This window comes from Triticum aestivum, chromosome 7D, assembly GCF_018294505.1.
Source record: "Triticum aestivum cultivar Chinese Spring chromosome 7D, IWGSC CS RefSeq v2.1, whole genome shotgun sequence".
In the NCBI taxonomy this organism is placed as follows: Eukaryota; Viridiplantae; Streptophyta; class Magnoliopsida; order Poales; family Poaceae; genus Triticum; species Triticum aestivum.
This window is the reverse complement of record NC_057814.1, coordinates 56,789,698-56,861,786: the sequence shown is the minus strand read 5'-3', so window position 1 is coordinate 56,861,786 and position 72,089 is coordinate 56,789,698. Positions and strand designations below refer to the sequence as shown.

Genomic DNA, 72,089 nt, shown 5'->3' with positions numbered 1-72,089 from the left:
TAAAGTATCAAGTCCTCTTTATCCCATACGCAAACAACCTACTTACTCGGGTATGTGCTTCTGTCACTCACGCCACCCACCATAAGCAATTCATGAACATATTTCAAACCATACAGCGGGAATCCCTCACGCTTGCGCGACACGGAGAGCACCATAGGACAGCACCAATAATAAAACATGCAACTCAAACCAATCTTGATCATCAAATAGCCCATAGGACAAAACGGATCTACTCAAACATCATAGGATAGCCATACATCATTGGGAAATAATATATAGCGTTGAGCACCATGTTTAAGTAGAGATTACAGCGGGTAAGAGAGAGGTTACACCGCTGCATAGAGGGGGGAAGAGTTGGTGATGATGGCGGTGAAGTTGTTGGTGAAGATTGCGGTGATGATGATGGTGGCCACTGCAGCGTTCGGCGCCACTGGAAGAGAAGGGGAGAGGGTTCGTCTTCTTCTTCCTTGACCTCCTCCCTAGATGGGAGAAGGGTTTCCCCTCTGGTCCTTGGCCTCCATGGCGTGGGAGGGGCGAGAGCCCCTCCGAGATTGGATCTATCTCTCTGTCTCTCTCTGTTTCTGTGTTCTCGTTTCTGCCCTGGCATCGTTTCTTTTATATCCGGAGATCCGTAACTCCGATTGGGTTGAATCTTTCGCCCAGATTTTTCTCATAAAATTAGCTTTCTTGCGGCAAAATAAGAGCGTCAACTGCCTTACGGGGTGCCCAAGAGGGTCCAGGGCGTGCCTGGCCCCCTGGGGCGCGCCCCCTGCCTCGTGGCCCCCTCGGGCACCGTCTCGCGTTGATTTTACTTCCCAAAAATCATAAATATTTCAAAATAATTCTCTGTCCATTTTTATCCCGTTTGGACTCCGTTTGATATTGGGTTTCTGCGAAACATAAAACTTGCAACAAACAGGAACTGGCACTGGGCACTGGATCAATATGTTAGTCCCAAAAATAATATAAAAAGTTGCCAAAAGTCTATGAAAGTTGAATAATATTGGCATGGAACAATCAAAAGTTATAGATACGACGGAGACATATCATCCAACAACATGACTTCTAGGACATGATTGTTGTACCACTCTTATGCGGAACGTGTTCTGGTCGACCTATGAGGTTCAGTAGTAACTTGATCTGAAGTTTCATGATCATCATCATTTGCTTCCTCTCTGGTTAGTGTAGGCATCTGATACGTCTCCAACGTATCTATAATTTTTGATTGCTCCATGCTATATTATATTCTGTTTTGGACATTATTGGGCTTTATTATACACTTTTATATTATTTTTGGGACTAACCTATTAACCGGAGGCCCATCCCAGAATTGCTGTTTTTTGCCTATTTCAGAGTTTCGCAGAAAAATAATATCAAACGGAGTCCAAACGGAATGAAACCTTCGTGAACGTGATTTTCGGAACGAACGTGATCCAGAGGACTTGGACCCTATGTCAAGACATCAAACAGGAGGCCACGAGGTAGGGAGGCGCGCCTCCCCCCCCCCAGGCGCGCCCTCCACCCTCGTGGGCTCCCTGTTGCTCCACCGACATACTTCTTCCTCCTATATATACCTACGTACCCCCAAACTACCAGATATGGAGCCAAAAAACTAATTCCACCGCCGCAACCTTCTGTACCCGTGAGATCCCATCTTGGGGCCTGTTCCGGAGCTCCGCCGGAGGGGGCATCGATCACGGTGGGCTTCTACATCAACACCATAGCCTCTCCGATGATGTGTGAGTAGACCTTTGGGTCCATAGTTATTAGCAAGATGGCTTCTTCTCTCTTTTTGGATCTCAATACAATGTTCTCCCCTATCTCGTGGAGATCTATTCGATGTAATCTTCTTTTGCGGTGTGTTTGTTGAGACCGATGAATTGTGGGTTTATGATCAAGTTTATCTATGAACAATATTTGAATCTTCTGAATTCTTTTATGTATGATTGGTTATCTTTGCAAGTCTCTTCGAATTATCAGTTTGGTTTGGCCTACTAGATTGATCTGTCTTGCAATGGGAGAAGTGCTTAGCTTTGGGTTCAATCTTGCGGTGTCCTTTCCCAGTGACAGTAGGGGCAGCAAGGCACGTATTGTATTGTTGCCATCGAGGATAATAAGATGGGGTTTATATCATATTGCATGAGTTTATCCCTCTACATCATGTCATCTTGCTTAAGGCGTTACTCTGTTCTTATGAACTTAATACTCTAGATGCATGCTGGATAGCGGTCGATCTGTGGAGTAATAGTAGTAGATGCAGGCAGGAGTCGGTCTACTTGTCTCGGACGTGATGCCTATATACATGATCATACCTAGATATTCTCATAACTATGCTCAATTCTGTCAATTGCTCAACAGTAATTTGTTCACCCATCGTAAATACTTGTGCTCTTGAGAGAAGCTACTAGTGAAACCTATGGCCCCGGGTCTATTTTCCATCATATTAATCTCCCGACAACAAGCTATTTCTAGCGCCGTTTTTATTTTGTTTACTTTTACGTTGCATCTTTATCATAAAAATACCAAAAATATTATCCTATCATATCTATCAGATCTCACTCTCGTAAGTGACCGTGAAGGGAAAACCTTGGTTCTCAAAAACTGAGGGAAATACTTACGCTACTTTGCTGCATCACCCTTTCCTCTTCAAGGGAAAACCAACGCAGTGCTCAAGAGGTAGCAAGAAGGATTTCTGGCGCCGTTGCCGGGGAGGATTACGCAAGGTCAAGTCAAGATTTGGACTCCCGACAATGAGCCATTTCTGGCGCCGTTGCCGGGGAGTCTACGCAAAAGTCAACATACCAAGTACCCATCACAAACCCTTATCTCCCGCATTACATTATTTGCCATTTGCCTCTCGTTTTCCTCTCCCCCACTTCACCCTTGCCGTTTTATTCGCCCTTCCTCCGTTCAATCTTGTGTTACCATGTGCCTTCTTTTTGCTTGCATCTTCGCTTGCTAAGAGTTTATGGATCCTCATCCACTTGCTAATCTCTTTAAGAGATCCAATTATGATGAACCTATTGCTAGTGAGTTGAGTGCACTAGATTATCTTTATGAAGTTTTGCTTGAAATTTGTGAATCTGAAAATTGTGATGATGTACTTTATGAAGAGATTCACGATAGCTCCTTGAATAAAAAGCATGATTGCAATGATTTTACTATAAATTCTCTTGATGTCAATTGTGCTAATAATATGCAAAACCCTAAGCTTGGGGATGCTAGTTTTGCTATGTCCTCTACTTGTTGCAATGATCATGATTGGGGTGATTCATCTTTTGATCTTGAAAATTTATTTAAGCCCCATGATGAATATGAGATTGATAATAGTGTTTGCAATATTATTGAAAGTGGGTTTGGAAGAGTGTCAACTTTAGATTACACATATTTTGAGTATGTTCAATCTTATGATATTTTTGATAAAAGTGGGTTTGGAGAGGTCATGACTTTAGCTAATGTTAATCCCACTATTTTGGAAGAGTGTCAACTTTGCATACATGTGGATCCTGTTAAGCCTATGTTTTGTGATAGCTATATTGTTGAATTTGCTTATGATCCTACATGTAATTATTATGAGAGAGGAAAATATGTTTGTTGAAATTTTCATGTTACTAAATTACCTCTCGTTATGTTGAGATTGCTATTGTTTCTTTCCTCTTCCTTGCATATGCTAGTTTTTGCTTGCTATGATCATTTGTTTGCCTATAAGATGCCTATGCATAGGAAGTATGTTAGACTTAGATGTGTTTGTCACGTGTTTCATGATGCTCTCTTTGCGCTTCAATTCTTGTCTTTGATGGGAGCATCGTTAAAATTATCAATGCCTAGCTAAGGGCGTTAAACGATAGCGCTTGTTGGGAGGCAACCCAATTTTAGTTTTAGTTTTTTGCTTTTTGCTTCTGTTTAGGAATAAATCTTTGATCTAGCCTCTGGTTAGATGTGTTTTTATGTTTTAATTAGTGTTTGTGCCAAGTTAAACCTATAGGATCTTCTTGGATGATAGTTATTTGATCTTGCTGAAAATTCCAGAAACTTTCTGTTCACGAAAATAATTGTTAAAAATTACCAGAACGTGATAAAATATTGATTCCAATTGCTGCTGATCGAAAAACAAATTTTCTAGGTCTTCCTATCTTGGCTGAATTTTTGGAGTTCCAGAAGTTTGCGTTAGTTACAAAGTACTACAGACTGTTCTGTTTTTGACAGGTTCTGTTTTTCGTGTGTTGTTTGCTTATTTTGATGAATCTATGGCTATTAAAATAGTTTATAAACCATAGAGAAGTTGGAATACAGTAGGTTTAACACCAATATAAATAAAGAATGAGTTCATTACAGTACCTTGAAGTGGTCTTTTGTTTTCTTTCGCTAACGGAGCTCACGAGATTTTCTGCTGAGTTTTGTGTTGTGAAGTTTTCAAGTTTTGGGTAAAAGATTTGATGGATTATGGAACAAGGAGTGGCAAAAGCCTAAGCTTGGTGATGCACATGGCACCACCAAGATAATATAAGGACACCTAAAAGCCAAAGCTTGGGGATGCCCCGGAAGGCATCCCCTCTTTCGGCTACTTCCATCGGTAACTTTACTTGGAGCTATATTTTTATTCACCACATGATATGTGTTTTGCTTGGAGCGTCTTGTATGATTTGAGTCTTTGTTTTTTTAGTTACAACAATCACCCTTGCTGTACACACCTTTTGAGAGAGACACGCATGATTCGGAAATTATTAGAATACTCTATGTGCTCCACTTATATCTTTTGAGTTATATAGTTTTTGCTCTAGTACTTCACTTATATCTTTTTAGAGCACGGTGGTGGATTTGTTTTATAGAAACTATTGATCTCTCATGCTTCACTTAGATTATTTTGAGAGTCTTAAATAGCATGGTAATTTGCTTAAATAATCCTAATATGCTAGGTATTCAAGATTAGTAAAAACTTTCTTATGAGTGTGTTGAATACTAAGAGAAGTTTGATTCTTGGTGATTGTTTTGAGACATGGAGGTAGTGATATCAAAGTTGTGCTAGTTGAGTAGTTGTGAATTTGAGAAATACTTGTGTTGAAGTTTGCAAGTCCCGTAGCATGCACGTATGGTAAACGTTATGTAACAAATTTGAAACATGAGGTGTTCTTTGATGGTCCTCCTTATGAGTGGCGGTCGGGGACGAGCGATGGTCTTTTCCTACCAATCTATCCCCCTAGGAGCATGCGCGTAGTGCTTGGTTTTTGATGACTTGTAGATTTTTGCAATAAGTATGTGAGTTCTTTATGACTAATGTTGAGTCCATGGATTATACGCACCCTCACCTTTCCATCATTGCTAGCCTCTTCGGTACCGTGCATTGCCCTTTCTCACATTGAGAGTTGGTGCAAACTTCGCCGGTGCATCCAAACCCCGTGATATGATACGCTCTTTCACACATAAACCTCCTTATATCTTCCTCAAAACAGCCACCATACCTACCTATTATGGCATTTCCATAGCTATTCCGAGATATATTGCCATGCAACTTTCCACCGTTCCATTTATCATGACACGTTCATCATTATCATATTGCTTTGCATAATCATGTAGTTGACATAGTATTTGTTGCAAAGCCACCGTTCATAATTCTTTCATACATGTCATTCTTGGTTCATTGCATATCCCGGTACACTTCCCGAGGCATTCATATAGAGTCATACTTTGTTCTAGTATCGAGTTGTAATCATTGAGTTGTAAATAAATAGAAGTGTGATGATCATCATTTTCTAGAGCATTGTCCCAAGTGAGGAATAAAAAAAGAGAGAGAAAGGCCATAAAAAAAGAGAAGGCCCAAAAAAATGAGAGAAAAAGAGAGAAGGGACAATGTTACTATCCTTTTTCCACACTTGTGCTTCAAAGTAGCACAATGATCGTCATGATAGAGAGTCTCTTGTTTTGTCACTTTCATATACTAGTGGGAATTTTTCATTATAGAACTTGGCTTGTATATTCCAACAATGGGCTTCCTCAAGTGCCCTAGGTCTTCGTGAGCAAGCAAGTTGGATGCACACCCACTTAGTTTCTTTTGTTGAGCTTTCATATATTTATAGCTCTAGTGCATCCGTTGCATGGCAATCCCTACTCCCTGCATTAACATCAATCGATGGGCATCTCCATAGCTCATTGATTAGCCTCGTTGATGTGAGACTTTCTCCTTTTTTTGTCTTCTCCACATAACCCCCATCATTATATTCTATTCCACCCATAGTGCTATATCCATGGCTCACGCTCATGTATTGCGTGAAGGTTGAAAAAGTTTGAGATTACTAAAGTATGAAACAATTGCTTGGCTTGTCATCGGGGTTGTGCATGATGAGAGCATTCTTGTGTGATGAAAATGGAGCATGACTAAACTATATGATTTTGTAGGGATGAACTTTCTTTGGCCATGTTATTTTGAGAGGACATAATTGCTTAGTTAGTATGCTTGAAGTATTATTACTTTTATGTCAATATTGAACTTTTATATTGAATCTTTCGGATCTGAATATTCATACCACAATTAAGAAGAATTACATTGAAATTATGCCAAGTAGCATTCCACATCAAAAATTCTGTTTTTATCATTTACCTACTCGAGGACGAGCAGGAATTAAGCTTGGGGATGCCTGATACGTCTCCAACGTATCTATAATTTTTGATTGCTCCATTCTATATTATATTCTGTTTTGGACATTATTGGGCTTTATTATACACTTTTATATTATTTTTGGGACTAACCTATTAACCGGAGGCCCAGTCCAGAATTGTTGTTTTTTTGCCTATTTCAGAGTTTCGCAGAAAAAGAATATCAAACGGAGTCCAAACGGAATGAAACCTTCGGGAACGTGATTTTCGGAACGAACGTGATCCAGAGGACTTGGACCCTACGTCAAGACATCAAACAGGAGGCCACGAGGTAGGGGGCGCGCCTACCCCCCCCCCCCCAGGCGCGCCCTCCACCCTCATGGACCCCCTGTTGCTCCACCGACGTACTTCTTCCTCCTATATATACCTACGTACCCCCAAACTACCAGATACGGAGCCAAAAACCTAATTCCACCGCCGCAACCTTCTGTACCCGTGAGATCCCATCTTGGTGTTGGAAATATGCCCTAGAGGCAATAATAAAATGGTTATTATTATATTTCCTTGTTCATGATAATTGTCTATTGTTCATGCTATAATTGTATTAACTGGAAACCGTAATACATTTGTGAACACATAGACCACAACATGTCCCTAGTAAGCCTCTAGTTGAGTAGCTCGTTGATCAATAGATGGTTATGGTTTCCTGACCATGGACATTGGATGTCATTGGTAACGGGATCACATCATTAGGAGAATGATGTGATGGACAAGACCCAATCCTAAGCATAGCACAAGATCGTGTAGTTCGTTTGCTAAGAGCTTTTCTAATGTCAAGTATCATTTCCTTAGACCATGAGATTGTGCAACTCCCGGATACCGTAGGAATGCTTTGGGTGTACCAAACGTCACAACGTAACTGGCTGGCTATAAAGGTGCACTACAGGTATCTCCGAAAGTGTCTGTTGGGTTGGCACGAATCGAGACTGGGATTTGTCACTCCGTATGACGGAGAGGTATCTCTGGGCCCACTCGGTAATGCATCATCATAATGAGCTCAATGTGACTAATAAGTTAGCCACGGGATCATGCGTTACGGAACGAGTAAAGAGACTTGCCGGTAACGAGATTGAACGAGGTATTGGGATACCGACGATCGAATCGGGCAAGTAACATACCGATAGACAAAGGGAATTGTATACGGGATTGATTGAATCCCCGACATCGTGGTTCATCCGATGAGATCATCGTGGAACATGTGGGAGCCAATATGGGTATCCAGATCCCGCTATTGGTTATCGGCCGGAGAGGTGTCTCGGTCATGTCTGCATGGTTCCCGAACCCGTAGGGTCTACACACTTAAGGTTCGGTGACGCTAGAGTTGTTATGAGAAATTATATGTGGTTACCGAATGTTGTTCGGAGTCCCGGATAGGATCCCGGATGTCATGAGGAGTTCCGGAATGGTCCGGCGGTGAAGATCGATATATTGGTCGAAGGGTATTGGAGTCCGGAAGTGTTCCGGGGGTACCAGGCTATGGCCAGCATGACCGAAAGGTGTTTCGGGAGCCCCGGCAAGTGTTGGAGGGCCTCATGGGCCAAAGGGGAAGGGGCAAACCAGCCCACTAAGGGGTGGTGCGCCCCCACACCCTTTCCCATGTTACTTGGGGAGGTGGGGCGCCTCCACCTGGCTTGGGAGGCAAGCCTCCACCTGCTTGGCTTGGGGGGCAAGTCTCCCTAGGATTTTCCCTAGGGAGATCCAGTCTGCTTGGCCGCCGCCCCCTAGGGGAAACCCTAGGGCGCCTCCCCCTCTCCCCTTGCCCCTATATATAGTGGAGGGGTGGGAGGGCAGCCGCACCTCTCTTCCCTGGCGCAGCCCTCCCTCCTCATACACCTCCTCCTCCTCCTCCGTAGTGCTTGGCGAAGCCCTGCCAAAGAACCACGAGCTCCATTGCCACCACGCCGTCGTGCTGCTGGAGTTATCCCTCAACTTCTCCTCTCCCCTTGCTGGATCAACAAGGAGGAGACGTCCCCGGGCTGTACGTGTGTTGAACGTGGAGGCGCCGTCCGTTCGGCGCTAGATCGGATCTTCCGCGATTTGAATCGCCGCGAGTACGACTCCATCAACCGCGTTCTTGTAACGCTTCCGCTTAGCGATCTTCAAGGGTATGAAGATGCACTCCCTCTCTCTCGTTGCTAGCATCTCCTAGATTGATCTTGGTGACACGTAGGAAAATTTTGAATTATTGCTACGTTCCCCAACAGTGGTATCAGAGCCAGGTCTATGCGTAGATTCTATGCACGAGTAGAACACAAAGTAGTTGTGGGCGATGATTTGTTCAATTTGCTTGCCGTTACTAGTCTTATCTTGATTCGGCGGCATTGTGGGATGAAGCGGCCCGGACCGACCTTACACGTACACTTACGTGAGACAGGTTCCACCGACTGACATGCACTTGATGCATAAGGTGGCTAGCGGGTGTCTCTCCCACTTTAGTCGGATCAGATTCGATGAAGAGGGTCCTTATGAAGGGTAAATAGCAATTGGCATATCACCGTTGTGGCTTTTGCGTAGGTAAGAAACATTCTTGCTAGAAACCCATAGCAGCCACATAAAACATGCAACAACAATTAGAGGACGTCTAACTTGTTTTTGCAGGGTTTGCTATGTGATGTGATATGGCCAAAAGGATGTGATGAATTATATATATGTGATGTATGAGATTGATCATGTTCTTGTAATAGGAATCACGACTTGCATGTCGATGAGTATGACAACTGGCAGGAGCCATAGGAGTTGTCTTAATTTATTGTATGACCTGCGTGTCAATGAAAAACGCCATGTAATTACTTTACTTTATTGCTAACCGTTAGCCATAGTAGTAGAAGTAATAGTTGGCGAGACAACTTCATGAAGACATGATGATGGAGATCATGGTGTCATGCCGGTGACGAAGGTGATCATGCCGCGCCTCGAAGATGGAAGGCGCAAGATGATATTGGCCATATCATGTCACTTTATGATTTGCATGTGATGTTTGTCATGTTTACATCTTATTTGCTTAGAATGACGGTAGCATAAATAAGATGACCCCTCACTAAAATTTCAAGAGATGTGTTCCCCCTGACTGTGCACCGTTGCGAAGGTTCGTTGTTTCGAAGCACCACGTGATGATCGGGTGTGATAGATTCTAACGTTCGCATACAACGGGTGTAAGCCAGATTTACACATGCGAAACACATAGGTTGACTTGACGAGCCTAGCATGTACAGACATGGCCTCGGAACACAAGAGACCGAAAGGTCGAACATGAGTCATATAGTAGATACGATCAACATGAAGATGTTCACCGATGATGACTAGTCTGTCTCACGTGATGATCGGAAACGGCCTAGTTGACTCGGATCATGTATCACTTAGATGACTAGAGGGATGTCTGTCTGAGTGGGAGTTCATTAAATAATTAGATGAACTTAATTATCATGAACATAGTCAAAAGGTCTTTGCAAATTATGTCGTAGCCTACGCTTTAGTTCTACTGTTTAAGATATATTCCTAGAGAAAATTTAGTTGAAAGTTGATAGTAGCAATTATGCGGACTGGGTCCGTATACTGAGGATTGTCCTCATTGCTGCGCAGAAGGCTTATGTCCTTAATGCACCGCTCGGTGTGTGAACCTCGAGCGTCGTCTGTGGATGTTGCGAACATCTGACATACACGTTTTGATGACTACGTGATAATTCATTGCGTAATGTTAAACGGTATAGAATTGAGGCACCGAAGACGTTTTGAAACATCGCGGAACATATGAGATGTTTTAAGGGCTGAAATTGGGATTTCAGGCTTGTGCCCACGTCAAGAGGTGTGAGACCTCCGACAAGTTTCTTAAGGATACAAACTAAGGGAGAAAAAGCTCAATCGTTGAGCATGTGCTCAGATTGTCTGAGTACTACAATCGCTTGAATCGAGTGGGAGTTGTCTTCCAGATGAGATAGTGATGGTTCTCGAAAGTCACTGCCACCAAGCTACTGGAGCTTCGTGATGAACTATAACATATCAGGGATAGATATGATGATCCTTGAGCTATTCGCGATGTTTGACACCGCGAAAGTAGAAATCAAGTAGGAGCATCAATTGTTGATGGTTAGTAAAACCACTAGTTTCAAGAAGGGCAAGGCAAGAAGGGATACTTCATGAAACGGCAAATCAGTTGCAGCTCTAGTGAAGAAACCCAAGGTTGAACCCAAACCCGAGACTAAGTGCTTCTGAGATGAGGGGAACGGTCACTGAAGCAGAACTACCCTAGATACTTCGTAGATGAGAAGGCAGGCAAGGTCGACAGAAGTATATTGGATATACATTATATTAATGTGTACTTTACTAGTACTCCTAGTAGCACCAGGGTATTAGATACCGGTTCGGTTGCTAAGTGTTGGTAACTCGAAATAAAAGGCTACAGAATAAACGGAGACTAGCTAAAGGTGAGATGACGATATGTGTTGGAAGTGTTTCCAAGGTTGATGTGATCAAACATCGCACGCTCCCTCTACCATCGAGATTGGTGTTAAACCTAAATAATTGTTATTTGGTGTTTGCGTTGAGCATAGACATGATTGGATTATGTTTATCGCAATACGGTAATTCATTTAAGGAGAATAATGGTTACTCTGTTTATTTGAGTAATACCTTCAATGGTCTTGCACCTAAAATGAATGGTTTATTGAATCTCGATCGTAGTGATACACATGTTCATGCCAAAAGATATAAGATAGTAATGATAGTACCACATACTTGTGGCACTGCCATTTGAGTCATATTGGTATAAAACGCATGAAGAAGCTCCATGTTGATGGATCTTTGGACTCACTCATTTTTGAAAAGATTGAGACATGCGAACCATGTCTATTGGTAGATATGCATGAAGAAACTCCATACAGATGGATCGTTTGGACTCACTTGATTTTGAATCACTTGAGACATGCAAATCATACCACATGGGCAAGATGACTGAAAGGCCTCGTTTTCAGTAAGATGGAACAAGAAAGCAACTTGTTGGAAGTAATACATTTTGATGTGTGCAGTCCAATGAGTGCTGAGGCACGCAGTGGATATCGTTATGTTCTTACTTCACAGATGATTTGAGTAGATGCTGAGTATATTTACTTGATGAAACACAAGTCTGAATTATTGAAAGGTTCAAGTAATTTCAGAGTGAAGTTGAAGATCGTCGTGACAAGAGGATAAAATGTCTATGATATGATCATAGAGGATATCTGAGTTACGAGTTTGGCACACAATTAAGACATTGTGGAAATTGTTTCACAACTAATACCGCCTGGAACACCATAGTGTGATGGTGTGTCTGAACATCATAACTGCACCCTATTGGATATGGTGCATACCATGATGTCTCTTATCGAATTACCACTATCGTTTATGGGTTAGGCATTAGAGACAACCGCATTCACTTTAAATAGGGCACCACACAATTCCATTGAGACGACACCGTATGACTATGGTTTAGAGAAACCTAAGCTGTCGTTTCTTAAAAGTTTGGGGCTGCGATGCTTATGTGAAAAAGTTTCAGACTGATAAGCTCGAACCCAAAGCGGATAAATGCATCTTCATAGAATACCCAAAACAGTTGGGTATACCTCCTATTTCAGATCTGGAAGCAAAAGTAATTGTTTCTGGAAACGGGTCCTTTCTCGAGGAAAAGTTTCTCTCGAAAGAATTGAGTGGGAGGATGGTGGAGACTTGATGAGGTTATTGAACCATGACTTCAACTAGTGTGTAGCAGGGCACAGGAAGTTGTTCCTGTGGCACCTACACCAATTGAAGTGGAAGCTTATGATAGTGATCATGAAACTTCGGATCAAGTCACTACCAAACCTCGTAGGACGACAAGGATGCATACTACTTCAGAGTGGTACGTAATCCTGTCTTGGAAGTCATGTTGCTAGAAAACAATGAACCTACAAGCTATGTAGAAACGATGGTGGGCCCAGATTCCGACGAATGGCTCGAGGCCATAAAATCCGAGAGAGGATCCATGTATAAAACCAAAGTATAGACTTTGGAAGAACTACTTGATGGTCGTAAGGCTGTTGGGTGCAGATGGATTTTAAAAGGAAGACGGACAATGATGGTAAGTGTCACCATTAAGAAAGCTCGACTTGTCGTTAAGGTGTTTTCCGACAAGTTCAAGAGTTGACTACGATGAGACTTTCTCACTCGTAGCGATGCTAAGAGTCTGTTGGAATTATATTAGCAGTTACTGCATTATTTATGAAATCTTGCAGGTAGGATGTCAAAACATTGTTTCCTCGACGATTTTCTTGAGGAAAGGTTGTATGTGATACAACCAGAAGGTTTTGTCAATCCTGAAATATGCTAACAAGTATGCAAAGCTCCAGCAATCCTTCTAAGGACTGGAGTAAGCATCTCGGAGTTGGAATGTACGCTTTGATGAGATGATCAAAGATTTTGGGTTTATACAAAGTTTATGAGAAACTTGTAATTCCAAAGAAATGAGTGGGAGCACTATAGAATTTTTGATGAGTATATGTTGTTAACATATTGTTGATCAGAAATGATGTAGAATTTCTGGAAAGCATATAGGGTTATTTGAAAAGTGTTTTTCAATGGAAAAAACCTGGATTAAGCTACTTGAACATTGAGCATCAAGATCTATAAGGATAGATAAAAAACGCTTAATAGTACTTTCAAATGAATACATACCGTGACAAGATTTTGAAGGAGTTCAAAATAGATCAGCAAAGAAGGAGTTCTTGGCTGTGTTATAAAGTGTGAGTATTGAGTAAGACTCAAGACCTGACCACGACAGAAGAGAGAGAAAGGACGAAGGTCGTCCCCTATGCTTTAGACGTAGGCTCTACAGTATGCTATGCTGTGTACCGCACCTGAAGTGTGCCTTGCCATGAGTCAGTCAAGGGGTACAAGAGTGATCCAGGAATGGATCACATGACAGTGGTCGAACTTATCCTTAGTAACTAGTGGACTAAGGAATTTTCTCGATTATGGAGGTGGTAAAAGAGTTCGTCGTAAAGGGTTACGTCGATGCAAACTTTGACACTAATCCGGATGACTCTGAGTAGTAAACTGGATTCCTATAGTAGAGCAGTTATTTGGAATAGCTCCAAGTAGCGCGTGGTAGCTGCATCTACAAGATGACATAGAGTTTTGTAAAGCACACACGGATCTGAAAGGTTCAGACCCGTTGACTAATAACCTCTCTCACAAGCGAGATATGAACAAACCCCATGGGTGTTGGATTCATTACAATCACATAGTGATGTGAACTAGATTATTGACTCTAGTGCAAGTGGGAGACTGTTGGAAATATGCCCTAGAGGCAATAATAAAATGGTTATTATTATATTTCCTTGTTCATGATAATTGTCTATTGTTCATGCTATAATTGTATTAACTGGAAACCGTAATACATGTGTGAATACATAGACCACAACATGTCCCTAGTAAGCCTCTAGTTGACTAGCTCGTTGATCAATAGATGGTTATGGTTTCCTGACCATGGACATTGGATGTCATTGATAACGGGATCACATCATTAGGAGAATGATGTGATGGACAAGACCCAATCCTAAGCATAGCACAAGATCGTGTAGTTCGTTTGCTAAGAGCTTTTCTAATGTCAAGTATCATTTCCTTAGACCATGAGATTGTGCAACTCCCGGATACCGTAGGAATGCTTTGGGTGTACCAAACGTCACAACGTAACTGGGTGGCTATAAAGGTGCACTACAGGTATCTCCGAAAGTGTCTGTTGGGTTGGCACGAATCGAGACTGGGATTTGTCACTCCGTATGACGGAGAGGTATCTCTGGGCCCACTCGGTAATGCATCATCATAATGAGCTCAATGTGACTAATAGTTAGCCACGGGATCATGCGTTACGGAACGAGTAAAGAGACTTGCCGGTAACGAGATTGAACGAGGTATTGGGATACCGACGATCGAATCTCGGGCAAGTAACATACCGATAGACAAAGGGAATTGTATACGGGATTGATTGAATCCCCGACATCGTGGTTCATCCGATGAGATCATCGTGGAACATGTGGGAGCCAATATGGGTATCCAGATCCCGCTATTGGTTATTGGCCGGAGAGGTGTCTCGGTCATGTCTGCATGGTTCCCGAACCCGTAGGGTCTACACACTTAAGGTTCGGTGACGCTAGAGTTGTTATGGGAAATAGTATGTGGTTACCGAAGGTTGTTCGGAGTCCCGGATGAGATCCCGGACGTCACGAGGAGTTCCGGAATGGTCCGGCGGTGAAGATCGATATATTGGACGAAGGGTATTGGAGTCCGGAAGTGTTCCGGGGGTACCAGGCTATGGCCAGCATGACCGAAAGGTGTTTCGGGAGCCCCGGCAAGTGTTGGAGGGCCTCATGGGCCAAAGGGGAAGGGGCAAACCAGCCCACTAAGGGGTGGTGCGCCCCCCACACCCTTTCCCACGTTACTTGGGGAGGTGGGGCGCGTCCACCTGGCTTGGGAGGCAAGCCTCCACCTGCTTGGCTTGGGGGGCAAGTCTCCCTAGGATTTTCCCTAGGGAGATCCAATCTGCTTGGCCGCCGCCCCCTAGGGGAAACCCTAGGGCGCCTCCCCCTCTCCCCTTGCCCCTATATATAGTGGAGGGGTGGGAGGGCAGCCGCACCTCTCTTCCCTGGCGCAGCCCTCCCTCCTCATACACCTCCTCCTCCTCCTCCGTAGTGCTTGGCGAAGCCCTGCCGGAGAACCACAAGCTCCATTGCCACCACGCCGTCGTGCTGCTGGAGTTCTCCCTCAACTTCTCCTCTCCCCTTGCTAGATAAAGAAGGAGGAGACGTCCCCGGGCTGTACGTGTGTTGAACGCGGAGGCGCCGTCCGTTCAGCGCTAGATCGGATCTTCCGCGATTTGAATCGCCGCGAGTACGACTCCATCAACCGCGTTCTTATAACGCTTCCGCTTAGCGATCTTCAAGGGTATGAAGATGCACTCCCTCTCTCTCGTTGCTAGCATCTCCTAGATTGATCTTGGTGACACGTAGGAAAATTTTGAATTATTGCTACGTTCCCCAACACTTGGGGCCTGTTCCGGAGCTCTGCCGGAGGGCGCATCGATCACGGAGGGCTTCGACATCAACACCATAGCCTCTCCGATGATGAGTGAGTAGTTTACCTCAGACCTTTGGGTCCATAGTTATTAGCTAGATGGCTTCTTCTCTATTTTTGAATCAATACAATGTTCTCCCCCTCTCTCGTGGATATCTATTCGATGTAATCTTCTTTTGCGGTGTGTTTGTTGAGACTGATGAATTGTTGGTTTATGATCAAGTTTATCTATGAACAATATTTGAATCTTCTGAATTCTTTTATGTATGATTGGTTATCTTTGCAAGTCTCTTCGAATTATCAGTTTGGTTTGGCCTACTAGATTGATCTTTCTTGCAATGGGAGAAGTGCTTAGCTTTGGGTTCAATCTTGCGGTGTCCTTTCCCAGTGACAGTAGGGGCAGCAAGGCACGTATTGTATTGTTTCCATCGAGGATAACAAGATGGGGTTTATATCATATTGCATGAGTTTATCCCTCTACATCATGTCATCTTGCTTAAAGCGTTACTCTGTTCTTATGAACTTAATACTCTAGATGCATGCTGGATAGCGGTCGATGTGTGGAGTAATAGTAGTAGATGCAGGCAGGAGTCGGTCTACTTGTCTTGGACGTGATGCCTATATACATGATCATACCTAGATATTCTCATAACTATGCTCAATTCTGTCAATTGCTCAACAGTAATTTGTTCACCCACCGTAAATACTTGTGCTCTTGAGAGAAGCCACTAGTGAAACCTATGGCCCCCGGGTCTATTTTCCATCATATTAATCTCCCGACAACAAGCTATTTCTGGCGCCGTTTTTATTTTGTTTACTTTTAATTTGCATCTTTATCATAAAAATACCAAAAATATTATCCTATCATATCTATCAGATCTCACTCTCGTAAGTGACCGTGAAGGGATTGACAACCCCTTATCGCGTTGGTTGCGAGGATTTATTTGTTTGTGTAGGTGCGAGGGTCTCGTGCGTGGCCTCCTACTGGATTGATACCTTGGTTCTCAAAAACTGAGGGAAATACTTACGCTACTTTGCTGCATCACCCTTTCCTCTTCAAGGGAAAACCAACGTAGTGCTCAAGAGGTAGCAGCATCACATGAACGACTTTCTCTGATGTACTACTTTCCAATTCGAGAGAAGGTACAACTACCTCATCAAGTTCTACTTTCCTCCCACTCACTTCTTTCGAGAGAAACTCCTTCTCTAGAAAGGACCCATTCTTAGCAACAAATATTTTTCCTTTGGATCTATGGTAGAAGGTATACCCAATAGTTTCTTTCGAGTATCCTATGAAGACGCACTTCTCCGCTTTGGGTTCGAGCTTATCAGGCTGAAGCCTTTTGACATAAGCGTTGCATCCCCAAACTTTTAAGAAACGACAGCTTAGATTTCTTGCCAAACCACAGTTCATACGATGTCATCTCAACGGATTTAGACGGTGCCCTATTTAACGTGAATGTGGCTGTATCTAATGCATAACCCCAAAACGATAGTGGCAAATCCGTAAGAGACATCATAAAATGCACCATATCTAATAAAGTACGATTACGACGTTCGGACACACCATTATGTTGTGGTGTTCCAGGTGGCGTGAGTTTTGAAACTATTCCACTTTGTTTTAAATGAAGGCCAAAATCATAACTCAAATATTCGCCTCCACGATCAGATCGTAGAAACTTTATTTTCTTGTTACGATGATTCTCCACTTGACTCTGAAATTCTTTGAACTTTTCAAACGTTTCAGACTTGTGTTTCATCAAGTAAATATACCCATACATACTTAAATCATTTGTGAAGGTGAGAAAATAACGATACCCACCGCGTGCTTCAACACTCATCGGACCCCATACATCAGTATGTATTATTCCCAGTAAGTCATTAGCTCGCTCCATTGTTCCGGAGAACGGAGTTTTAGTCATCTTGCCCATGAGGCATGGTTCGCAAGTATCAAGTGATTCCAAAAGTCCATCTGCATGGAGTTTCCTCATGACCTAAATGGCAGTGCCACAAGTATGTTGCACTATCATTATCAAATTTGCATCTTTTGGCATCAATATTATGAATATGTGTATCACTATGATCGAGATTCAATAAACCATTCACATTGGGTGTATGACCACAGAAGGTTTTATTCATGTAAACAGAACAACAATTATTCTCGGACTTAAATGAATAACCGTATTGCAATAAACACGATCTAATCATGTTCATGCTCAACGCAAACATCATAACATTTATTTAGGCTCAACACTGATCCCGAAGGTAGAGGGAGTCTGCGATGGCGATCATATCAATCTTGGAAACACTTCCAACACACATCGTCACCTCGCCCTTAACTAGTCTCCATTTATTCTGCAACTCTTGTTTCGAGTTACTAATCTTAGCAACTGAACCGGTATCAAATACCCAGGGGCTACTACGAGCACCGGTAAGGTACACATCCATAACATGTATATCAAATATACCTTTGTTTACTTTGCCATCCTTCTTATCTGCCAAATATTTGGGGCAGTTCCGCTTCAAGTGACTATTTCCTTTGCAGTAAAAGCACTCAGTTTCAGGCTTGGGTCCGGCTTTGGGCTTCTTCACGGGAGCGGTAACTTGCTTGCTGTTCTTCTTGAAGTTCCCGTTCTTTCCCTTGCCTTTTTTCTTAAAACTGGTGGTCTTGTTAACCATCAACACTTGATGTTCTTTCATGATTTCTACCTCCGTCGATTTGAACATCGCGAAGAGCTTGGGAATCCTTTTCGTCATCCTTGCATATTATAGTTCATCACGAAGCTCTAGTAGCTTGGTGATAGTGACTGGAGAACTCTGTCAATCACTATCTTTTCTGGAAGATTAACTCCCACTTGATTCAAGCGATTGTAATACCCAGACATTCTGAGCACATGCTCACTAGCTGAGCTATTCTCGTCCATCTTGTTGGCAAAGTACTTGTGAGAGGTTTCATACCTCTCAACACTGGATGAGCCTGAAATACCAATTTCAGCTCTTGGAACATCTCATATGTTCCATGGTGTTCAAAATGTCTTTGGAGCCGTGATTCTAAGCCGTAAAGCATGGCGCACTAAACTATCAAGTAGTCATCAGATCGAGCTTGTTAAACGTTAATAACGTCTGCATCAGCTCCTGCAGCAGGTCTGTCACCTAGCGGTGCATCAAGGACATAATTCTTCTGTGCAACAATGAGGATAATCCTCAGATCACAGACCTAGTCCGCATTATTGCTACCATCATCTTTCAACTTAGTTTTCTCTAGGAATGAATCAAAAAAATGTGGCAGCTACATCGTGAGCTATTGAACTAGAACATATTTTGCAAAGACATTCTGACTATGTTCATGATAAATCTTAGTTCAATTAATCAAATTACTAATGAACTCCCACTTAAATCAACATCCCTCAAGTTGTCTAAGTGATACATGATCCAAATCAACTAAACCATGTCCGATCATCACATGAGATGGAGTAGTCCTCAATGGGGAACATCTTTATGTTGATCATATCTACTATATGACTCATGTTCGACCTTTCAGTCTCTAGTGTTCCAAGACCATGTCCATACATGCTAGGCTCGTCAAGTTTAACCCAAATATTCTGCGTCTGCAAAACTGGCTTACACCCGTTGTATGTGAACGTAGAGTCTATCACACCCGATCATCACGTGGTGCTTCGAAACGAAGAACTTTGGCAACGGTGCATACTCAGGGAGAACACTTTTATCTTGAAATTAAGTGAAGGGATTATTTTAAAATGCTACCGTCGTTATAAGCAAAATAAGATGCATAAAGGATAAACATCACATGCAATCAAAATATGTGACATGATATGGCCATCATCATCTTGTGCTTTTGGTCTCCATCTCCAAAGGATCGGCATGATCTCCATTGTCATCGGCTCGACACCTTGATCTCCATCGTTGCGTCAGGGTCGTCTCGCCAACTATTGCTTCTACAACTATTGCTAACGCATAGCGATAAAGTAAAGCAATTACATGGCGCTTGCATGTCATACAAATTGAAAGACAAGCTGATATGTCTCCAATGTATCTATAATTTATGAAGTATTCATGCTATTATATTATCCATCTAGGATGTTTTATATGCATTAATATGCTATTTTATATGATTTTTGGGACTAACCTATTAACCTAGAGCCCAGTGCCAATTTCTGTTTTCTCCTTGTTTTTGAGTTTTGCAGAAAAAGAATACCAAACGGAGTCCACTTGATGTGCCAGTTTTTGATGATTTTTTATGGAACAAAAGAAGACCACGGAGCATCGAAGTTGGGCCAGAAGAGTCCCGGGCTGCCCACAAGGGTGAGGGGCGCGCCCACCCCCCTGGGCGCGTGGGCCTGCCTCGTGGACAGCTCGGGCACCTCCTTGACGTGAGACTGACACCAAAAATTCCTATAAATACAGAAACCTTGGAAAAATAACCTAGATCAGGAGTTCCGCTGCCAGAAGCCTCCGTAGCCACCGAAAACCAATCTAGGCCCTCTCTGGCACCCTGCCGGAGGGGGCCATCATCACCGGAGGGCATGGAGGAGGATCCCGGAGGGGCCATCATCACCATGAAGGCCAAGGACCAGAGGGGGGAGGCCATGGAGGAGGAAGCACAAGGGGGAGAACCTCTCCTCCTCTTGCTTGGTGGCACCGGAGTGCCATCGAGAGGGGAATCATCGCCGCGGTGATCGTCTTCATCAACATCACCATCATCATCACCATCCTCATCTCTTTTACGCGGTCCACTCTCCCGCACCCCGCTGTAATCCCTACTTGAACATGGTGCTTTATGCCACATATTATGATCCAATGATGTGTTGCCATCCTATGATGTTTTGAGTATATATCTTTTGTCTTTGGGTTGATTGATGATCTAGATTGGTATGAGTTGTATGTTTTACTTTGTTGCTGTCCTATGGTACCCTCCATGTCGCACAAGCGTGAGGGGTTCCCGCTGTAGGGTGTTGCAATACGTTCATGATTCGCTTATAGTGGGTTGGTGAGTGACTGAAACACAAACCCGAGTAAGGGGGTTGTTGCGTATGTGAATAAAGAGGACTTGATGCTTTAATGCTATGGTTGGGTTTTACCTTAATGATCTTTAGTAGTTGTGGATGCTTGCTAGAGTTCCAATCATAAGTGCATATGATCCAAGTAGAGAAAGTATGTTAACTTATGCCTCTCCCTCATATGAAACTGCAACAGTGATCACCGGTCTTGTCAACGGTTGCCTAGGACAATTCCGCACACCGATCCACCATTATACCACACTCGCTATTTATAATATTTAGTAATATATTCTAACTTTATGATAACAGCACCTACTTTCATATTTTAGCTCTCCGATATCATACAAAGTTATCCACTTCATACCCACAACGTAGTTTTATTTCTCGTTGCTAGTTGGAAGCAAACGTTCGGTGTACGTAGAGTCGTATCAGTGGCAGATAGGGCTTGAGAGAATATTGATCTTACCTTTAGCTCCTTGTGGGTTCGACACTCCGTACTTATCACTTCCACCTTTGGAAATTGCTACGATGATTCCTTGCACTTGGGGATTATCAAGCTCTTTTCTGGCGCCGTTGCCGGGGAGCAATAGCGTGGGGTTGATATTCTCGTGTGTGCTTGTTTTCTTTCTTCACTAAGTAGATTTTGTTTTTCCTTTTTGTTTCTGTTTAGTTGCGGGTGAAACATACAAAAAAATTAAATAATGGAAATACAAAAAAAATTACTTGCCTCTCATGCCTAAAAAAAAGGGTTTTTCAAAAAAGAGAAGTGATTGGAAAGTTATGCATTGAAGAAGTGAGGGTCGACCTTGAGCACTCGTGTTCATGCTCACGGAAACAATGTAGAATTTTTCATGGAAGTTTCTCTGTACATAATTATCCCCTTGTATATATTCATTGTATTATAAAAATAATGTGCCAAGCTTTGGTTTTAGGATGATTAGATTGCTTGTTTACTATGTGCAGAACAAAAACAGAAACTTTGGCTGTAGTGCATGAATTTACATTTTTTACTGGAAGGTCAAATGGGTCTGAAACTTTTTGCACATTACTTATGTACAAATTTTTGAAATTTTCAAATTTATTTCATAATTTTATGAGTTACATAAGTTTACTAAACTTCCAGATTACTACAGACTGTCCTGTTTTGGACAGATTCTGTTTTTCGTGTGTTGTTTGCTTATTTTGATGAATCTATGGCTAGTATCGGGGGGTATGAACCATAGAAAAGTTGGAATACAGTAGGTTTAACACCAATATAAATAAATAGTGAGTTCATTATAGTACCTAAACATAGTGATTTGCTTTATTACACTAACGGATCTCACAAAGTTTTTGTTAAGTTTTTGTGGATGAAGTGTTCGAAGAACGAGGAGTTATCAATACGAGAAGAATAAAGAGAGGCAAGAGTTCAAGATTGGGGATTCCCAAGGCACCCCAAGTAAATATTTCAAAGGATACTCAAGCATCTAAGCTTGGGGATGCCCCGGTTGGCATCCCATCTTTCTTCTTCAACAAATATCGGTATACCTCGGTTTTTTGTTTTGTTCACATGGTTTGTGTCCTTTGTGTTTTTGTTTTTCCTTTAAGAACCATGCTAGCATGAGATAGCCCTGCATTGATTTATATAATACTTCGTGTGCTTCACTTATATCTTTTAAGTATGATCTTATAGAATTGCTCTTTGTGCTTCACTTAAATCTTTTGAGTATGGTTTTATAGAATGCTTCGTGTGCTTCACTTACATATTTTGAGCTTGGATATTGGCTAGTCTATATTAATTGTAGAATGCTCCATGAACTTCAATTATATCTTTTGGAGTATGAATAATACTATCATTTAAAGTGGGTTTGGAAGAGTGTCAACTTTAGGAATTAGTGATCCCACTATTTTGGAGGGTGTTGAATCTTAGTGTGATATTTATGAAAGTGGATTTGGAAGAGTGTCAACTTTAGCTAGTAATGATTCCACTATTTCGGAAGAGGTTCCAATTGAGTATGAGAACAAAGTTGCTATCCATGATGCTACTGAAAATTATTATGAGGGAGGAATACATGCTTGTAGGAGTTGCAATAATATCAAGTTTCCTCTCTAAGTGCTTAAAGTTTTGAAGATTATACTTGTTTTGCCTTCCTATGCTAGTTGATTGTTGTTCTCATAAATGGTGTGCTCACAGAATCCCTAGGCATAGGAAGTGGGTTATGTTTAAATGTGCTAGTCATATTCTTCATGATGCTCTCTTTATGTTCAATTCTTTTCTTTTATGTGAGCATCATTGAAATCATCATGCCTAGTTAAAAGGCACTAAAGAAAAGCGCTTGTTGGGAGACAACCCAATATTTACCCTTACTGTTTTTGTGTGTTTACATTATTAAGCTACTGTAGTAATCATGTTTTATAGCTTTTGTTTCAATAAAGTGCCAAGTAAGACCTTTGGGAAGACTTGGGTGAAAGTTAATGTGATCTTGCTGTAAAAAACAGAAACTTTGCGCTCACCAGATTAGCTGTCATTTTTTACAGAAGAGTGCTTTTGAGTTGATTATTTTTGCAGAAGATTAATAGACAAATTCCTCACGTGCACCAATTTATTTCATAATTTTTGGAGTAGCAGAAGTATGGTTTATGTTCAGATCATTACAGACTGTTCTATTTCTGACAGATTCTATTTTCATTGCATAGTTTGCTTGTTTTCTAGTTTCTATGGCTTATATGTCTCAATATAAATTGTAGAAATGATATGGTACAGTAGAAATTGTGTGGGAACAATTATGAACCTTGTCTTAGACAGTACCAAACTGGATGGTTTACACTTTATCATACTAACCTATCTCACGAAGTTTTGTTAAGTTTTGTGTGATTGAAGTTTTCAAGCTTTGGGTGAGATACCGATATGAGGAGAATAAGGAGTGGAAAGACCCTAATCTTGGGGATGCCCAAGGCACCCCAAGGTAATATTCAAGTAAGACTCAAGTACCTAAGCTTGGGGATGCCCCGGAAGGCATCCCCTCTTTCGTCTTCAAAACTATCGGTATACCTTACTCGGAGCTATATTTTTATTCGTCACATGATATGTGTTTTGCTTGGAACATATTTTCAATTTTACTTGCTGTTTGAATAAAATCATTGGATCTGAAATATTGAATGAAAAAGAATCTTCCCATGGCTAGTTAATTATTTGACTACTCAGTGTTCTTCACTCATATCTTTTGGAGTAGTTTGTCATTCACTCATGTGCTTCACGTATATCCTATGAGTAAATGGTTGAATGAATTGAATGTCATAAATCTGAATTTATATATGTTTCATATGCTTATAACATGGGGAGTAATGACTTCACACATAATAAGTATAGATAGTAAACTTATTGAAAGTTAGCAAACGTAGAATTGGTCACTTGAACAATTCATGAAAGAATATTGAAGGAAGAGGGATTTCACATATAAATATACTATCTTGGACATCTTTTGTAATTGTGAGCACTCATTAAAATATGACATGATAAAAGGTTGATGTTGGACAAGGAAGACAACGTAATGGGTTATGTTTTCTTATATCCGAAATAAAGTATATTGTCTTGGATCATCCAACATGTTGAGCTTGCCTTTCCCCCTCATGCTAGCCAAATTCTTTGCACCAAGTAAGAGATACTACTTGTGCTTCCGAATATCCCTTAAACTAGTTTTGCCATGAGAGTCCACCATACCTACCTATGGATTGAGTAAGATCCTTCAAGTAAGTTGTCATCGGTGCATGCAATAAAAATTGCTCTCTAAATATGTATGATCTATTAGTGTGAAGAAAATAAGCTTTATACGAACTTGTGATAGGGAAGAAATAAAAGCGAAGGACTGCATAATAAAGGTCTCTATCACAAGAGGCAATATAAAGTGACGTTCTTTTGCATTAAGATTTTGTGCATCCAACCTTAAAAGCGCATGACAACCTCTGCTTCCCTCTACGAAGGGCCTATCTTTTATTCTTGTCTTATACCTTATGCAAGAGTCATGGTGATCTTCACCTTTCCTTTTTACATTCTATCCTTTGGCAAGCACATTGTGTTGGAAAGATCCTGATATATATATCCACTTGGATGTAGGTTTTCACAAATTATTATTGTTGACATTACCCTTGAGGTAAAAGGTTGGGAGGCAAAACTATAAGCCCCTATCTTTCTCTGTGTCCGATTAAAACTTTGAACCCATAAATATCATGTGAGTGTTAGCAAGTGTGAAAGACTATATGATAGTTGAGTATGTGGGATTTGCTAAATTAAAGCTCTGACATAGACCCTTCCTGAAAATAAGACGAATTGCAATTGTTTGATGACTAAGAGCACTGTTTGTCAGTTTTCAAGAAAGTTTATGATCTATACTTTAACATGTGAATAGCTTGTTACTTGATCATGAAAATTTTTATGAGATGAGCTACTGTTATGACATATAATGATGCTAGAAAAGGTGATTGAAATTATCATTGATCAAACTTGTGCACCTGCTAGCATTCACACTTCATAAATTATTTCTTTTATCATTTACCTACTCGAGGATGAGCAGGAATTAAGCTTGGGGATGCTGATACGTCTCCAACGTATCTATAATTTATGAAGTATTCATGCTATTATATTATCCATCTAGGATGTTTTATATGCATTAATATGCTATTTTGTATGATTTTTGGGACTAACCTATTAACCTAGAGCCCAGTGCTAGTTTCTGTTTTCTCCTTGTTTTTGAGTTTTGCAGAAAAGGAATACCAAACAGAGTCCAATTGACGTGCCAATTTTTGATGATTTTTTATGGACCAAAAGAAGACCACGGAGCATCGGAGTTGGGCCAGAAGAGTCCCGGGCTGCCCACGAGGGTGGGGGGCACGCCCACCCCCTGGGTGCGTGGGCCTGCCTCATGGACAGCTCGGGCACCTCCTTGACGTGAGATCGACGCAAAAAATTCCTATAAACACAGAAACCTCGGAAAATTAACCTAGATCAGGAGTTCTGCCGCCAGAAGCCTCCGTAGCCACCGAAAAACAATCTAGGCCCTCTCTGGCACCCTGCCGGAGGGGGCCATCATCACCGGAGGGCATGGAGGAGGATCCCGGAGGGGCCATCATCACCATGAAGGCCAAGGACCAGAGGGGGGAGGCCATGGAGGAGGAAGCACAATGGAGAGAACCTCTCCTCCTCTCTCTTGGTGGCACCGGAGTGCCATCGAGAGGGGAATCATCGCCGCGGTGATCGTCTTCATCAACATCACCATCATCATCACCATCCTCATCTCTTTTACACGGTCCACTCTCCCGCACCCCGCTGTAATCCCTACTTGAACATGGTGCTTTATGCCACATATTATGATCCAATGATGTGTTGCCATCCTATGATGTTTTGAGTAGATATGTTTTGTCTTTGGGTTGATTGATGATCTAGATTGGTATGAGTTGTATGTTTTACTTTGATGCTATCCTATGGTGCCCTCCGTGTCGCGCAAGCGTGAGGGGTTCCCGCCGTAGGGTGTTGCAATACGTTCATGAGTGACTGAAACACAAACCCGAGTAAGGGGGTTGTTGCGTATGGGAATAAAGAGGACTTGATGCTTTAATGCTATGGTTGGGTTTTACCTTAATGATCTTTAGTAGTTGTGGATGCTTGCTAGATTTCCAATCATAAGTGCATATGATCCAAGTAGAGAAAGTATGTTAGCTTATGCCTCTCCCTCATATGAAACTGCAATAGTGATCACCGGTCTTGTCAACGGTTGCCTAGTTCGATTCCGCACACCGATCCAACATTATACCACACTCGCTATTTATAATATTTAGTAATATATTCTAAATTTATGATAACAGCACCTACTTTCATATTTTAGCTCTCTGATATCATACAAAGTTATCCACTTCATACCCACAACGTAGTTTTATTTCTCGTTGCTAGTTGGAAGCAAACGTTCGGTGTACGTAAAGTCGTATCAGTGGCAGAGAATATTGATCTTACCTTTAGCTCCTTGTGGGTTCGACACTCCATACTTATCACTTCCACCTTTGGAAATTGTTACGATGATTCCTTGCACTTGGGGATTATCACAAGCCTAAGGCTCCTGTCGGTTGTCAATTTTACAAAACATGATCATCTCATACAACGACGTATATCACATCACGTCTTAACCATATCACATCACAACATACCCTGCAAAAACAAGTTAGATGTTCTCTACTTTGTTGTTGCAAGTTTTACGTGGCTGCTACGGGAAACTAGCAAGAACTGTTCTTACCTACGCAAAACCACAATGGTGATTATCAAGTTTGCTGTTTTAACCTTCTTCAAGGACCTGCCGTAGTCAAATTTGATTCAACTAAAGTAGGAGAAACGCACACCCGCCAGCCACCTTTATGCAAAAAAAAGTTGCATATCAGTCGGTGGAACCGGTCTCATGTACGTGGACATGTAAGGTTGGTCCGGGCCGCTTCATCCCACAATGCCGCCGAATCAAAATAAGACGTTGGTGGTAAGCAGTATGAACATCACCACCCACAACTTCTTTGTTTTCTACTCGTGCATATCATCTATGCATAGACTTGGCTCGTGATGCCATTTTTGGGGAACGTTGCATGGAAAACAAAAAATTTATACGGACATGCAAGATCTATCCATGGAGATGCATAGCTACGAGAGGGGAGAGCATCTACATACCCTTGTAGATCGCTAAGCGGAAGCGCTTATCACATGGTTGATGTAGTCATACTCTTCGCGATCCGATCATGATCCAACCGATCTAGTGCCGAACGGACGGCACCTCCGAGTTTATCACACGTGTGGCTCGATGACGTCTCCTCCTTCTTGATCCAGGAATCGGGAGAGGAGAAGTAGATGGGATCCCAACCAACACGACGGCGTGGTGGTGATGGTGGTGGTAGAGCACCGGCAGCGCTTCGCTAAGCGTCGCTGGGACGAGGCAGTGGAACTACGGAGTAACGGGAGAGAGAGGGGCGCCAAGGGCTTGGTGTATACTCTTGGGGGGGCCTCCCCTTTATAAATAGGTGGAGGGGCGTGGGAAACAGCCCCTCCAAGCCCTAGGGCGCAACTAAGGGGGAGAGGACCTGGACTCGAAGTCCAATCCTATTCCTATTAGGACTCCTTCCTTTTTTGCCTTCCCTAACCACATGGGCTTTTGAGGACTTGGTGCGCCTAGCCCAATAAGGACAGGGCACCTCCCCACAGCCCATGCTAGCCCTTGGGTCGTGGTGAACCCACTTGTGGACTTCCAGACCCCTCCGGAATTCTTCGGAACCTTCTAGAAGCTTCCCGGTATAATACCGAAAAACTGCACTTTTTTCCGAACCACAAAATATGACTTCCCATATATAAATTTTTACCTCTCAACCATTCCGAGACTCCTCGTGACGTTCGGGATCTCATCTGGGACTCTGAACAATATTTGGTTACCACTCATCAAATATCCCAATACTACTCTAGTGTCAACGAACGTTAAGCGTGCGACCCTACGGGTTCGGGAATTATGTAGTCATGACCGAGACACCTCTCCGGTCAACAACCAATAGCGGGACCTGGATTCACATATTGATTTCTATATATTCCACGAAGATCTTTTATCGGTTGAACCTTTATGACAACATACGTAATTCCCTTTGTCTGTCGGTATGTTATTTGCCCGAGATTCGATTGTCGGTATCTCTATACCTACTTCAATCTCGTTATCGGCAAGTCTCTTTACTCGTTCTGTAATACATCATCTTGCAACTAACTCCTTAGTCACTTTGCTTGCAAGCTTCTTGTGATGTGTCTTACCAAGAGGGCCCAGAGATACCTCTGCGGTTCACGGAGTGACAAATCCCAATCTCGATTCACACCAACTCAACAGACACCTTCGGAGATACCTGTAGAGCATCTTTATGATCACCCAATTACATTGTGGCATTTGATTGCACACAAGGTATTCCTCCGGTATCAGGGAGTTGCATGATCTCATGGTCGAAAGGAACATGTATTTGACATTAAGAAAGCAGTAGCAATAAATTGAACGATCATATGCTATGCTAACAGTTGGGTCTTGTCCATCACATCATTCTCCTAATGATGTCTATGGTTAGGAAACCTTAATAACCATCTTTGATCGACGAGCTAGTCTAGTAGAGGCTCACTAGGGACACGGTATTTGTTTATGTATCCACACATGTATTTAAGTTTCGGGTTAATACATTTCTAGCATGAATAATAAACGTTTATCATTATGAGGGAAAATACAATAATAACCATTTTATTATTGCCTATATGTCATATTTCCATCAATATCATGTTCAATTCAACTCGTCGTCTGTTAACCCATAAAACACAAACACGTTTTCTATTTGTAAGTTGCCTACAAATGATTTAGGCATCAGTCCATTCCATGCATGCAGTACCAAATCACTGATGGGGATGCTATAGCCGTCTGGTTGGCCATGACCCCTTTGGCGGAGGTGATCCTTTGAACGAGCTGGAGACATAGACGATGCGGTTGGTCGTGCCAGCTCCGGTGAAGGTGAGTCCAAAGGTTGACGGTTCGGTGTCTGGGTATGAGGGGATTTGTCGGCGCCACAAAGTGGTTAGAGGGGTGGCCATGTTGTGAGGCGATGTGGCAACAACGCCCACCGCAAAGTGGCGGGGTAGCTGTTGGACCGGTGGTAGAGGTGTTGGAATATCCTCTTCATGTGGATTTTAGGAAGATGACCATTTGAAGCCTTTTAGGCAGCCCAATGTTGTGCAAGAGCCCACTACCCATTTGGTTTATGACCTAGCTAGGGTGATTTTGGACTTTGCACATGAGGGAAAGGGGATGTATAGCCTCCCATCTAGCAGCCACCAAGAAGAACGACAAATCTAGGTTTAGCGTCCATTGGAGAGGAAAAAAGAAAACCAAGAGAGTGAAAGGGAGAGAGGGAGATTGAAGGAAAAAAGCTTGCCGATCAAGCAAAGGAATCCATCCCCAAGGTTGTGAAGATTATATTCACCACTTTCTCTCCTTCAAGTTGTGGTTCCACCATTTTTTGGGTGAGATTGTTTCAATCCCTTGGTCTTGCAAACCCTAATCTTGTTTTTCCTATCCAACATATAGAAATCTTGATGTATGATTGTCTCTAGTGTTACCTAGAGAAAAAACTTGTTGTGTCCCACATTTGATAATAGTGGAAGAAGATTTGGGTGACTTCGGCCCCTAGTTTTCACCCAGTTTGTTTTTTAGGGGGTGGGGGGGGGGGAGTGTGAAAGGGTTCCTCATTAAATATGGTGTTAATGTGTTGATATTACTATTGCAGTTTGGAGGAGGTTCTCTTGACCCAACCATTGTCTGAGGAGCATGTGGGGTATTGCTAGAGCTATTTTCTCCATCTATGTTGATGCATATGTTTTCTTCTGTACTGAGCAATGATCATTGAATTACTAGATGAAGTTGTCTTGAGCAACGACTAAATGAAAGGAAGGTGGTTACTTTTCGCAAAATGTATGCCCTCACAGTGGTGGTAACTAGTGTAGAGCAGTTGCATGCGGCTGTGGAAAATACACTATGCTAAAGTCGCTGTCATGTGAGAATCTATGGTATAAATTTCCCATTTGATTAGCTTTTGACATTTCACAACATAGCTCAGGTCTGGAAGTTGAATCGAACGGAACCTAAGATTACTTGTTTCCGCTGTATTTCATACCATAATTACGTGCTAATTCAACAGGAAACTGGGTCAATTGTGGCAGAGGGCGGCAAGCAATGTGGGGAGATGGGGGAAATCGGCTAGCCTAGTTACTCTCTTATCTGAGTTTCAGTTTGTCTCATATGATCACTGCACCATTTTTTTCTTGGCAAATGCAAATAGCTTGTCACAAACACAAAATCTTGGTGTGTGTTTAGGCTGTGAATGGTGAATCAATCAACACATTTTCAGCAATTATGCTACAGTCAATATATATCTACACTAAATGATCAAATTAATCCACAAACATAACTCATAACCTTCATCTAACCAATTGATGTGCTCCATGCTCTTTATATGGGAGATGTCGAAGCAGTAGCACTTGTGGAGCTTGACAGTTGCAACGACGGCTCCAACCTCATCCTGCCATTTGGAGAACCGTTCTGTGTGGCTGCCGTTGAAGACAACTGTGCCAGAAGCGCTGGCGAGCACACTGCAGTCGCCGCACTCGACGGCCCGAGCCCGAGGTGGTCCCCCCGCTCGAGCCCCTTCTCGCCTCCTGTTGTCGGCTTGCCGACGTACGATGTGATAGCAGCTGCAAGCGCCGTGTGGAAGCCTGGGTTCGAGGTAATCACCTTGGCGATCGTATCAGTGAGCATGATCGGCGCCGCCGTGCTCGTGCCACCACTTCTCAACTCAGCCGCCCTCTGTAGCACATGCACTGGCTGGTAGAGCGATGCCGCTGAGCCTTGTTGCCTTCCATGGATGCTGCTCAATGCAGCTTTGAATGTGCCCTTGTTGGGGCCGTTGTAGGACGTGCCGGACGAGGATCCGTAGCCCAGGTATGATCCAATGCCTGATGGCCACGTGGCGGCGTCGGGTAGGCTACACTCGTCGAAGCTAGAGAAGGAGAAGCTCGTGGAAGGGTACCTACTAGTGTTGTTGTTGTGGCCGTGAGAGTCGATGAAGCTGGAGGAGAACCTGTTGCTATTGCTAAGGGAGAAGGCGTGTTGCGAGGTGGCCTGCGAGGTGAGGTCGAGGGTGATGGTGGAGTATGACGGGGTGGCACTGATTGATGCGTCGCCGGCTACCGGGAGGAAGAACGGTTGGCCGGTCAGCTGGTTGGACGGGTTGACAGTGGTTGCCGTTGGGAGGCCGAACCTGAGGTCGTGGAGGCTGGAGGCGGTGGAGGGGAAGCCAAGTGAGGTGGAGGAGCCTGACATGAGCATGGACGCAGCGGCAGAAGTGGTGGATGCCATGGCGGTGGCGGAGGCGGAGAGGTGGTGGTTGTGCGCACCCTCGTAGGTGGTGATCAGGATCGACATGTCCTCCTTACATCTCTGCACCTGGGGAAAAACATAAATGCATGGTCACTTGGTCATGATGGTGACAGTAAATAGCAAAAAAATTACTAATATTATGACAAGCGTCGGCTAAAAATACCATAATTGCGAGACCTAACAAAAGGCTATCAGTTTTGCGCTAATTTGTCGCAAATTACTAACAGGAAGGATGTTGTGTTGAGTGTGTGTTCATGTCATTGAAGAAATATGAGCGCAACTACGCAAGTGTTAAAGCATCTATGATTAGTTAAGAATTTTACTTGCAAACTTGATTAGTTCAAGTGCAAATCCCTGCCACTGCTATTACCAAAGAGAAGATTGTTTTTTCTTATACCGAGCGCACAAATGTGCACTCATTTGTACATGAAGTCCTTGTGCAGCTGCTTAGAAAATCCATGCCAAAAGTTATTAAAAATCATGTAAATAATTGAGTACACACGCACACACAATTTACATCTATCTTGTCATGAAATTTCAGTTATAAATTGAACTCGCAACCTGAGGAAAAAAAAAGACAAATCATGCCACGAACACTAAGCAGTTCAAATAGGGATGTGAATGTGCATGTTAACCTACCACATTATTTGAATCTGTTATATTTATTTCTGAAGCTGGCCACTTATATTTGAAATTTTGTGGTACGTGAGAGGTATGCTACGGGTATGAACTTGGTTGCTTTAATTTTGTTTGAGAATTTTTAGCATGGATATATTTTTGACGTTAGGTACACTGATCGCCCGAGGGCTTCAGACGCACAGTACACTGATCCATGTAGTATACTGGTAGTACCAATTACCAAACATCAGTTAAGAATTTTACTTTGTGCTAATGATCATGCAAACCATACCTGCTTCCTGACGGGGCACCCTGTTGCGACCGTGCAGCGGTAGTAGGCGCGCGGACATGGGTTCCCTTTGGATATCTTTTGCCCGTACTTTCTCCACTGGCATCCATCATTCATCTGAGGCCAACAAACCACACAGATCATTTATGTTCTCTTGAAACAGGCTTTCACTCCATTTCATATACAAGGCAAACACAAATAATCTTTATAATGAATTTCCATCTCACCCATTTAACATTTCATTGTTTAGTCACTTGTGTATGTATATATGTATATATGTACGTACCGTTGGCGTGTCACACCTAGCCCTCACAGACACCCTGGCCTTCTTGGCTAGTGGCTGCTGGGCCACTTCGTCCTCCGTCTCCACGCCACTGCCGGTGCTCCTCGGGTTCTTCACCATTTTGCTCGCTGCGGCTGACGTTGTCGTCGTCTCCACGGCCTCCTCCTCGGAGCTGCCTCCAGGGCTCAACGTCAGCACATCCCGACGCACCTTCGTCTCACTTTGACCGGCTGCACCAACAGCTTTGCAGCCTGGTGATAGTTCAAGAGACATGTCTCTGCCTTCTGGATTATTAATGCCTCTCTTGATCTTTTCTCCCATGCTCTGCCTGCTCGTGCCGGCACTCGTTCCGAGGCACAAAGAGATGAACCCGGGCTCCTTGACGTCGTTGGAAAGCGATGTGTGCGCCGGTGAGCCCACAACGAGGTTCTTGCCTCGCCCTTGCTGGTGGAGAACATCGAACTGCTTCTGAAGGGATCGATGGTTCTCCACCATCCGTGACAGCATCGTCTTCAGCCTCTCGTTCTCTTTTCTCACTTCGCCCATCTCTGCCCTTGTGGACGCGATCTTGTCTTCTTGGGCCTGAATTGATGAAAGCATCACAACAGCGAGACCCGTTATTAGTTATACACTCATTGGTGAAGCAAATCACATATGATAATGCCCAGTTGGCCACTTGGCTTGGTGTGTAGGTACTATTTGACTACTGAGACTAACTAGTTTTGTACTACATCGGAAGATGAACACAATTGTATTGAAATATATACAGCTAATAGATGCAGGTTCTTTTTTCTTGAATTTGTGGGGAATTTCAGGGTAATTAAGAAATTTAAAGGTTACTTATTAGTAGTTTTAGTTTGAAGAATAATTATGTACCTCTTTTTTTGTGCTTGACTGGTTTTGCAAGAACTTGAAAAAATTGCCTTCCGAGGCTCGATGATCATCTCTCATCTGCAACACCAACATGAAAGTCGATATTAATTAGTATAAGGTGAGCAAACAGTTAATAACAGCATGAATTTATTGGATGACAAGCTATGGAAAAATCCATTTCTTGGCTTATCCACATGTTTAATTTGACTGTTCTACGAGCACCAGGATCTGCGTGGTCCCTAAAGATGAGCACCTGATTGATTTTGACATGAGAAAGAGAAGTCCCCGACTTCCATCCATTGATCAAGAACCAGAACCCAGAGAAGAGAGAAACTCAGCCTAGTCCTATCTTCCATACATGCATGGATCAAGATTCAAGAACCACAGGCCGGACAAGAGAGAAACTCAACCAAGTCTTTAGTCCTAAGTCCTAATCACTAGTCTTATCCATACTTGTTCAAGAAAAGAATCAAACTCTTTGAAGCATGCAGAAATATGCAAAGCACAAAATCAAGAGAAGTAATTAAACAGTTCTAAACCTGATCTTTCAGCCGCTCTTCATGGCCGTGAAGCTGCCTCTGGTCTCCCTTGATCATCTCGATCTCCTTTCACAGAAGACAAGCTATCTCTGTCTCCTTGGGAGCAAGGCAAACGTCCCTCCTCTTTCTAGTTTCTCTAGCCTTCCAGCCCTTTCTTCTCTAGCCCAGCACCAGCCTTGCCATGGCCATGGCCTTGTATATATAGGCAGCTAGCTAGAAGCTTAGACCATGGCCTCGACCTTCTCTTCTCTTCCACCCCTCTCTTGTCTGGACTGGATTTATTTGGCATAAACAAACGCCGTACGCCGGTGCTTACCTACGCTGATCAGGCAGTCAGCGTCAGAAATGTCAAACACAGCCGCACTCTTTGGTGAAGACTCGCAGAGAGCCAGAAAAATACATATATCGGCGGAGACTGAGATTTACGTGTGTCGAATAGGCTTCAACGTGCGCCACATGCTGCTGCTGTCTGGCCCCCTCTGGCGTTGATGAAGCTTCCCGCGAGTCCTCGTCCTCGGCGTCGGCGTCGCCTGGGCCCACTATTATAGAGCGGGAGACTCTTTCGTCAAGCAAGGAATCACTTTCAGACCAAATTTCAGTCCTGTAGGGCCGTTCGTTAGAGGAAGTTCAGTCATAATCGCTCATACTCATACAATATATATGTCTTTGATCCATGTAATGAGATTTGGTGAGGGGGAGGGAAGGACAGGGAGGCCCATGTGTCTTCTACATAAGTCAGAATTTCCTGCCAGAAAAAGTCCACTTAATTCGACGGTGTACTTGTTATTAGTAATTATGTGATTATGTCAGAGGAAAATGAATTAGACTAAGAATGGTCAGAAAAAGAATTTATTACCCAAAAATCTATTTTTAACGGAAATCACTTTTTTTAATTAAACTAATGATGTCTCGCTAGCTAGCCAGATCTATCATCAAAAACTGGGATAGAACTGCAAAGCTTGACCATGACTAGACGATAAGCACGTAGATAAATCTCCCCAGATCCAAGGTTCCCCTCTTCCACAGGCATGCACGTTCAGTAGTGGACTACTTGCATGGAATTCTTTGGGAAATCAACATATAAACACAGTAAACAAATGCAAGACCATTGACCTTAATCATGGCTAATCTCACGGGGATTAAGAAAAGGTACAGTGCTGTGATTCAAAGTTAGTTGTGCCATTTGCCTAGAGTACCGTGTGAGTATAGTTCTGGCTGCCTTTTCTGGTGAACCCACTGGTGCTCTGTGCTCTTACAGTTATCATGGATTTGGTGTTACCATTCTTTTTAGATCCCAATGCGTTGAAACCTTCATTTTTCTATTGCTTACAGTTCATGGTTCTCGTCGTCCATTTGCAACAGAGTTGATCTCTACACTAAAATTATCAATAACTGCATCCAGCATTTACCCGGCTAGAGAAAACATTATTTCTGTTAATCCAAGCTTGGTTAATTTGCCTAATTTTCCTTTTGGAAGCTGAACTGCCGTTCAAGCTTGGTATTTGAATTTGTGCACACGGGCTGGACTTTACACACTGTGTTAGGTGGCTCAGGGATTGAAATTTGCAGCAATTCAAGAGGTAGGTATAACCTTGATTTTTTAAATCAAGGTATGCATGCTTGTCAAGTTTCCTTCCTCTTCTATTTATCCGGAAGAAAAACCAAAGGACTTGTATTTTTCTAGGTAACAAGTGCATTACTAATTCAATACAATACATTCGTTAGTTGGATCTTTGTGTTTACAACCACTATATTTCAAACTTATAGGCAGTTGATTATACTTCCTCCGTTCCTAAATGTTTGTCTTTTTAGAGATTTCAAATGGACTACCACATACGGATATATATAGATATATTTTAGAGTGTAGATTCACTCATTTTGCTCCGTATGTAATCAGTTATTGAAATATCTAGAAAGACAAATATTTTGGAACGGAGGGAGTATGTCTTAGTCTCTGATATTTTTTTATTGGCACATGTGCATATATATTTGTTTGACTACGTATGAGTTGCAAGCTGTTACAATGTGACATACAAAATTGGCACTACGGTAGTATGCATTCATGCCTACGTATGGATCAGAATTTGGATGTCAACCCTTCTTTTGCTTCTTGAGGAACATCGACTCATAATATCTGAGCTCTTTTAGCGTACCCTGGTACTCCCAAAGCATACACCGGAGTACCACATGAATCCGGCCGTTCGTTTGAGAGGGCAATCCCGTCTTTTCCCAAAGGCTTTTTCGGACTTTTCTCTTGCCAGAGCACACAACCCGATTAGGATTTATATTTTTCTTAAATCCCGTTTGCCCGGCGGCGCCCTCCCCTGCCATCGCCGGCAGCATCGGCCACCGCGCTCTCCCCCCGTCGAAGGATTGTAGGCCCTGCCCTCGCTGTATCCCCTGCGATTCTTTGCAGGTGTCGCCGCCGTCCCCGTCCATCGCGTTCGATCGAGCGATCGTAGGTCCTGCAGTCGTCGTGCATGTAGTCTACAGTGTCTTCGGTCGCCGCATAAAGTGTTTGTAGCTGGTTAGAGAGGATCCTGCATATCTGAGATAAGAAATTCTGCCTCACCCGACAGTCTTACTGGTTACAGTCAGCTTTGTTAAGCATCATCTCTCGCATGTAATGCAGGACCGTAATAGCTCATACATACAGGAAGGTGCATGTTTGGTCGTGACATACCTCCTCCTGGATTGTGCTTCTTTAAGCGATATCATGCACTGGGGTGATTTAATTTTACAGGAAACACTGAATTTCTTACCTAGCCATGATCATCAAATAGTAACTTTACACATTTGTGGATTTTTCCCATTTTACATATGTTTGTACGATCTATTAAAGGGTTTCCTATTAATCTCTGTAGCTTACATAATTCCGGACTGTTAAGAAACCAATGCAAAATTAAGAGATTTGCTTAATGTGAACTAAAACCAGCTGAATTATCTATGTTACATTTTCTTTTTGCAGATGAAAAGTGCTCTAGCTACAAAAACCACAGAGGTTGAGGTTTCATTATCTGCAATCCAAAATAAGTTTAGTCATTTGAACAAAATCTTCAGCAAGGATACTCCTTCCGCTGAGCAACCGTTGGAGCCATGGTTCGAGGTCCTTTAAGGTGCCACACCACGAGGGCATGGTGATCCCCGACCAGCTCCGCTGTTGATGATGATAACATTCTTCTTGTACATGGTGTAGTTAGATTATTTTTTCTTTGATGTTGGTATTGAGCTTGTCGGACCACAATTAATGTGACGTGTAGTGAAAAAGAAAACCAGAAGCGTAGCAAAAAGGGAAGTCGGAGATATCATGCAGTTGTATCTTGTGAACATCTGGAAATAGCAGTGCCAAAATTCTTCAATTTTCCTCACTACTCTGATTCATTTGGCACCATGATTCTTGGAGTCACAGTTTCCATTTTGGTAAAGCATATCCATTGTGTGATGAGTTGGGGCTTTGTTAGTAGTTCATTTGTTTTTCGATTTGTGATGTATTATGTAAATCCAGTCCAGAGATTTGGTCAGATGAATTCAGTGTGCTGAATATGTCCATCGACGACATAATATGATGATGTTTTGTTTAGAATGGCGACTGAATTGGCATGGCATTGCTGCTAGTCTTCGCTCGGTTCATCTTTTTTGCTAACTTGTCCCAATTTGCAATGCTGAAGTTGCATATAGATCATCAGTGCAAATGATGCGATGAATCTGCTTTACTAGTAGAGTTTCATGTGAAGAATTCGAGATCTGCTCCCTCCGTCCGAAAAAACTTGTCCCTCAAATGGATGTATCTAGCATCAAGTTGGTGCTAGACACATCTACGGACAAGCTTGGGACAAGCTTTTTCGGACGGAGGGAGTATCTTAGTTCTGTTAAGATCAAGGTAGTTTCTTCAAAAAAAAAATATCTTATAAATTGATACACATAGTAGTAGTAAATACAGTTGAACGGCCATCATTACATCTGAACAAGTCTCTTTATTACATGAGTGTTGTCATCACAATTCAAATAGGATGCTCTTCTCATTCACTGTTTGATTGTTTTTTGCACTGAATAAGAACACCAGTCCAAACGTCGATCATAAACATACAGGACTCCCTGACATCATGTCTCCAAATTCTTCAGTTTCTATCTAATGACAAAAAGAAATTTTACAGCTAAAGTAAAGATTACATAAAAATCTTATTGCCCATACATAAAGTACAGATTACATAACACTTGTCTTTCCCAAATAGATGACCATTATTCAAAAAAAAATGTCTAACTTCGATTTGCTCTGCATCCATGCATTTAAAAGCTCTAGCAGGATGAAGGCTCCATCCGTGTTTACCGGCCTGGTCAAATCAACATTTCAGTTGTATCAGATAAACGGCACCAGGATTTAAAATATGAAGATTTTTCATTTCCATACATAGTATAGCTGCTAACTTTATGTTTCTCTGAATCACCATGATATTAAATGGACCATCAATCAAAGCAACCGACAAAACATGACGGGAAATACACAAGAGTCTCAGTTGATAGCTACTGATGTTTTGCTTAGCACATTGCTCATGGTTTGTCTCAGTTACTTCACTTTCAGCTTTATACATAATATATCAAAAAGACAAACCAAGAAAAGAACTGTGATATAGTTTCATGCAAGGAATAACAAGACTGAAGCAGAGACTGCTAGCGGTGGTACCTAGAATGAAGACGTGGTAGAAATAAGTATTTTTAGATAATATAATTATAATCTCATGGCTACCATCATGTCAATCTTCCTATGCTGTTCTTGTGTGCGCTTATTTTTCCTTCTCTTCATCCCCTGAATCATATTAAGCATTATAATCAGATCCTCAGTCTAGTAAACTGAAGGTCCGTGGTCCAATTATGCGAGGGGGCATTCTTGTTCAGTTTGAATTTGACCTCTTTCTTTTGATGTTTTCTCCACCCCAAGTTTCTCCTGTAATCAACTCCGATCTGACGAGTCACGGGGAACAAATAATCACAGTGGACATAGGTACAGGGGCTGGGGCTGGCTCCTCGAAGCCACGGTGGCACAATAGTTGCCGCTCATGGACCTCTCGTCATGGCATAGCCGCTCAACCTCGCCCACGGGCGGCTCGCCTGCACATACCGAGAGGATTAGAGGACACAGAATGACAAATTACCTCGAAGCCACGGTGGCACAATAGTTGGCTAATTTTTTTTAAATAATACATTTTTTATTAATTTTCATAAATATTACACTGGGTAATTTTTTTTCAAAAATAATACACCGTCGGCCTGCTGCAGGCCGATTGGACTCCAGTCGGCCTACAGCTGGCCGACTGGCCCCTGTCGGCCCACTGTGGGCTGATTGGGTCAGAGCTAATTGGCTCGCTGTGGGCTAATTGTTTTTGCAAAAAAAGTAGGCATAAAAAATATATGTTTTAAAAAATGTTAATTATGTAATTAAAAAATGTTAAACGTGTATAAAAAATGTTCCTGATGTATACAAAAAATGTACAATATATATGCAAAAGAGTTGACTAAAAATATGTTTTAAAAAGTGTTAATCATGTATTTAAAAATTGTTAAATGTGTGTATAAAAAATATTCCTTATCTATACAAAAAATATAGAATGTGTATGAAAAAAAGTTGACACCAAAAAACGGCCGATAGCTTGTTAATATGCAGCAAGTGCGACTTTGCAACCTGCATCTTTATCTTTGAATGCACATGGTCTCAAATGGATGTTAGCAACAATGTGTACACGATGGAGCCCAATGGTTTTGATGACAACCATACTGCAAAACAATCGGTTAATCTCTGGCATGGTGACATGAGTAGTGGTGGTCATCGATAATATCAGGAAGGGTGCATATATAGAATGGCGATTTTGTAGGAGCTAGCTAACCTATATCTAGCTTGGATGATCTTGGTAAAATATAGTATTGTTTAGGTCACAAAGAGTTTGGAAAGTAGAACCCATAGGGTGGTTGCAGTTGGGTCCTCCATGGAGAACAGATTGAGCACACGAGCAGATTGACATGACACAAAGAACGTGCTGTTGATAGTTAATTAATTCACTAAGTGCCAGCAATGATGAGAGGGAAGCTTCAAGTTGACGCCCAAGCTACGTCATGCTTATGTGACATGAACCAATTTTTTATGCTAGCATCGGAGATTAGCTGTGCCCTTGTTGGCTTCCTAACATGCAAGTGTCCTAGACTCGTGGTAGGATAAGTACAGATCAGAAAGCAGCACTTCTTCAGAGAAAAATTAAGGCAGAGATGATGGAATTTCTATGCTGATAATTAACCTCGCTGCAGAAAAAAAAAGTGTACCGAGCATCCAATATATACGAAGTTTCTTATAAGATAAATTACAATACCGATTCCTCTGTCGACATCATGTGGCGGCGTCTGGGGCCGAGATTTTCAATAATAACGTCAACAAGTGGAGCCTGGTAACAGTACAATCCACATGGGGACAAGGGAAGGGCTACTCATTGTCACTGGTAGGAAAGAATTAAGTAGGCAGACAATTGGGAAATTTGGGGTAAAAATCATCCAGTTTCAAACCTGTTCCTTGGCTGAAGGAGTCTCTTACCCATGCCTGGTTTTTGTATTCTTCCGTCAACTTACATGGCGTACACAGTATTGGGAGTCCTCAACTAGTAGCATGCATGTGCCAACTATTGATTGGGTTTTATTTTTCCCATTAAAATGTGCACCAGTGGCATCCGACGGTCAAGATTGCTGCTAGTATCTGAACTTTAGAATTGTCGGTATTAGAATTATGTAGGTTCATTGTAGGTGGTCCAGAGGAGGAGAAGACGTGTTTATTTCTCATGAACTGTTCGATCGCAAGTGACGTTGATTGTATGGTCAGTCACCCATTTACATTATTCTCTAATGAGTCTGAGGTTTCGGTTGTTTATTAGCTCAACATTCTCAAGTACAGTTCATGACAGATCATCAATAATAATGACAATTTGTTTCTTCAGAAGATAATATTGGCGATCGTCGAAGCCAAAATACGATGTATCCCACATTCCTAATTGACTGGATTTCTCAAGAGCAGAATATATCTTCAAACAGTTCAGTAGGCCTTTCTATATTTAACCATACCATTCTCCAGGTGCGCGCATCCTCATGGAGAACCATGTAATTATGTGTGAAATACTTGATATGAATGATGAACAAAGCATCCCCCCTAAAAACTTTGAATTCTCTCCAGGCATCGGACTTGTAGGTGGTTTTGTCAGTGGTGCATCTCCCCTCCTGACACTACCTTCAGCTTTGCGGCAACAAGCTCTTCACCTTTTCCATGGAAATTAAATCTTCTTCTGGTAATTAAGGTCACGCAGACCCTGTTCCAACTCCACGTAATTTTGCTGTCACAATTATGTCCAAATGGGTTGGCTGCAATGGCGATGGTTCGGTTTGTTTCGGATTAATTGTTTCTTCGTAGAGCCATGTGAGAGTTGGTATATATGACTTGGTAGTCCACAGAGATTAATGTAGATGATGCTCTGGCTGGAAGCAGTCGGAGACTATATATCCAAATGTCCTATTAATTTCACTATATGTCTACACCACATGTGTCTTGAGTAGACTAGATCTGGTGGCAAGTTTCCTAGGGGGTGGGGGCGCCCAAACCCATCTAGGGTTTCCCCTGGCCGCCGCCTCCTCCTCTAGATCCATCTAGAGGGGCCGGCCCCCTCTCCCCTTCCCCCTATATATAGTGAGGGGGTGGGAGGGCAGCCGTACCCCTAGCCTGGCGCAGCCCTCTCCTCCTCCAACTCCTCCTGCTCCTCCGTAGTGCTTAGCGAAGCTCTGCCGGAGAACCACGAGCTCCATTGCCATCATGCCGTCGTGCTGCTGGAGTTCTCCCTCAACTTCTCCTCTCCCCTTGCTGGATCAAGAAGGAGGAGACGTCCCCGGGCTGTACGTGTGTTGGACGCGGAGGCGCCGTCCGTTCGGCGCTAGATTGGATCTTCTGCGATTTGAATCGCCGCGAGTACGACTCCATCAACCGCGTTCTTGTAACGCTTCCGCTTAGCGATCTTCAAGGGTATGAAGATGCACTCCCTCTCTCTCATTGCTAGCATCTCCTAGATTGATCTTGGTGACACGTAGGAAAATTTTGAATTATTGCTACGTTCCCCAACAGATACGTCTCCAACGTATCTATAATTTATGAAGTATTCATGCTATTATATTATATGCTATTTTGTATGATTTTTGGGACTAACCTATTAACCTAGAGCCCAGTGCCAGTTTCTGTTTTCTCCTTGTTTTTGAGTTTTGCAGAAAATGAATACCAAACGGAGTCCAATTGACGTGCCAATTTTTGATGATTTTTTATAGACCAAAAGAAGACCACGGAGCATCGGAGTTGGGCCAGAAGAGTCCCGGGCTGCCCACGAGGGTGCGGGACGCGCCCACCCCCCTGGGTGTGTGGGCCTGCCTCGTGGACAGCTCGGGCACCTCCTTGACGTGAGACCGACGCCAAAAATTCCTATAAATACAGAAACCTCGGAAAATTAACCTAGATCAGAAGTTCTGCCGCCAGAAGCCTCCGTAGCCACCGAAAACCAATCTAGGCCCTCTCTGGCACCCTGCCGGAGGGGGCCATCATCACCGGAGGGCATGGAGGAGGATCCCGGAGGGGCCATTATCACCATGAAGGCCAAGGACCAGAGGGGGGAGGCCATGGAGGAGGATGCACAATGGAGAGAACCTCTCCTCCTCTCTCTTGGTGGCACCGGAGTGCCATCGAGAGGGGAATCATCGCCGCGGTGATTCTTCATCAACATCACCATCATCATCACCATCCTCATCTCTTTTACGCGGTCCACTCTCCCGCACCCCGCTGTAATCCCTACTTGAACATGGTGCTTTATGTCACATATTATGATCCAATGATGTGTTGCCATCCTATGATGTTTTGAGTAGATATCTTTTGTCTTTGGGTTGATTGATGATCTAGATTGGTATGAGTTGTATGTTTTACTTTGATGCTGTCCTATGATGCCCTCCGTGTCGCGCAAGCGTGAGGGGTTTCTGTTGTAGGGTGTTGCAATACGTTCATGATTCGCTTATAGTGGGTTGGTGAGTGACTGAAACACAAACCCGAGTAAGGGGTTGTTGCGTATGGGAATAAAGAGGACTTGATGCTTTAATGCTATGGTTGGGTTTTACCTTAATGATCTTTAGTAGTTGTGGATGCTTGCTAGAGTTCCAATCATAAGTGCATATGATCCAAGTAGAGAAAGTATGTTAGCTTATGCCTCTCCCTCATATGAAACTGCAATAGTGATCACCGGTCTTGTCAACGGTTGCCTAGGACAATTCCGCACACCGATCCACCATTATACCACACTCGCTATTTATAATATTTAGTAATATATTCTAACTTTATGATAATAGCACCTACTTTCATATTTTAGCTCTCCGATATCAGACAAAGTTATCCACTTCATACCCACAACGTAGTTTTATTTCTCGTTGCTAGTTGGAAGCAAACGTTCGGTGTACGTAGAGTCGTATCAGTGGCAGATAGGGCTTGAGAGAATATTGATCTTACCTTTAGCTCCTTGTGGGTTCGATACTCCATACTTATCACTTCCACCTTTGGAAATTGCTACGATGATTCCTTGCACTTGGGGATTATCACAAGCCTAAGGCTCCTGTCGGTTGTCAATTTTAGAAAACATGATCATCTCATACAACGACGTATATCACATCACGTCTTAATCATATCACATCACAACATACCCTACAAAAACAAGTTAGATGTTCTCTACTTTGTTGTTGCAAGTTTTACGTGGCTGCTACGGGAAACTAGCAAGAACCGTTCTTACCTACGCAAAACCACAATGGTGATTATCAAGTTTGCTGTTTTAACTTTCTTCAAGGACCTACCGTAGTCAAATTTGATTAAACTAAAGTAGGAGAAACAGACACCCGCCAGCCACCTTTACGCAAAAAAAGTTGCATATCAGTCGGTGGAACCGGTCTCATGTACGTGGACATGTAAGGTTGGTCCGGGCCGCTTCATCCCACAATGCCGCCGAATCAAAATAAGACGTTGGTGGTAAGCAGTATGAACATCACCACCCACAACTTCTTTGTTTTCTACTCGTGCATATCATCTATGCATAGACTTGGCTCGTGATGTCATTGTTGGGGAACGTTGCATGGAAAACAAAAAAATTATACGGACATGCAAGATCTATCCATGGAGATGCATAGCTACGAGAGGGGAGAGCATCTACATACCCTTGTACATCGCTAAGCGGAAGCGTTTATCACATGGTTGACGTAGTCATACTCTTCGCGATCCGATCATGATCTAACCGATCTAGTGCCGAACGAACGGCACCTCCGAGTTTATCACACGTGCGGCTCGATGACGTCTCCTCCTTCTTGATCCAGGAATCGGGAGAGGAGAAGTAGATGGGATCCCAACCAACACGACGGCGTGGTGGTGATGGTGGTGGTGGAGCACCGACAGCGCTTCGCTAAGCGTCGCAGGGACGAGCCAGTGGAACTACGGAGTAACGGGAGATAGAGGGGCGCCAAGGGCTTGGTGTATACTCTTGGGGCGCCCCTCCCCTTTATATATAGGAGGAGGGGTGTGGGAAACAGCCCCTCCAAGCCCTAGGGCGCAACTAAGGGGGAGAGGACCTGGACTCGAAGTCCAATCCTATTCCTATTAGGACTCCTTCCTTTTTTGCCTTCCCTAGCCACATGGGCTTTTGAGGACTTGGTGCGCCTAGCCCAATAAGGACAGGGCGCCTCCCCATAGCCCATGCTAGCCCTTGGGTCGTGGTGAACCCACTTGTGGACTTTCAGACCCCTCCGGAATTCTTCGGAACCTTCTAGAAGCTTCTCGGTATAATACCGAAAAACTGCACTTTTTTCCAGACCCCAAAATATGACTTCCCATATATAAACTTTTACCTCTCAACCATTCCGAGACTCCTCGTGACGTTCGGGATCTCATCTAGGACTCTGAACAATATTTGGTTACCACTCATCAAATATCCCAATACTACTCTAGCGTCAACGAACGTTAAGCGTGCGACCCTACGGGTTCGGGAGTTATGTAGTCATGACCAAGACACCTCTCCGGTCAACAACCAATAGCGGGACCTGGATGCCCATACTGATTTCTATATATTCCACGAAGATCTTTTATCGGTTGAACCTTTATGACAACATACGTAATTCCCTTTGTCTATTGGTATGTTATTTGCCCGAGATTCAATTGTCGGTATCTCTATACCTACTTCAATCTCGTTATCGGCAAGTCTCTTTACTCGTTCTGTAATACATCATCTTGCAACGAACTCCTTAGTCACTTTGCTTGCAAGCTTCTTGTGATGTGTCTTACCGAGAGGGCCCAGAGATACCTCTGCGGTTCACGGAGTGACAAATCCCAATCTCGATTCACACCAACTCAACAGACACCTTCGGAGATACCTGTAGAGCATCTTTATGATCACCCAATTACATTGTGGCATTTGATTGCACACAAGGTATTCCTCCGGTATCCGGAAGTTGCATGATCTCATGGTCGAAAGGAACATGTCTTTGACATTAAGAAAGCAGTAGCAATAAATTGAACGATCATATGCTATGCTAACAGTTGGGTCTTGTCCATCACATCATTCTCCTAATGATGTCTATGGTTAGGAAACCTTAATAACCATCTTTGATCGACGAGCTAGTCTAGTAGAGGCTCGCTAGGGACACGGTATTTGTTTATGTATCCACACGTGTATTTAAGTTTCGTGTTAATACATTTCTAGCATGAATAATAAACATTTATCATTATCAAGGAAAATATAATAATAACCATTTTATTATTGCTTGTATGTCATATTTCCATCAATATCATGTTCAATTCAACTCGTCGTCTGTTAACCCATAAAACACAAACACGTTTGCTATTTGTAAGTTGCCTACAAATGATTTAGGCATCAGTCCATTCCATGCAGTACCAAATCGCTGATGGGGATGCTATAGCCGTCTGGTTGGCCATGACCCCTTTGGCGGAGGTGATCCTTGAACAAGCTGGAGACATAGACGATGCGGTTGGTCGTGCCAGCGCCGGTGAAGGTGAGTCCAAAGGTTGACGGTTCGGTGTCTGGGTAAGAGGGGATTTGTCTGCGCCACAAAGTGGTTAGAGGGGTGGCCATGTTGTGAGGCGATGTGGCAACAACGCCCACCGCAATGTGGCGGGGTAGCTGTTGGACCGGTGGTAGAGGTGTTGGAATATCCTCTTCATGTCGATTGTAGGAAGATGACCATTTGAAGCCTTTTGGGCAGCCCAATGTTGTGCAAGAGCCCACTACCCATTTGGTTTATGACCTAGCTAGGGTGATTTTGGACTTTGCACATGAGGGAAAGGGGATGTATAGCCTCCCATCTAGCAGCCACCAAGAAGAACGACAAATCTAGGTTTAGCGTCCATTGGAGAGGAAAAAAGAAAACCAAGAGAGTGAAAGGGAGAGAGGGAGATTGAAGGAAAAAAGCTTGCCGATCAAGCAAAGGAATCCATCCCCAAGGTTGTGAAGATTATATTCACCACTTTCTCTCCTTCAAGTTGTGGTTCCACCATTTTTTGGGTGAGATTGTTTCAATCCCTTATTCTTGCAAACCCTAATCTTGTTTTTCCTATCCAACATATAGAAATCTTGATGTATGATTGTCTATAGTGTTACCTAGAGAAAAAACTTGTTGTGTGCCACATTTGATAATAGTGGAAGAAGATTTGGGTGACTTCGGCCCCTGGTTTTGTGAAAGGGTTCCACATTAAAATATGGTGTTAATGTGTTGATATTACTATTGCAGTTTGGAGGAGGTTCTCTTGACCCAACCATTGTCTGAGGAGCATGTGGGGTATTGCTAGAGCTATTTTCTCCATCTATGTTGATGCATATGTTTTCTTCTGTACTGAGCAATGATCATTGAATTACTAGATGAAGTTGTCTTGAGCAACAACTAAATGAAAGGAAGGTGGTTACTTTTCGCAAAATGTATGCCCTCACAGTGGTGGTAACTAGTGTAGAGCAGTTGCATGCGGCTGTGGAAAATACACTATGCTAAAGTCGTTGTCATGTGAGAATCTATGGTATAAATTTCCCATTTGATTAGCTTTTGACATTTCACAACATAGCTCAGGTCTGGAAGTTGAATCGAACGGAACCTAAGATTACTTGTTTCCACTGTATTTCATGCCATAATTATGTGCTAATTCAACAGGAAACTGGGTCAATTGTGGCAGAGGGCGGCAAGCAATGTGGGGAGATGGGGGAAATCGGCTAGCCTAGTTACTCTCTTATCTGAGTTTTAGTTTGTCTCATATGATCAGTGCACCATTTTTTTCTTGGGAAATGCAAATAGCTTGTCACAAACACAAAATCTTGGTGTGTGTTTAGGCTGTGAATGGTGAATCAACCAACACATTTTCAGCAATTATGCTACAGTCAATATATATCTACACTAAATGATCAAATTAATCCACTAACATAACTCATAACCTTCATCTAACCAATTGATGTGCTCCATGCTCTTTATATGGGAGATGTCGAAGCAGTAGCACTTGTGGAGCTTGACAGTTGCAACGACGGCTCCAACCTCATCCTGCCATTTGGAGAACCGTTCTGGGTGGCTACCGTTGACGACAACTGTGCCAGAAGCGCTGGCGAGCACACTGCAGTCGCCGCACTCGACGGCCCGAGCCCGAGGTGGTCCCCCCGCTCGAGCCCCTTCTCGCCTCCTGTTGTCGGATTGCCGACGTACGATGTGATAGCAGCTGCAAGCGCCGTGTGGAAGCCTGGGTTCGAGGTAATCACCTTGGCGATCGTATCAGTGAGCATGATCGGCGCCGCCGTGCTCGTGCCACCACCGCTCAACTCAGCCGCCCTCTGTAGCACATGCACTGGCTGGTAGAGCGATGCCGTCGAGCCTTGTTGCCTTCCATGGATGCTGCTCAGTGCAGCTTTGAATGTGCCCTTGTTGGGGCCGTTGTAGGACGTGCCGGACGAGGATCCGTAGCCCAGGTATGATCCAATGCCTGATGGCCACGTGGCGGCGTCGGGTAGGCTACACTCGTCGAAGCTAGAGAAGGAGAAGCTCGTGGAAGGGTACCTACTAGTGTTGTTGTTGTGGCCGTGAGAGTCGATGAAGCTGGAGGAGAACCTGTTGCTATTGCTAAGGGAGAAGGCGTGTTGCGAGGTGGCCTGCGAGGTGAGGTCGAGGGTGATGGTGGAGTATGACGGGGTGGCACTGATTGATGCGTCGCCGGCTACCGGTAGGAAGAACGGTTGGCCGGTCAGCTGGTTGGACGGGTTGACGATGGTTGCCGTTGGGAGGCCGAACCTGAGGTCGTGGAGGCTGGAGGCGGTGGAGGGGAAGCCAAGTGAGGTGGAGGAGCCTGACATGAGCATGGACACAGCGGCAGAAGTGGTGGATGCCATGGCGGTGGCGGAGGCGGAGAGGTGGTGGTTGTGCGCACCCTCGTAGGTGGTGATCAGGATCGACATGTCCTCCTTACATCTCTGCACCTGGGGAAAAACATAAATGCATGGTCACTTCGTCATGATGGTGACAGTAAATAGCAAAAAAATTACTAATATTATGGCAAGCGTCGGCTAAAAATACCATAATTGCGAGACCTAACAAAAGGCTATCAGTTTTGTGCTAATTCGTCGCAAATTACTAACAGGAAGGATGTTGTGTTGAGTGTGTGTTCATGTCATTGAAGAAATATGAGCGCAACTACGCAACTGTTAAAGCATCTACGATTAGTTAAGAATTTTACTTGCAAACTTTATTAGTTCAAGTGCAAATCCCTGCCACTGCTATTACCAAAGAGAAGATTGTTTTTTCTTATACCGAGCGCACAAATGTGCACTCATTTGTACATGGTCCTTGTGCAGCTGCTTAGAAAATCCATGCCAAAAGTTATTAAAAATCATGTAAATAATTGAGTACACACGCACACACAATTTACATCTATCTTGTCATGAAATTTCAGTTATAAATTGAACTCGCAACCTGAGGAAAAAAAAAGACAAATCATGCCACGAACACTAAGCAGTTCAAATAGGGATGTGAATGTGCATGTTAACCTACCACATTATTTGAATCTGTTATATTTATTTCTGAAGCTGACCACTTATATTTGAAATTTTGTGGTATGTGAGAGGTATGCTACGGGTATGAACTTGGTTGCTTTAATTTTGTTTGAGAACTTTTAGCATGGATATATTTTTTACGTTAGGTACACTGATCGCCCGAGGGCTTCAGACGCACAGTACACTGATCCATGTAGTATACTGGTAGTACCAATTACCAAACATCAGTTAAGAATTTTACTTTGTGCTAATGATCATGCAAACCATACCTGCTTCCTGACGGGGCACCCTGTTGCGATCGTACAGCGGTAGTAGGCGCGCGGACATGGGTTCCCTTTGGATATCTTTTGCCCGTACTTCCTCCACTGGCATCCATCATTCATCTGAGGCCAACAAACCACACAAATCATTTATGTTCTCTTGAAACAGGCTTTCACTCCGTTTCATATATAAGGCAAACACAAATAATCTTTATAATGAATTTCCATCTCACCCATTTAACATTTCATTGTTTAGTCACTTGTGTATGTATATATGTATATATGTACGTACCGTTGGCGTGTCACACCTAGCCCTCACAGACACCCTGGCCTTCTTGGGCACTGGCTGCTGGGCCACTTCGTCCTCCGTCTCCACGCCACTGCCGGTGCTCCTCGGGTTCTTCACCATTTTGCTCGCTGCGGCTGACGTTGTCGTCGTCTCCACGGCCTCCTCCTCGGAGCTGCCTCCAGGGCTCAACATCAGCACATCCCGACGCACCTTCGTCTCACTTTGACCGGCTGCACCAACAGCTTTGCAGCCTGGTGATAGTTCAAGAGACATGTCTCTGCCTTCTGGATTATTAGTGCCTCTCTTGATCTTTTCTCCCATGTTCTGCCTGCTCGTGCCGGCACTCATTCCGAGGCGCAAAGAGACGAACCCAGGCTCCTTGACATTGTTGGAAGGCGATGTGTGCGCCGCTGAGCCCACAGCGAGGTTCTTGCCTCGCCCTTGCTGGTGGAGAGCATCCAACTGCTTCTGAAGGGATCGATGGTCCTCCACCATTCTTGACAGCATCATCTTCAGCCTCTCGTTCTCTTTTCTGACTTCACCCATCTCTGCCCTTGTGGACGCGATCTTGTCTTCTTGATCCTGAATCGATGAAAGCATCACAACAGCAAGACCCGTTATTAGCTATATACTCATTGGTGAAGCAAAGCACATATGATAATGCCCAGTTGGCCATTTGGATTGGTGTGTAGGTACTATTTGACTACTGGAGACTAACTAGTTTGTACTACATAGGAAGATGAACAAAATTGTAGTGAAATAAATACAGCTAATAGATGTAGGTTCTTTTTCTTGAATTTTTGGGAATTTCAGGGCAATTAGGAAATTTAAAGACTACCTATTAGTAGTTTTAGTTTAAAAGATAATTATGTACCTCTTTTTTTGTGCTTGACTGGTTTTGCAAGAACTTGAAAAAATTGTGATCCGGGGCTCGATGATCATCTCTTATCTGCAACACAAACATGAAAGTCATATTAATTAGTATAAGATGAGCAAACAATTAATAACAGCATGAATTTATTGGATGACAAGATGTGGAAAATTCCATTTCTTGGCTCATCCACATGTTTAATTTGACTATTATTCTACGTGCACCAGGATCTGTGGTCCCTAAAGATGATTATCTGATTGATTTTGACATCGATCAGAAGGAGAAGTCCCTGATCCCATTCCATTCACGGATCAAGATACTCATCCAACCCGCAGGCCAGACAAGAGAGGAACTCAACCAAGTCTTCAGTCCTAATAACTAGGCGTACCATATACTCATCCAACCAAATGAACACTCGTTCAAGAAAAAGAATCAAACTCTTTGAAGCATATATATATATGCAAAGCACAAAATCAAGAGAAGTAATTAAACAGCTCTAAACCTGATCTTTCAGCCGCTCTTCATGGCCGCCAAGCTGACTCTGGTCTCCCTTGATCATCTCGATCTCCTTTCTGGCAACGTCCCTCTCCTCCTCTTTCTAGTTTCTCTAGCCTTCCAGCACTTCCTTCTCTAGCCAGCACCAGACCTTGCCATGGCCTTGTATATATAGGCAGGCAGCTAGAAGCCTAGACCATGGCCTCGACCTTCTCTTCTCTTCCACCCCCCTCCTGTTTGGACTGGATGTATTTTGGCATAAACAAACGCCGTACGCTGATCAGGCAGTCAGCGTCAGAGATGTCAAACATAGCCGCACTCTTTGGTGAAGACTCGCAGAGAGCCAGAAAAATCCATATATCGGCGGAGGAGACTGAGATTTACGTGTGTCAAATAGGCTTCAACGTGCGCCACATGCTGCTGCTGTCTGCTGGCCCCGGTTATAACTAAGATGCGCGTCCAGACTGTTGCGTACGTCGTCGAGCGTGTCCTCCTCTGGCGTTGATGAAGCTTCCCGCGAGTCCCCGCCCTCGTCCTCGGCGTCGGCGTCACCTCGGCCCACTATTATAGAACGGGAGACTCTTTCGTCAAGCAAGGAATCACTTTCAGACCAAATTTCAGTCCTGTAGGCCCGTTCGTTAGAGGAAGTTCAATCGTAATCGCTCATACATATATGTCTTTGATCCATGTAATGAGATTTGGTGAGGGGCATGGAGGACAGGGGGGCCCATGTGTCTTCTAGACAAGTCAGAATTTCCTGCCAGAAAGAAGTCCACTTAATTCGACGGTGTACTTGTTATTAGTAGCATGGTTTTAAATAGCCCGCTATAGCGGAGCTATAGCATTTACAAAATGTCTTGCGCTAAAAGACATTGGTCCAAACAAATGAACAAACCCTTTTAAATAGCGCGCTATAGCTCCGCTATAGCACACTATAGCATTTAGAAGAGGTCCGACGCTAAGAGGCTTAGCGCGCTATTTGAAACTATGATTAGTAGTCATGTAATTATGTCAGAGAAAAATGAATTAGACTAAGAATGGTCAGAAAAATAATTTATTCACAAAAATTCTTTTTTTAACGGAAATCACAAAAAAAACAGTAAAACTAATGATTTCTCGCTAGCTAGCCAGATCTATCATCAAAAACTGGGCTAGAACTGCAAGGCTTGGACCATGACTAACTAGACAATAAGTACGTAGATAAATCTCCCTAGATCCAAGGTTCCCCTCTTCCACAGGCATGCACGTTCAGTAGTGGACTACTTGCATGGAATTCTTTGGGAAATCAACATATCAACACATTAATCAAATGCAAGACCATTGACCTTAATCATGGCTAATCTCATGGGGATTAAGAAAAGGTACAGTGCTGTGATCCAAAGTTAGTTGTGCCGATTGCCTAGAATACCGTGTGAGTATAGTTCTGGCTGCCTCCTCTGGTGATCCCACTGGTGCTCTTACAGTTATCATGGATTTAGTGTTACCATTCTTTTTAGATCCCAATGCGTTGAAACCTTCTTTTTTTATTGCTTACAGTTCATGGTTCTCGTCCTCCATTTGCAACAGAGCTGATCTCTACGCTAAAATTATCAATAACTGCATCCAGCATTTACCCGGCTAGAGAAGAACTTATTTCTGTTAATCCAAGCTTAGTTGATTTGCGTAATTTTCCATTTGGAAGCTGAAGTGCCGTTCAAGCTTGGTATTTGAATTTGTGCACACGGGCTGGACTTTACACACTGTGTTAGGTGGCTCCGGGATTGAAATTTGCAGCAATTAAAGAGGTAGGTAAAACCTTGATTTTTAAAAATCAAGGTATGTGTGCTTGTCAAGTTTCGAGTGTTTGACAAAAAACTACCACATTAGGGGTTACCGTCCCACAGAACTACCACGTTCAAAAAAGTGACTGATAACTACCAAAAAATTCTAATTTTGTGACTAAAAACTACCACATTTGAAAAATGACCGGTTTAGACGATTTAAACAGGTTTATGACGTGCGGGACCCACCCGTCAGGGGTGACGTGGCGGCACAGTCAACTCTGTTTATTTTGACCGTTAAGTTGACCGTTATGCCAGGTGGGGCCCACATGTCGTTCTTCTTCCTCCTCTCTGTATCTCACGCAGGAACTCTGTATCTCTGTATTTCACGACTCAAGCAATCCACGTCCAGTGGCAACAAACTCTTCACCTTTTCCATGGAAATTGTATCTTCTTCTGGAATTAGGTCATGCAGGCCCTGTTCCAACTTCCTGTTCTTTCGCTGTTAGAGTTTTGTGCAATTGAGTTGGCAGCGATGGCGATGGTCCGGTTTGTTTGGGCTTGCAATTGTTTCTCCGTACAGCCATGTGAGAGTTGGTATGCATGACTTGGTAGTCCACAGAGTTTAATGTAGAATTTTGATGCTCTGGCTGGTGGCAGTCGGAGACTATATGTCCAAACGTCCTATTTGACTATTGCAGGGCATAAGTACAATTATTATCGACACCATGTGTCTTGAATATACTAGATCTGGTGGCATCCATGATCGAATCTCACATCATTGACCAAATGGGGGCCAGTTGTACACATAGAGTCATAGAGTAGTTTTTCAATCCTAGCATTTTTTTTCTGGGCATATATCATGGGTAGTCTTGCTTTCAATCATCGATAATTTCGTGACCTTAGCGAAATTTAGTATCTGCCACTTTCAGTGGTTGTGAACTTTTAATATGTGGGAATTGCATATTCAAAGAGGAGTGGCCAAGGTGACTGCAATACAGTATGAAAACAAAGTTAGAACTCGTGATGTTAGTTAAACCATATGTGGCTGGCTGATATTCAATCTTTTAAGGTCTGCCAAATTACTTTTAATTAATACAATTATGCCACAGAAGCTATAACTGTGTGCTCATAATGATGCATGTTAAAATTATGTTGAATATGTGTATTTGATTACGGTTGAGACTTGGAGTATGTGGAGGATTTTAGGTGTTTGATTCGGGCACATGTAACCGGGACTATAATATAAGGTCACCGCGGGTAGCCAAAATAGACTAGACATAAGTTGTAGGCTAGACAGAGATCACAAGAGGGACGGCCCGAGCGCCCGTGGCAGGGGTGCGTCGGCCGTGGCGCGGTGGTCAGAGCGTTGCCTGATGGCCTTGGAGGGCATATTGTAGATCTGTATAATGTGATTTAGTACCTGGAGAGGTAGATTACACACGATGGTGAACCTCGTAAACAAAACATCGTGTATCCCATCTACTATTTCTGCAATGATCTACTCGCATATTTTCTAACAAGTAGTATCATGAGCTATGGTTGCGAGGATCGGATCATGGTGTGGATAATCTAGACAGGGGCGATGAAGGCGATGTTGTTTTCTTGGAAAGGTGGGCTTCAGTCGGAGCGGTGGCCATAGCGGAGCGGAGCGGTGTCCCGGAGCGGAATAGTACGAGTTGTCAGCGGTGAAGGAACACCATGGACGAAGGGCGGCATTGATCGTGGGCATGATGACGGGGCGGTCCGGCGTCTGCTAAACAACGATCACAAGAGATGGTTGAAGCGATATCGATCTGATTAGCAAGCAGCATTGGTTAGGTGTCTTGGCACGCAAGTCAGGAGGATTGAGGCGACGCGGATGGGTTCGGGCGGTTGGACCGGTCGGTTCAACCGGAGGGACCGTCCCAAATGAATCAGAAACCAGGTGTGAGACGACAAGGATCTTGAGTCCGAGGTCGTTAGGATTGTGTCTTTGGTGCGCGGTGTCTGTGACTCTTAAGGTTCGGGTGTGCCTGTGAGGGTCATATGGTTCAATTCGATAATGGTGTGGACCACTCAATACTTCGTGCACATGATGGAACAGATGGCCAGGTCAGATGACGCAAGGTGACTTGGAGCTCAAGACCACCACGTGGGGTCGGATTGAAGGTGGAGATATGGTCCAAATCTATCTCGAATCATGATACGATCGGGTTGGTGGAGTCCTACTCGGATAAGACATATGGTCTGTTGAGGGATAGGTGCCACAAGGTCACAAAAGGAGGGGCTGGGAGAGGCAACGAAAAAGAGATAACATGTTCTTGGCCCCAGAGCTCGAGCACGAGTTTCGAAAGCAAGGTGGCGCACACGGAAGGCTTTGCTGAACTGAACAGAGAGGCTTGGGTCACTTCAGCCGCCTTGAACTAAGCGGCTAGATCGGCGATGGTTGTTCGCGGATCTTGGAGAGCGGTCTGTTAGACCGGGGTGGGCAGACATGTCTACAACAACAAGATTCGATGCGTCAAAATTCAATGGTACGAGGAACTTCGCAATGTGGTAGATAAGAGTCAAGGACATCCTGTGTCAACAAGGATGCCCGAGGACAATCAAAGCTAATGTTGTAAAGCCTGTCAAGATGGATGCTAAAGAGTGGGAAGATCTAAAGAGCAGGGCAGCTGGGAGCATACGATTATGCCCAAATGACCAGATCATCTACGGTTCTCCCATGTGATGGATCACTACTAGAAACTACGATTTTACCTAGGGCCAAGTTCTTCACCTAGAGCTAATTGGCCTCCTCAAGGGAAAGAAAAGTAATGAACAGTGCACCCTAGGTAAAGATGGATTTCAAGGCAAAAAAATTGGAAATATACTTTCCCTAGGGCTGGACTATGCAAATGCCAACAAATCTTAAAATAACACCATGTGAAACCCCACCATGGACACGTAGATAGTATCTGACGCGTTTTCAGCAGAGCGCGCGCCACATATTTTGATGGTTCGCGCCATTTACCATCTGTCATGTACGCTGGGCCCAGTGCTCAATAAGAAAGAGCAGAACGACAACAATCGACGAGTGGCGCGTAGAAGGAAATAATTTTGACCGAGTCAAGACTCCTCCTTCTCCATCTGTCCACCCCACACCCAGATCAACTTTCCTCTCCACTTCTCCAGAACTGCGCCGCTGCCAGAGTCCCTACGCCCCCAGACCCCGCCCCGCTGTTTCCCATCGCTGCCCGCCCTGCCCCGCCGTTCCCCCAACGCCGCCCGCCCCGCCCAGCCATTTGCCCTGCCCCGTGATACGTCTCCAACGTATCTATAATTTTTGATTGTTCCATGCTATTATATTATCTGTTTTGGATGTTTAATGGGCTTTACTAAGCACTTTTATATTATTTTTGGGACTAACCTATTAACCGAAGGCCCAGTGCAAATTGCTTTTTTTGCCTATTTTAGTGTTTCGCAGAAAAGGAATATCAAACGGAGTCCAAACGGAATGAAACCTTCGGGAGAGTTATTTTTGGAACAAACGTGATCCAGGGGACTTGTTGTGGACGTCAAGAAAGAAACGAGGAGGCCACGAGGCAGGGAGGCGCGCCTACCCCCCTGGGCGTGCCCCCCACCCTCGTGGGCCCCTCGCAGCTCCACCGACCTACTTTTTCCTCCTATATATATCCATATACCCCGAAAACATCTAGGAGCACCACGAAATCCTATTTCCACCGCCGCAACCTTCTGTACCCGTGAGATCCCATCTTGGGACCTTTTTCGGCGCTCCACCGGAGGGGGCATCGATCACAGAGGGCTTCTACATCAACACCATAGCCTCTCTGATGATGTGTGAGTAGTTTACCACAGACCTTCGGGTCCATAGTTATTAGCTAGATGGCTTCTTCTCTCTCTTTGGATCTCAATACAAAGTTCTCCTCGATCTTCTTGGAGATCTATTCGATGTAACTCTTTTTGCGGTGTGTTTGTCGAGATCCGATGAATTGTGGGTTTATGATCAAGATTATCTATGAACAATATTTGAATCTCCTCTCAATTCTTTTATGTATGATTGGTTATCTTTGCAAGTCTCTTCGAATTATCATTTTGGTTTGGCCTACTAGATTGATCTTTCTTGCAATAGGAGAAGTGCTTAGCTTTGGGTTCAATCATGCGGTGCTCGATCCCAGTGACAGAAAGGGAAACGACACGTATTGTATTGTTGCCATCGAGGATAAAAAGATGGGGTTTATATCATATTGCTTGAGTTTATCCCTCTACATCATGTCATCTTGCCTAATGCGTTACTCTGTTCTTATGAACTTAATACTCTAGATGCATGTTGGATAGAGGTCGATGTGTGGAGTAATAGTAGCAGATGCAGAATCGTTTCGGTCTACTTGTCGCGGACGTGATGCCTATATACATGATCATGCCTAGATATTCTCATAACTATGCACTATTCTATCAATTGCTCGACAGTAATTTGTTCACCCACCGTAATACTTATGCTATCTTGAGAGAAGCCACTAGTGAAACCTATGGCCCCCGGGTCTATTCTCCATCATATAAGTTTCCAATCTATTTTTACTTTGCAATCTTTACTTTCAGTCTTTATCATAAAAATACCAAAAATATTATCTTATCATCTCTATCAGATATCACTTTTGCAAGTGGTCGTGAAGGGATTGACAACCCCTTTATCGCGTTGGTTGCAAGGTTCTTATTTGTTTGTGTAGGTACGAGGCGACTTATGTGTAGTCTCCTACTGGATTGATACCTTGGTTCTCAAAAACTGAGGGAAATACTTACGCTACTTTGCTGCATCACCCTTTCCTCTTCAAGGGAAAAAACAACGCAAGCTCAAGAGGTAGCAAGAAGGATTTCTGGTGCCGCTGCCGGGGAGATCTACGCCAAGTCAAGTCAAGTCAAGACATACCAAGTACCCATCACAAACTCTTATCCCTCGCATTACATTATTCGCCATTTGCCTCTCGTTTTCCTCTCCCCCACTTCACCTTTTCCCTTTTCTTTCGCCCTTCTTCCGTTTGATCTTGTGTTACCATGTACCTTCTTTTTGCTTGCATCTTCACTTGCTAAAAGTTTATGGATCCTCATCCACTTGCTAATCTCTTTAAGACATCCAATTATGATGAACCTATTGCTAGTGAGTTGAGTGCACTAGATTATCTTTATGAGGTTTTGCTTGAAATTCGTGAATCTGAAAAGTGTGATGAATTACTTTATGAAGCGATTCACGATAGATCTTTGAATAAAAAGCATGATTGCAATGATTTTATTATAAATTCTATTGATGTAAATTGTGCTAATAATATGCAAAACCCTAAGCTTGGGGATGCTAGTTTTGCTATGTCATCTACTTGTTGCAATGATCATGATTGGGGTGATTCTTCTTATGATCTTGAAAATTTATTTAAGCCCCATGATGAATATGAGATTGATAATAATGTTTGCAATAATATTGAAAGTGGGTTTGGAAGAGTGTCAACTTTAGATCCCCCATATTTGGAGAATGTTCAATCTTATGAAGTTTTTGATAAAAGTGGGTTTGGAGAGGTCATGACTTTAGTTAATGTTAATCCCACTATTGTGGAAGAGTGTCAACTTTGCATACATGTGGATCGTGTTAAGAATATGTTTTGTGATAGCTATATTGTTGAATTTGCTTATGATCCTACATGTAATTATTATGAGAGAGGAAAATATGGTTGTAGAAATTTTCATGTTACAAGATTACCTCTCGTTATGTTGAGATTGCTATTGTTTCTTTCTTCTTCCTTGCGTATGGTAGTTTTTGCTTGCCTTGATAATTTGTTTGCTTATAAAATGCCTATGCATAGGAAGTATGTTAGACTTAAATGTGTTTTTCACATGTTTCATGATGCTCTCTTTGTGTTTCAATTATTATCTTTCGTGTGAGCTTCGTTGAAATCTTAAGCCTAGCTAGGGGCGTTAAACGATAGCGCTTGTTGGGAGGCAACCCAATTTTATTTTTGTTCCTTGATTTTTGTTACTGTTTAGTAATAAATATTGATCTAACCTCTGGTTAGATGTGGTTTTATGTTTTAATTAGTGTTTGTGCCAAGTAGAACCTATAGGATCTTCTTGGATGATAGTTATTTGATCTTGCTGAAAAAGTCAGAAACTTTCTGCTCACGAAAACAATTGTTAAAAATCACCAGAACGTGATAAAATACTGATTACAATGGCAGTAGATCAATAAACAAATTATCTAGGACGTCCTATTTTGGTAGAATTTTTGAGTTACAGAAAGTTTGCGTTTGATACAGATTACTAGAGATTATTCTATTTTTGACAGATTCTGTTTTTATGTATTGTTTGCTTATTTTGATGAATCTATGGCTAGTATCGGAGGTTATGAACCATAGAGAAGTTGGAATACAGTAGGTTTAACACCAATATAAATAAAGAATGAGTTCATTACAGTACCTTAAAGTGGTGGTTTGTTTTATTTCGCTAACGGAGCTCATGAGATTTTCTGTTGAGTTTTGTGTTGTGAAGTTTTCAAGTTTTGGGTAAAGATTTGATGGATTATGGAATAAGGAGTGGCAAGAGCCTAAGCTTGGGATGCCCAAGGCACCCCAAGGTAAAATTCAAGGACAACCAAAATCCTAAGCTTGGGGATGCCCCGGAAGGCATCCCCTCTTTCGTCTTCATCCATCGGTAACTTTACTTGATGCTATATTTTTATTCACCACATGATATGTGTTTTGCTTGGAGCGTCTTGCATGATTTGAGTCTTTGCTTTTTAGTTTACCACAATCATCCTTGCTGTACACACCTTTTGGGAGAGACACACATGAATCGAAATTTATTAGAATACTCTAGGTGATTCACTTATATCTTTTGAGATAGAAAATTTTGCTCTAGTGCTTCACTTATATCTTTTAGAGCACGGCGGTGGTTTTATTTTATAGAAATAATTGATCTCTCATGCTTCACTTATATTATTTTGAGAGTCTTTTAGAACAGCATGGTAATTTGCTTAGGTTAAAATTTTAGTCCTAAAGTGATGAGCATCCAAGATAGGTATAATAAAAACTATCATATAGAGTGCATTGAATATTATGAGAAGTTTGATGCTTGATAATTGTTTTGAGATATGAAGATGGTGATATTAGAGTCATGCTAGTTGAGTAGTTGTGGATTTGAGAAATACTTGTTCTAAAGTTTGTGATTCCCGTAGCATGCGCGTATGGTGAACCGTTATGTGATGAAGTCGGAGCATGATTTATTTATTGATTGTCTTCCTTATGAGTGGCGGTCGGGGACGAGCGATGGTCTTTTCCTACCAATCTATCCCCCTAGGAGCATGCGTGTAGTACTTTGTTTCGATAACTAATAGATTTTTGCAATGAGTATGTGAGTTCTTTATGACTAATGTTGAGTCCATGGATTATACGCACTCTCACCCTTCCACCATTGCTAGCCTCTCTAATACCGCGCACCTTTCGCCGGTATCATACACCCATCATATACCTTCCTCAAAGCAGCCACCATACCTACCTATTATGGCATTTCCATAGCCATTCCGAGATATATTGCCATGCAACTTACCACTGTTCCGTTTATTATGACACGCTTCATCATTGTCATATTGCTTTGCATGATCATGTAGTTGACATCGTATTCGTGGCCAAGCCACCATTCATAATTCTTTCATACATGTCACTCTCAATTCATTGCATATCCCGGTACCCCGCGGGAGGCATTCACATAGAGTCATATTTTGAGTTGTAATTTTTGAGTTGTAAGTAAATAAAAGTGTGATGATCATCATTATTAGAGCATTGTCCAATGTGAGGAAAGGATGATGGAGACTATGATTCCCCCACAAGTCAGGATGAGACTCCGGACTAAAAATAAAAAAAGGAGAAAGAAAAGAGGCCATAAAAAAAGAGAAGAAGGCCCAAACAAAAAAAAGAGAGAGAGAAAAAGAGAGAAGGGACAATGTTACTATCCTTTTACCACACTTGTGCTTCAAAGTAGCACCATGATCTTCATGATAGAGAGTCTCCTATGTTGTTACTTTCATATACTAGTGGGAATTTTACATTATAGAACTTGGCTTGTATATTCCAATGATGGGCTTCCTCAAAAATGCCCTAGGTCTTCGTGAGCAAGCGAGTTGGATGCACACCCACTTAGTTTCTTTTGTTGAGCTTTCATACACTTATAGCTCTAGTGCATCCGTTGCATGGCAATCCCTACTCACTCACATTGATATCTATTGATGGGCATCTCCATAGCCCGTTAATATGCCTAGTTGATGTGAGACTATCTTCTCCTTTTTGTCTTCTCCACAACCACCATTCTATTCCACATATAGTGCTATGTCCATGGCGCACGCTCATGTATTGCGTGAAGATTGAAAAAGTTTGAGAACATCAAAAGTATGAAACAATTGCTTGGCTTGTCATCGGGGTTGTGCATGATTTAAATATTTTGTGTGGTGAAGATAGAGCATAGCCAGACTATATGATTTTGTAGGGATAACTTTCTTTGGCCATGTTATTTTGAGAAGACATGATTGCTTTGTTAGTATGCTTGAAGTATTATTATTTTTATGTCAATATTAAACTTTTGTCTTGAATCTTTCGGATCTGAACATTCATGCCACAATAAAGAAAATTACATTGAGAATTATGCTAGGTAGCATTCCACATCAAAAATTATGTTTTTATCATTTACCTACTCGAGGACGAGCAGGAATTAAGCTTGGGGATGCTTGATACGTCTCCAACGTATCCATAATTTTTGATTGTTCCATGCTATTATATTATCTGTTTTGGATGTTTAAGGGGCTTTACTAAGCACTTTTATATTATTTTAGGACTAACCTATTAACCGAAGGCCCAATGCAAATTGCTGTTTTTTTGCCAATTTTAGTGTTTTGCAGAAAAGGAATATCAAACGGAGTCCAAACGGAATGAAACCTTCGGGAGAGTTATTTTTGGAACAAACGTGATCTAGGGGACTTGGAGTGGACGTCAAGAAAGAAGCGAGGAGGCCACGAGGCAGGGAGGCGCGCCCCCCACCCTCGTGGGCCCCTCGCAGCTCCACCGACCTACTTCTTCCTCCTATATATATCGATATACCCCGAAAACATCCAGGAGCACCACGAAACCCTATTTCCACCGCCGCAACCTTATGTACCCGTGAGATCCCATCTTGGGGCCTTTTCCGGCGCTCCGCCGGAGGGGGCGTCGATCACGGAGGGCTTCTACATCAACACCATAGCCTCTCCGATGATGTGTGAGTAGTTTACCACAGACCTTCGGGTCCATAGTTATTAGCTAGATGGCTTCTTCTCTCTCTTTGGATCTCAATACAAAGTTCTCCTCGATCTTCTTGGAGATCTATTCGATGTAACTCTTTTTGCGGTGTGTTTGTCGAGATCCGATGAATTGTGGGTTTATGATCAAGATTATCTATGAACAATATTTGAATCTCCTCTCAATTCTTTTATGTATGATTGGTTATCTTTGCAAGTCTCTTCGAATTATCAGTTTGGTTTGGCCTACTAGATTGATCTTTCTTGCAATAGGAGAAGTGCTTAGCTTTGGGTTCAATCATGCGGTGCTCGATCCCAGTGACAGAAAGGGAAACGACACGTATTGTATTGTTGCCATCGAGGATAAAAAGATGGGGTTTATATCATATTGCTTGAGTTTATCCCTCTACATCATGTCATCTTGCCTAATGTGTTACTCTGTTCTTATGAACTTAATACTCTAGATGCATGCTGGGTAGCGGTCGATGTGTGGAGTAATAGTAGTAGATGCAGAATCGTTTCGGTCTACTTGTCGCGGACGTGATGCCTATATACATGATCATGCCTAGATATTCTCATAACTATGCACTATTCTATCAATTGCTCGACAGTAATTTGTTCACCCACCGTAATACTTATGCTATCTTGAGAGAAGCCTCTAGTGAAACCTATGGCCCCCGGGTCTATTCTCCATCATATAAGTTTCCAATCTATTTTTAATACCAAAAATATTATCTTATGCAATCTTTACTTTCAGTCTTTATCATAAAAATACCAAAAATATTATCTTATCATCTCTATCAGATCTCACTTTTGCAAGTGGACGTGAAGGGATTGACAACCCCTTTATCGCGTTGGTTGCAAGGTTCTTATTTGTTTGTGTAGGTACGAGGTGACTTGTGTGTAGTCTCCTACTGGATTGATACCTTCGTTTTCAAAAACTGAGGGAAATACTTACGCTACTTTGCTGCATCACCCTTTCCTCTTCAAGGGAAAACCAACGCAAGCTCAAGAGGTAGCACCCCGCCATTCCCCACCACCGCCCGCCCTGCCCCGCCATCCGCCCTACCCTGCCTTGCCATTCCCCACCGCCATCCGCCCTGCCCTACCGATCCTCCCCGTCATCCCTCACCAACGTCCCGCCCCACCGTGTTCCCGCTGCACCGTCGATCTCGTATTCCCACCCTGCTGTGCTCTTCTTCCCTTTCTGTATCGTGGTTGCTCTGGGGGACAGATGACCGTGATGGCCATGGAGACCATGGCCACGCCGGCCTGGGTGACGGCGCCGCCCGGCCCGTGGTGACCTTGCCGTCGTATCCCCTACTTCTCTCCAACAGGTTCCCTCTCTAGTCTGTACCTCTCTCACTCTGCTAGTTTTCTAGCAAATCACTCTCTGCTAGTAACATCTTATTAACACAGCTAGCGAGTTGTGATCTTAAGCACATTGCCCATGCCTAGGTAATGGCAATTTCTCCACTATCTAGCATATTTGGCTACATAAGTATGCAAAATTCACCTAGCATCTGTCCAGGACAGTAGTTATCTGGTGTAAACTGTGTTTTCCTTAAAAGGTTGTGATGGTGCTAAGCTATGCTTGCTCTTGCTCACTGTGCACTCAGGTTTGCAGTAGTTATGCACATGAATGATAGATGTAACCTCATGAATAAGAATGATAGCTGTAACTGAAGCAATCCAACATTGTTCAATTTTTTGTACATATTTTCAGAACTGACAAGTGTTGGGTGTTGATCGGTTGAAGAAAATTCCCCTCTTCTTGGTGGCGAAGCAACAGAGAAGAAAGGGATTGATAAAGCTGGAATCAAGTAGGTATTATGTATCTTCTTTGCATGAAACAAATGTTGATTAATGTATTGTTCACTTGTATTATGTGTGGAGGTGGAATTATTTTTTCTTGGGTGATGAGTGATTTTCTGTTTTAGTGTGTATGATGCATTTATTGTCTGTTGGGATGTGACTAATACATGTAGCATTTCATTTTTATTCCAGACTTAAGTAGAAAACCAAACCATGTCTTCAGATCATCAACGTAGTTGGATGTATAGTGGGTGGAAGGATAATGGAAGGCATTCCGATGAGTGGATACGTAATACAAATGCTTTTGTGAACCATGTTTTCGAGGGTGTCCATAGTGCCAAGTTTGGAGTCTCTTGTCCTTGCTCAAAATGTTGCAATGGTAGTAGAAGAACAAAACAATTGATGATTTGTCATCTTTGTCATTGGGGGTTCATGCCGGGTTACTTTAGATGGACTGCACATGGGGAGTGTCATGTTCATGTAGATAGAGTGGAGACTATCAACACTGATTGCTTAGAGGACATGTTGTGTGTCATTGGTTCCATCCAACTAAAGGAGTGAGACAATTGAATAGATTTGGCTTAGTTGAAGTAGCACCTGCCTCAATCAATCCAGCCAATGAGCCTTTTGCTATTGCCAGCCAAGTAAGCCTAGTCTATTATCTTCCCTATACTTGCACTTCTGTTGCAAGTCTTGTTGATTGGCAAGTTGCCTACAAGGTACCACCTCTAGGCAGTCTGGACACTCCCACAGATGATTATTACACAACAACAACAACAACAACAACAACAACAACAACAACAACAACAACAACAACAACAACAACATCCACAAATGCAGATGTCTTCCAGGAGAATAATTTAGATGCTAATGATTTTATTGTACAACTAGGATCAGAGCTTGACAACATAATAGTAAGTGGTTCAGATGAGGTGGTTGATCCAACTGAATTGTCTGATATTAGCAACAGACATAATTTGGGTGGTGAAAGGGTTCAAGAGCAAGTTATCGAGGATGAAGACTATGATGAAGTGATTGTTGAGGAAGTTGAAGAAGAAGAAGAAGATTTCTAGGCTTTCTAGCCTAGTTTCTTTTATTACCGTTGTTTTGTAATTTAGGTGGTTGAAGGACTTAGCAACATACACTTATCTATTTGCTATTGTCATTTTCTGATGGGCCTCTTGTCGATCATAAACTACTCTTTTATATCTCTATTCTTATTTGTTCAAATAATTGCAAGTTAAAGGATGACACTTGGAAGAAGAGCACCTCGCACCGCTGGAGCCATCCAACCAACACCTGCTGCTCGGAAGACTACTGCTGCTAATGGCACTTATGATGGGTACATAAGAGGAGTTTCAGATCTTCCACCTGCTATCCCAAATATTCAAGACCGCCCAATCATTCAACCTACTGGAAAGACGTTAAGTCTTATTAATTAGTATAAGTAGTTTCTTGTTCTACAATATGTTTCCTTTTGCTAATATTTGTTGCATTTGCAACTTTCTTATAGGCATTGGAAAGACATTCCTGTTGTTCGAAAGGGCAGACGACCATCAAGTGTATTGACATGCCTTCTGAAACGTAATCATCCAGGTGTTGTGGATTATGATGGTGTGAAGGTGCTTGCAACAGAGTGGGAGCATTATCATGCAGTAAAGGACACAAATGGCCATTCGGTTGCAGACAAAATTGAAGATGCCTTTTGGGTATAAAATTTTTTAAATTGATCTTTTTTTGCCAAATGATTTCCTCTTTTGTAATAAACCTTCTATACATTCTCTTTGCAGCTAAGGTACAAGTATGAATATGCATACTCAGAGAAGGCCAAGCAACATGTTAGAAGATGTTGCAAGACACTTCTGCCAAGTATCTTTTATTATGCTAGAATCCAAGCAATAATTGAGCATTTTCGGAAAATTGAGAACATTAACATGAATGATAAGCTTGTTGGGCAATACTATTTGGATAGAGACGAGTATTTGGTACAAAGGCAAGGTTGGTTACAAGAAGAAGCTTGGGTTATTTTAGTTAATGAGTGGTGTAGTGAAGAGTGGATTGCAAAATCTAAGAAACATCATGACAATCGTGTTAGCTCAAAGTTCAAGCCTCACAAAGGTGGTTTCAACTCCATGACTACTATAAGTCAAAAAATGGTTATCAACGAAACTTAATTGTTTTTCCTATTATCAGTTTATCATATGAACAATCATATATATATATATATATATATATATATATATATATATATATTAATTATATCTGATATGTATTGAATGTTGTGCAATATAGTCTGAGGAAACCGGCGAAGAAGTTAACCAAATTCAGGCTTGGGTGCATACACATAGAGGAATTGATGAGAGCAAACCTCTAATTCTCAATACACTAGAAGCTACTAAATGTCTGGTATGTGCCATTCGTCGACAGAAAAATAAACATAGATAACTATTAATATGTGGATGGCATGTTCTCTTAGTATTTGTATATGGATCCGGTAATAAACAAGTGTTCGATCATTTAGTTTGAAGGGAATAATGCTGAAATACCTTGCCGTTGAAACCTTTCATGTTTCTATGTGTTGATGTAACTATGTGCAACTTATATAAAGAAATATGCCTACAGCTAAACCTGGGAATGGTTTGGTCTGATTCCTGGCCTTGTGTTGCTATTACTTGTTTTGCTACATTGTTGAGTGTTGAGTGATGCTGATGTTGATGCTGAATTTAGTTGTATCCATGCAAGAGCTGCTTTGTTACATGTACAATTCGTATCAGCTCGTCCATTTATGCAATTGTGTAATATAATCTTTACTTGGTTCTCTGACATTTCTGAACAATTGTGTGCCTATGTTTTCTTGTTGAATAGGCACTTTACACAAAAAGGCTAAAGAGTTAAATGGAGAGAACTATGATACTCTAAAAAATGTTGTTCGTTCGAAGGCACTTTATGACTGCTCTAATGGGAAGCCACATGGAAAATGGCCTCTCTTTAATGGCATTGTCAATGACACTGAGGTAATTGCTGAGGTTAGAGCTACTAGTGCATCTTCAGCAGCCTTGAAGCGTCGCCGAGCTGAAGAAATTGAGGATGTGCTTCGAAAGGAGCCGGAGAAGGCTCGAAAGGCAGAGGCTTATGCCAACAATGTCTTGTCATGGGGTGTTGGCATGTATGAGCACTGCAATGGGATACAAAAGTTTCTTCAGGTGCTGGTTATCCACTTTATGTTCATCAATTAACTTGCTAGCATTTGGAAATAATCACCATGAATCTTCTTGTTTTGTAGGCTTTTGCAACTAACCAAGGAGTGCCTCTTGGTGAAATACCACCACCACCAGTTCCACCACCTGCTCGCTCATGGTCTCCTCCTGGATGTTGAGAACAATCTACTATCCAAGTATGTAATCATCCATCTCAAGCAGACATACTTTCCCTTTCATATTAACATGTATGTTGAGTTCACATGTGAAAGTGCAACTATCCCTGGGTGGTTTTGGTAATTCCGAACAACATATAGCTCATTGAGCTAATGCTATTTCAAGATAAATATTTCAGGAAAGCTTAATGATTGGCATGGGATGGATTAGAAATGTGGACCCCTCAAAATGCTAAGGACAAAAGATTGGCTCAAGCTCTAAAGCTCAAGACTCTACATTTTACTTTTAGTGATCCAAGATCACATTGAGTCCATAGGAAAAGCCAATACTATTAAATGGGGATGAGGTGTTGCTTAATGGGTTACTTGCTCAAAATGCTTGGTGATATGGTCCAAAAACCCTCAACTACTTTCTCATATCCACATATGTCCCAAACCAAAAGTCAAACTCAGCCCCACCGAAACTTTCTATCCGGCGCCATCGAGTTCAGTTGACATAGCCACTGCCACAAAACCCTAGTCATTTTGGTCTTACCGATAGGGATCTCGGTCTCACCAAGATGGGATTGCAAACTCTCTGTTTCCCTTCATAACGTTTCGGTCCAACCGAGATGAGTGATCGGTCCCACCGAGTTTGCCTGACCAAATGCAAACTCTCTGTTTCCCCTTCATAACGTTTCGATCTCACCGAAATGAGCGAATCGGTCCCACCGAGTTTGCCCGACCAACTCTCTGGTTAGCTTATTACCAAAATCGGTCCCACCGAGTTTGTGTAATTGGTCTCACCGAGATTACGTTATGCCCTAACCCTAATGAAATCGGTCCCACCGAGTTGACATGTCGGTCCCACCGAAAAGCCTAACGTTCACATTTTGAACTAAATCGGTTTGACCGAGTTTCATTATTCGGTCCCACCGAGTTTGGTGATTTGTGTGTAACGGTTAGATTTTGTGTGGAGGCTATATATACCCCTCCACCCACTCTTCATTCGTGGAGAGAGCCATCAGAACATGCCTACACTTCCATCATACATTTTCTGAGAGAGAACCACCTACTCATGTGTTGAGGTCAAGATATTCCATTCCAACCATATGAATCTTGATCTCTAGCCTTCTCCAAGTTGCTTTCCACTCAAATCATCTTTCCACCAAATCCAAATCTGTGAGAGAGAGTTGAGTGTTGGGGAGACTATCATTTGAAGCACAAGAGCAAGGAGTTCATCATCAACACACCATCTATTACCTTTTGGAGAGTGGTGTCTCCTAGATTGGTTAGGTGTCACTTGGGAGCCTCCGTCAAGATTGTGGAGTTGAACCAAGGAGTTTGTACGGGCAAGGAGATCACCTACTTCGCGAAGATCTACCCTAGTGAGGCAAGTCCTTCGTGGGCGATGGCCATGGTGGGATAGACAAGGTTGCTTCTTCGTGGACCCTTCGTGGGTGGAGCCCTCCGTGGACTCGCGCAACCGTTACCCTTCGTGGGTTGAAGTCTCCATCAACGTGGATGTACGATAGCACCACCTATCAGAACCACGGGAAAAAATCTCCATGTCTACATTGCGTTTGCTCCCTCCAAACTCCTCGCTTTACCTTCATGTGCAATGTTTTACATTCCGCTGCTATATTCTTAGACTTGCATGTGTAGGTTGGTTGCTTGACTAGTGTTAAGTTGCTAAAATCTGCCAAGACTTAAAATTGGGAAAAGGCTAGATTTTTATTTGGTCAAGTAGTCTAATCACCCCCCCCCCCTCTCTAGACATACTTTCGATCCTACAACATGTATGTTTATTTCTGGCGTTCAAGTATAACAGTTTTACTTTCCCTTTCAGATTAACAAATTTCTATGCTTGCCTATTTGTGAGTTGAGTTCTGTAGTATGCTAAAGCAACTATCTTTAAAACTTAGCTCTTCTTTTGCAGATTCAAGAAAATAGCAAAGAACTGCCCCCTTTGTGTGTTAAGCAACATGCAAATCCTAGCTCTGGCCATGTATGTATTTCTGAATCTAATCTCAAATGATACAACTATTGATGGTCTCTTTGTTGTGATGTTCACATAGTTGTGACAATATGCATGCTTATGTGATGTGTGATGCTAGCTTGTGTGGTGTTGGCTCATTTGGGATAAATATTAATTAATGGGGCTGCCTTATTTGGGAATAAATATTGATTAATAGGGCTGCCAAAAATTTAGAACTTTCGTGACTTCATATAACTCACTAATTTGTACTGCAACAGTGTTCAAATGCAGTATACATGCTATTGTATTTGGAAATAAAGATCATGCCTTCTTTTTTTTATATGTGTACACTAAAAGTAATATCTCACAGCATAGTTACATTTTGGTTTGAGGGGTACTTATGTTTAGCCATTTTATGCCCTAGAACGGCTTCAGGTAGCTCTTGTTCTTCTTGCATATTCCCTGGAACAATTCCACTTGCTTCAAGATCGTTTCTTTATGCTTCTAGTTTTTCTGTAACAAGTTCTTGTTGCCACTTCCAGCCTTGTAAATCTTACTTTTCAGGAACTTGATGTTGGCTCAAATGTTCCTGTTGTAGCACAAGATGAAGGGATGTTGCTTGGGGGCTTTTTCAGTGAGTGTGGAACTGGTGCGCTAAGCCTGTCACTACTGGGCAGCCAACCAGTCCCTTGATGTTCTTGGGATGTACAGTACATGAAGTGACATTTTGGTGCATGTATAGTTAACATGCTCGTACATGTTTTGTTCTGTAGTGAACTCTAGTTGATCTACAACAAGCATGTACATGCTGATCGAGATGCTTATTGGTTAGCTGTAGCAAACTCTAGCTATTGCTTATTTTTTGACAAACTTGCGATGGCATGTGATGCCTTGCATCTGATGTATGCATGTGATGATTGACATCTAGAGATATCTATATTAATTATGTGATGTTACTTTGGGTTCATAATTATGGCTCCAATTTGAAATATTTGAATTATTGTAGTTGTGGATTCAAATTCAAATTACACATTTGAATTGCGGCACATATGAATTTGGTGTTTCCCTACGGTATAATTCAAATTTCGTAGGTACAGCTCTAGGGAAAGCATGGTGATGTGGCAGTGCAAAAGGGCCCCATGATCTTTCCCTAGGGTTGGCTGTAGGTAAACAAGCATTACACGTTGCATACACTAACCGTGTGAAATTCTTTCCCTAGGGCATGTGCCCCTAGGTAAAGAACTTCCCCTAGGGCTTGTTAGATACACCGTAGGGAAAGGAGTCTTTCCCGTCTATACTTTACCTAGGGTTCTTTCCCTAGGGCAAACCCAAGGTAAAGTCTTTACCTATGGTTTTTCCTATTTCACCTAGGGTTAATGGCGCTAGGTTAAATCGTAGTTTCTAGTAGTGATGAGACGACTCCTGACAGAATCTGGACCAAGTTGGAAACTCAATTCCTAGGTAAGACCGAGTCCAACAAGTTTTATCCAAAACCAGAATTATTCGGGCTAAATATGCACGAAGGGGAAGACCTTGCTGAGCACATCAATGCCTTCAGCCAAGTGTTAGCAGACCTAGCGCGGCTAGATGCTAAAGTGGTGGACGAGGCCGTGGCATTACTTCTATTGACTTTGTTACAACAGTCCTATGCAAACTTGATCACTACTCTGACATATGGCAAGACTAGCGTCGTTCCAAGTGAGATTATGAGAACGGTGTTATCTTACAATCAACATGAGAAGAGAAGTACCGCCGAGCTTCCAGCACCTTCACCGAGGTGGAATGTTAAAATTGTGTTGAAGTGTATTGGGCTACAATTAGACTTCGAGTACGCGGAGGGTTAGGTGTTTGAGCCGGACACCTGTAACCCGAGACTATTATATAAGGTTACCGCATGTAGCCAAAATAGACTAGACATAAGTTGTAGGCTAGACAGAGATCTCTAGAGAGGGACCTTCCGAACGCCTATAGCAGGGGTGCCTGGACCGGCCATGCACGATGGTCGGAGCACTGTTTGATGGCTCAAAGGGCTTATTGTCGATTTGTATCAAGTGATTTGGTACATGGGAGGTGTGCCCGTAGTCCTGTCGCCAGGATTAGCCACAATGGCGAACCTCGTTAACAAAATATCACGTGCCCCGTCTACTTTTCTGCAATGATCTATTAGCGTGTTTTCTAGCAACGTAGAGCCCGGGGTTATCCTCCTTTTCTGAATAACACAGAAGCTGCTCATGATGGACAAGGTCATAACGTAATCCTGACCACAATATATATCTTGGAACTGGTAAGAAAGGAACCATCCTTTAGCCGCTGATTACTTTGTGCATGACAAGGATGCATGTGCATTCAACACATTTTTACAAACATATACATCAATTTAGTGCAAATTGGACCATATCCTGAATGGACTCATCTGAAGTCATATCTACTTGATTTCAAGAATAGAAGTATAACTGTACATCCAATAGGTTTGTTCTCACACGATGTATTTAAACTTCCCTGAAGTATACAATGTTATAGTTCTCCTAGAAGTCAAGAGTGATAAAATGGTTGTTAGAAAAAGATT

At 42.7% G+C, this 72,089-nt stretch overlaps 2 protein-coding genes across 2 annotated transcripts; both read right to left on the bottom strand.

Moving 5' to 3' along the window:
• Window positions 1-30,682: 30,682 nt before the first annotated feature.
• LOC123163697 (WRKY transcription factor 72B) lies at window positions 30,683-34,580 on the bottom strand. The gene is made up of 5 exons (XM_044581051.1): window positions 34,299-34,580; window positions 33,763-33,837; window positions 32,890-33,468; window positions 32,607-32,720; window positions 30,683-31,762 (listed from the first exon to the last, which is right to left on the bottom strand). The coding sequence occupies exons 1-5, from the start codon at window positions 34,353-34,355 to the stop codon at window positions 30,770-30,772; spliced, it is 1,818 nt and encodes a 605-aa protein (XP_044436986.1). The 5' UTR covers window positions 34,356-34,580; the 3' UTR covers window positions 30,683-30,769.
• A 13,183-nt stretch (window positions 34,581-47,763) lies between these two features.
• Window positions 47,764-51,667, bottom strand: LOC123163696 (WRKY transcription factor 72B-like). Its single transcript, XM_044581050.1, has 5 exons — window positions 51,340-51,667; window positions 50,841-50,915; window positions 49,970-50,548; window positions 49,687-49,800; window positions 47,764-48,844 (listed from the first exon to the last, which is right to left on the bottom strand). The coding sequence occupies exons 1-5, from the start codon at window positions 51,394-51,396 to the stop codon at window positions 47,852-47,854; spliced, it is 1,818 nt and encodes a 605-aa protein (XP_044436985.1). The 5' UTR covers window positions 51,397-51,667; the 3' UTR covers window positions 47,764-47,851.
• Between the last annotated feature and the right edge of the window lie 20,422 nt (window positions 51,668-72,089).

Excerpts from the sequence above, each read along its gene's own strand:
- LOC123163697 (XM_044581051.1), bottom strand. The coding sequence starts at position 34,355 with ATGATCAAGGGAGACCAGAGGCAGCTTCACGGCCATGAAGAGCGGCTG. Across the intron at positions 33,469-33,762 it reads AGTCAAGCACAAAAAAAGAG|GCCCAAGAAGACAAGATCGC; the intron begins GTACATAATTAT and ends TCATCAATTCAG. Across the intron at positions 32,721-32,889 it reads CTAGGTGTGACACGCCAACG|ATGAATGATGGATGCCAGTG; the intron begins GTACGTACATAT and ends TGTTGGCCTCAG.
- LOC123163696 (XM_044581050.1), bottom strand. The coding sequence starts at position 51,396 with ATGATCAAGGGAGACCAGAGTCAGCTTGGCGGCCATGAAGAGCGGCTG. Across the intron at positions 50,916-51,339 it reads AAGAGCGGCTGAAAGATCAG|ATAAGAGATGATCATCGAGC; the intron begins GTTTAGAGCTGT and ends TTTGTGTTGCAG. Across the intron at positions 49,801-49,969 it reads CTAGGTGTGACACGCCAACG|ATGAATGATGGATGCCAGTG; the intron begins GTACGTACATAT and ends TGTTGGCCTCAG.